Genomic DNA, 72089 nt, shown 5'->3' with positions numbered 1-72089 from the left:
TCTCTCGTTGGATTTGCAGTCTGGGCCACAGAGGGCCTCTTTGCCTTCCACTTAAGTGATCTCTGACCTCAGCAAGCTACCAAGGGACCAACCTCTCCTGGGGCCCCCTTGCTTTGTCCCTGGTTTGAGTTCTGGCTGGGTCAGTTGCCATTTCTGAGTGGAGTTTGCATGTTCTCCTCATGTTGGCATGGGTTTCCTCGGGTGCTACGGTTTTCCCCACAGTCCAAAGACATGCACTATAGGTGAATTGAATAAACTAAATTGACCGTAGTGTATGTGTGAATGTGTGAATTCTCAGTACTGGGTTGCAGCTGGAAGGGCATCAGCTGCATTAAATATATGCTGGATAAGTTGGCGCTTCATTTCACCGTGGTGACCCTTGATGAATAAAGGGACCAAGCTGACAGAAAATCAATGAATGTTAAACACGTTACAATAATAGTACATAAATAAAGATGTACTAAAATTAAAATTAAACGTTTAGGCAAGCACAAATCATGAACTAACTTTAAAACATGGCTAACTTTATTACTTGTTAGATCATATTTGTTTATCTATGCAATAATAACTTTTTAGTCTGTGCTAAATGTAACTAATGTGAACTCATGACCTACTAATGCAGGGGTGTCAAACTCAATTCCTGGAGGGCCGAAGCCCTGCACAGTTTAGTTCCAACCCTGCTCCAACACACTTACTGTACCTGTAGGTTTCAAACAAGCCTGAAGGACTCAATTAGTTTAATCAGGTGTGTTTAATTAGGGTTGGAACTAAACTGTTCAGGGCTGCGGCCCTTTTAGAACTGAGTTTGACACCTGTGTTTTAATGTATCTTTGTGTCATCACTTTACTTGGAGGGGCACAATATCATTCTTAACTACTCATGAACTGCTTTGTTATAACTGTTCATTTTTATTAATAAAGAACACTTTTTTATTTGTTTTTAAATTGTTGTGATGAGTCAGAAGGCATTGAATCCATTTGCAAGCTTTATTAAGAGCACACATACAAACAAACACAAAGGGGCAATCCAGGAGACAGAACGTGGGACAGGCAAAAGTTCAAAGGCAGGCAGATATCTTACTGGTCAGAATAACAGGCTGGAGATCAGGGGCAGGCAGATGTCTTTCGTAATCGTAGAACAAGCACAGGGTCAGAAACACAGATCAGTCCGAAGCAGGGAGTATGGAACGCTCAGAAATGACAGCCAGGCAAATCAAGACTTCGCAACGAACCGGAGCGTGAGTGTGGTATATATACACGAGAGCTGATGAGTTGCACCTGGACCGTAATCAGTGCCAGGTAGCAGGGCTTATGGGATTTTGAGTCCGTGAGTCGAATCAGAATTCTGGCGATGGTTCCCTCTGGTGGTGCACAAGAGGGTTGGCATCGCCCTCATTTACAACATAAATGTAAACATGGACTATATGGATGTAAATAACTGTTACATTAAACACAGGAGTTCATGATTAAATAAGAATGAGTTAATGAAAATGTGCCCGTCCAAGTAAAATCACAACATAAAGATACATTAACAGCTCACGAGTTCAAGTTGGTTAAATTTAGCTTCAACTAAAGTGTTAATTAATACATTTATTAATAATCATGACCTAAAAAGTAATTAAAGTAGTTGTTATTCACACATGAACTCATTAGTTCATAATGAAGTATTGTTTAACTTACATATTTTCACATCATTATTCATGTGCTGTTATTGTAAAGTGTTAGCTAAATTTGCAATCAGAAAAACTACTCTTACTGATGTGATACTATAGTAGTTTTTTCTCTTTAATATAATAAAACATTTCTTTTAAACATTTTGTCATACTTCACCCGCTGCTGTTTTTCAGTAATTTATAACCCTCATTTCCATATCAGAGCTACAAGTCACAGAAGTTTATATATTTCTTTTAGAAATTTAGTCATTGGTGACGACATTATATCGGGTTAGTGTATGCTTTTATTTTTGGTGTCAGATTTGTATTTGCTGCTAGGGAAAATCTACTTGTGTCACGGTCACACAATGAGGATAAGTAGGGTTATCTCTTTTCATCAATTTATTCAAACAAGTAGTGTAACAGTAAACAGGAGAATCAGGTAAGTGAAAGTCTTGGCAGTGAAGCGGATGAATAGTTTTTTTTTTTTTTTTACGTTGTAAACAGACAGCATCATGCAGACTTTCGGCCCTTTTAAACACCCGGCGCAATTTGGCGCTTGGTGTAACGCCATTGTTTGCTAGTTTCAGCTCGGCTCAAGAGTTGTTTTGACGTTTTGCGCCTTGCAGTTTAAAAGGCAAATGTATTTGCATAAGGATTAAAATATTACAAAACATTTTTTTATGTAGGCTAGAATATGATATAATAAAAAAAAGATGCATGCCTTCATCTTGGGGGGCTTTTAAAATTTATTCATAACAATTTGCTTTTGAATAATGTTATTATTATTAGCAGTATTATTTATTATATGATTATGTATTTTTGTTTTATTAAAAACAAGCTTAGATTTGCCCACCTGTCAAGATTTAGACCATATGGGGCACAGCATGTGTATTTGGATATAACTCAGTTTTTTGACCACACTTTGTTATTATTGTTCATTTATTCAATTGCTGTAAATTAGAGCTGAATTTAGAAATAGTTTTGAGCAAATCCTTGCGCCTAACAAACAGAATTGATTGTTTATAGGCTAATTGATGTCTGTGCATACAAGTTTTTCCTATCCATGTGAAAATGAAAAAGTAAAAGTAGATAATGAGAAGGCCTTATCTCTCATTCTCGCGCTGCAGATTCTCTGTTTTCTTGCTAGTGAAATGCTCAGTTTTTCCACTTACAAAATCTGTTGCTTAAATAGCAAATGTGTAATGGTGCAACGCAACTGACTCTTGAAGGGAATAGGAGATGAGACTCTGATTGGTTTATTCTCAAAACTGTCCTTAAATTAGCAAAAGTGGATTCCGACACACCTTAACTGCTTTTTAAGGTGCATTTTTTTTGCGCATGAATCGTCAAAATAAAGCCCTTAGAGTGTAAAGTCACCTCCCTTAACAATAGTTTTGTTCATCCACAGGCTTGAGAGATGCATCCACAGGTGAAATCCTTTTATTAATCCGGGGTCGTCACAGCGGAATGAACTGTCAACTTATCCAACAAGGTTTTTACACATGCCTTTCCAGCCGCAACCCATTTCTAGGAAACATCCACATACACACATTCACACACTACAGACAATTTAGCTTACCCAATTCACCTGTACTGCATGTCTTTGGACTGTGGGGGAAACCGGAACACCCGGAGGAAACCCACGCAAAGGCAAGGAGAACATGCAAACTCCACACAGAAATGCCACCTGAGCCGAGGTTCGAACCAGCGAACCCAGCAACCTTCTTGCTGTAAGGCGACAGCACTACCTACTACGCCACTGCCTTGCCCCTCATCAGTTAGTAACACTATAATTCATTGCACACCACTTAGTCTATCAGACTTTTTGGCTGAAAAAAAGGAGAAATCATGGTTTTATTTGTTATAATTAGATTGCTTTTAAATTTAATCTTGCTAAGCTTTAATTTTAATGACACTATTTTCTAATCGGTCGGCTAATACTATTTTTTATCTCACCTGTTCGCCAAAAATTACAAAGTAATTATATCCCTAGGAATGTCTCACATAGGATGTATTTTGTGATTGATGTGCCATGCCCTAGGGAGGGCGGGGCTTATTGAAGGGTCAATTGTGTAGTTCCACACACCCGAGACCTTTATTCATCTTCAGAACACAAATTAGGTTATTTTAATGAACTAAACTTTTAACCATTGTTTAGAAACAAATGTGCAATGAAAATCTACTGTGGAAGCTGAGGATCAATAAAGCGTTTTATCAAACTAATATCAAGAAGATATAACCACAAGACAAAAACATGAGGAAAAAAAAAACAAAAATTAAGTATACACTATAAATTAGCAGAACATGACAATCAATAAATAATTAAATAAATATAGGAATTTCTGTTGAATTACATCAACAGCATCTCATTTGTATTTTTTTAAAGATTGTTTTATGTGCTAAGTGTATTTTATATTGTTTCCTTTACGCCATTCTGGACAGCAACTATTTTCGGATGCTGACGGTGAAACTCACTTAACAGAGTTGGGTCAAGAATATCCGTACGATTGATCCAAGATCGTTCCTCCGGGCCGTACCCCTCTCTCACCGGTTGCCACCTCCCTATCCATCTCGGCTGGACCAACAGCAGGCTTGAGCAGGGAAACATGGAACGTGGAAGAGATGCGATAGTGGTTAGGCAGGATCAATCGTTAAGAAACTGGAGAAATCTGACGATCTATTTAAAAAGGACCAACATACCTGGGGCTGAGTTTCTTACAGGGGAGTCTGAGGCAGAGATCTCGGGTGGATAGCCAAACCCATTTGCCAGGGGAATATGTGGGACTAGGACGCCGATGACGATCTGCCTGCTCCTTGAAACGTCTGATAGCATGGGAAAGATGAGTATGTGCAACATTCCAGACATCTTCACATTTTTTGAACCAATAATCTACAGCTGGGAGTTTGGAGGGTTCTCCGGACCATGGAAACAGAGGGGGTTGAAAGGCTAGTACACATTGAAAGGGGGTTAATCCAGTGGATGACTTTAAACAATATGGCATGGCAATAGGTGTGGAGGACGCATCCAATCTCTTGATTTAGGCGCTCGGTTTGGCCATTGGATTGTGGGTGGTAACCGGAGGTGAGGCTGATATTGACTTGGAGATTTTTAAAGAAGGCTGACCACAAATGGGAGGTAAACTGGGGACCTCTGTCAGACACAATGTCTTCAGGTAAACCATAGTAACGGAACACGTAGTTGCAAAGTAATTCTGTTGTTTCCAGGGCTGTGGGTAATTTAGGAATGGGAATCAGTCTGCATGATTTTGAAAATCTGTCGACGACGATGAGTATGGTGGTGTGGCCTTGGGATGTGGGAAGATCAGTAATAAAATCAATGGCGATGTGTGACCAGGGAAAATGTGGAATTTCCAGGGGTTTGTAACAGACCAGCAGGACGATGACGAGAGCGTTTGTTCACGTGACATAATGAACAATTCTTGACAACTTTGATAACATCTTTGTTAATTGAGGGCCACCAGTATCGGTTTTGAATAAAGTCTATCTAGCAGTGATACCTGGGTGTCCGGAGCTGGGATTGGCATGAACTTCAGTAATTAATTTCTCTCTCAAAGACAGGGGAACAAAAATCTTGTTTTCAGGACACGCCGGAGGTGTAAATAAATAAAGAAAAACAAACAAACAAATAAATAAATGTAGAAAAAAATAAATGCATTAATAAATAAATAAATAAATAAATCATTTTGAATGGACATTCAATGGAGGGACACATTGTAGTAGTAAATGCAATGATGTCTAAATACTTTACCAGTATTACAACTGGGACTATGTTTCTGTATTTTTTAATAAACCTAATTATTTAAGTATATAACTAAATACATGTGTAAAATAATAAGTGAATAAATATATAAAGTCCAAGGCAATGCATAATACAGCTCATATTTACAGTTCAACTAATACTAGCATTACATTGATTGTAAATCAGAAATTATGTAATTGGCAATCCAGTTTTATTCTATTGGGGTGTATAGCCATCCAGCTAGTGAAATTCAATTAGGCATGAGGCAGCATACATGTAAAAGGCTAATTAGTTTAGTTTGCCTGGGTCTCTCTCCCTTGGGTGTGGGGGTCTGTGGTCCATGTCTAATTAAGACTTTCAAAATAAAAAAAAACACCTTAGAGAAAGCAGGGTGAATCTGTTAAATCAGTTGGCCTGAAACTCTACATTAAATGTACATCAGCACTCTGTAAAAGTTGGTTTAAAGGTAGAAGTGGTATCAAACTATTTACATGGGCTAAATTTTAACAAATGAATTAAATGTAATAATGTTAAACTTTATTTATTTGTTTAAATTTAACCCATTAATTTTATTTGCAACCACTTACCTTAAAAATTGTAAATTCAATAAATATTATCATTATTATTACTATTATTATTATTATTATTATTATTATTATTATTATATGTTGGTTCATTTATTACGTTTTTCTACAAACTTGTATAGATATACATAATTGACCATTAACCTGGCCATATTGGCTAAAATAACTAAACTAATTTTACTTTATAACGGTTTTGTTTTAAGGGAAAGTGACTCCAGTCGCAACACAAACTGTGGATTTTTCAGATAAGTTAATTTGGAGTCTTAAACCAAGCCTACACATTGCTGTTTAGTGTTGTACAAGTGATTTATTTATTTTTATTATTTATTATCTTTTTACTGTAAAATTACTGTAATATATGCAATAAGAACATCAATGCATGTTTTATGTTGCTTTAACTTATTTTAAGTTAATCAGGTTTCAACATTTTTTTTTAAGTTATACAAAGTTTAACTTAATATTTTTAGTCAGTGTGATATAAGTTGAGATGACTAGAAAAAACAAGGCAGAGCTTTTTTTTTTACAGTGTAGGAGAAATTGTGTGCAAATTGTTAATATCTCAATAATGTAGAATTTGTGGGTTGTGTATTGTTGTATTTGTCAATCTATCTTAAGATTTCACAAGGCAGGGAAACCACAGAAGATGGCAGTTTCTCAGCAAAACTTTGCACGAGTGAAAAGGAGAGTAATCTTGCTAAACTTTGGCAGGAAGCATCTAGCTCAGAATGATTTGTCATGCAATGTGACCTGGTTATATTTGACCATAATATTTTAAAGGATATCTCTTAGAGCTACAGCTGTCTGATGAGATGTGGTAGGCAATGTATAAATAATGCTATAGCTACAAAATGTGTTTTGCTTTTTTTTTTAACTGACACACACAAACAGACACTAGGGAATTGGCTACCAATTTATGATTTTATTTAAAAAAAAAAAAAATTTAAGATTGACCTACTATTTTGTCTTTTTCAATTGATGCGACACATATAAAATCGTTTATACGAGTCACATTGCAAGACAAGCCAAATCTGAATAATTATTACCTGTTATACTGTAAAATTGGAATGAAATAATATTACATTCAAAGTGTTCCTAATAGATAGATAGATAGATAGATAGATACCCTGCATACACATGACGTCAACATGGTGTTATATTGAAGTTGTACCCCAACGTACATGTCACAGAGTAAAACTAAAGACACTGTGACTAACAAACACACATCAACTTTAATCACATATCTTCTTTGTAGTGTTATCTGTATTGTGCATGCGTGTTTGTGTAATGTGTATATGTTTTTTTTTGTTTTTTTTTTTTGTCAAGAGTGGCATTGTGATTATGTAAACTCATTTTCCTGTCAAACAATAGCCCATATCATCTTCCCATTCACACTGAAACAACCACAGACACATTTTCTTTTAAACAACATTTATTAACCAAACATAGAAAGTCTACATACACTTACCAGTTTCCATTTTTCAGCACCAGACCTGTTTAACTTTCAAACAAAGCCATTTATAAAGATTTTTCCCGCCTTCACTTTGGAGCAGCAATTTTTGCATGACATCATCAGGGTCACGACCCCTGGTCAGTAAATTAAAATCACAGTTTTGTTGTTTAAATTTGTATTGGTTATTTGTTGTGTTGTATTTTGAGTTTTGTATGCATATTCATTTACTTGCTTTAATTTATACTTTTGTTGAATGTCTTTTTATGTATTTTTTCTTCTACATGTCAACCTACAACCCATAAAATGGTTGAACCCATGGGCGGGGGCAATACTATAAAATGGCCACAAACATTCACTTAGAGTGGGTTGTTGTTGAAGTAGGTTGTCTTGTGTCAGAGAGTATTGCTAACAGATTTTGTTCTGGTCATGTCCTTGATTTAGCTGAACAAGCCTGTTCTGTATTTTCCGCACTATAAGGCGCACCTAAAAGCCTTAAATTTTGTCATAAAACAGCCGTGTGCCTAATAATCTGGTGCGCTTTATGTGTGCACGGAGTTCAAAAATCTGTAAAAAAGTTGTGTGATTTCGGAAAGCGCTCCGCTTGATTGGCTGTCTGAGAATTTCCCGCAGAAACAAACGTAAAACGTACACTCCGTATGCAGCAGCAATAAATCAATCAAAACCACATATGTTTGTCTAATGATCCCCGAAAATGGCACCAGTGAAGAGACATGCTTACGAGTCACAATTCAAACTACAAGCTACTAGTTACGCGTTTGTAAATGGGAATAGAGCAGCTGCGAAACAATTCCACATAAATGAATCTATGGTTCGGAAGTGGAGGAAACAAGAAAATGAACTGCGCCAAGTTAAGAAGACGAAACAGAGTTTCCGCGGGAACAAAGCAATTGGCCACAGTTAGAAGACCAACTTGAATGAATACGAAGCTTGCTGTCATTCCGGGAGGACTAACAAAAGAACTCCAACCGCTGGATATTGGTGTAAACAGGGCATTTAAATTGAAGTTGCGAGCTGCGCGGGAGCAATGGTTGACAGACGGCGAACACACTTTTACTAAGACTGGTAGGCATGAGTTACGCCACTATATGTGAATGGATTGTGGTTGCCTGGGCTAAGGTGTCTGCTTTAACTGTTGTCCAAGCTTTCGCAAAAGCCGGCATCATTGCTGAACAGCCACCCGGCAATGAGACTGACTCCGACAATGATGAAACTGCCCAGCTGTTCAATTCACACACAGAAGATGAGGACTTTGATGGATTTGTGGGAGAAATAATAATAATGTGAGTGTATTGTTAAATAGTACAATAAAGTTCAACTAAACTATGTTAACTATTTTACTTCCATTACCTTTTTTTGCAGACAGTGTATTTTAGCGTGCGCCTTATAATACTGTGCGCCTTATGTATGGGTTAAGTACAGAAATAGACCCCGTAATTGAGACGTCTTATAATCCGGTGCGCTTTATAGTGCGGAAAATACGGTATATACATTGTAAATATTGCATAGTTTATTTATTTATTTTGTCACTTTCACCTTTTTTGCTGGATTTTTGTCTTCACTTTGTGTAAAATAAATCACTCACCAGCGACTTCTGAGCCGTTTTTTGCCTCCATCCGCTCGGTCAATCATAACAGTACCCCAACATCATGGGGATGTTGGATTTTGTTTGAAAATGAAAATTGGGTTGACATCAGAACCCAACATCAGTCTGACAATTTTGGTTACTTTCCAACATAACCTAAAATCAACCAAATATCAACATAATTTGACATCGTTATTGTCCTTTAGATGCTGGCTAGATATTGAATTTTGGTCACCTGAGCCCGGTTTTTCAAAAGTAATCCACTAGGATTTTGGATAAGTGACTGGATCAAATCTTAAAAATTGATTTTTCAAAAGAAAAAACGGATTACCTAATCAGATTAGTTCACGTAATTTAATCTTGGTTTTGATCCGGATCAAACCTTTAATTTGGGTTTTTCAGACCTTTTTTGTAGGATTTGGATCACTTTGATCCAAAAAACCTGGATTAAACTGATCCCATCAGAAGGGTGGATTTAACGTGGATTTCATGCCCAAAATGTAATGAAAACTTAAAACTTATCTTACAAGATATACTATTTATTCATAAGGTTTTAATTTTATTTGTTCATCTGTCAGGCTATAGTGATCATTTTATTCTGTTACTAATTGATATATATATATATATATATATATATATATATATATATATATATATATATATATATATATATATATATATATATATTTGTCACAATGGAAAATATTTTTGTGTTTAAAATATTTATTATAGTGATGCATGCAATGATTACAGAGTAACAAAAAAAAAAAAAAACAATGCAAAGAATGGCAATGCCTGATTTTTGAAATCACTTTCAACAATTGCAAAAAGAGACTGGGCAGAAGTTCAGCTTCATCTGGCAAAGGAACAACTGACTCTGACCAAGCTGCAGCAAACCAAGACCATACTTGAGATCTGCCTCCTAAAGAATACGCTTAGACAAGCTGCTCCCTCCACATCAGATGAGGAAGTCTGACATTATTGTGGAGGTTTCAACATTGTCTTTTTTTATTCAATACATCTATATTTGAAACTTATTATAAATATCCTCAATGTACAGTGTTGTAGATCTCAGATGAGCAGACTGCTGGAAGAGGATGGGGTGGGGGTTTTCTTGCTTTTATTATTTATTATTATAATTATTTTATTATTTATTAATTTTTCTTAGTTTTCATTTCAAATAAAAATGTATATAAAAATTTATATATAAAGTTATATTTACCCCACACTGGCTATTCTACTTGTTGCTCTTTACATAGGCCTATCTATCCATCTACATTGTGATTGAGCACTTGTAATCTAGATTAAGTGATCCTGAAAAGTTCCTATCCAGATCAGATTGATCCAATCCAATGTTGCTTTGAAAAACTGGCTCAAAAAGTAAGCTGGATTATGTGATCACGGATCGCAAAAACAGGATTACTAAATCTGAATCAATTTTATCCGGATTAAACCTTTTGAAAAACCGGGCCCTGATGTCATGACCCAAATCTAATCAAATTATAATGTCTTATGACTATGTGTGCCTGCTGGGTAGGTAAATAGGTAGATAGATGGATGGATGGATATATATATATATATATATATATATATATATATATATATATATATATATATATATATATATATATATATATATATATATATATATATATAGCATTTAAAGAGGATATTAAATCTATAGATGCACCTTGTTTAAAACTATTCTTTCTTAAAGGAGTCGACTAAGTCAAATAAATGATTCATATTGTGTTCAAATCTCTTGCCTGCTTGTATTGATATTGATATGAGACATCGCCAAATATGAGATGGACAAGAGAGATGGACAGAGATGCGGCTTGTAGTTAATAAATGGTTAAAGTTCATTTTCACAGCAACACCAGTATAGCCAATCATGTGCTGTGTTTGTTCCTGTCATTTTTCTGATGATTGATACAATAGCCTACCCTGCAACGCAGGATTCGCTGACTGTTCATTATTAAAGAAAGGATTAGCAAAGGCTATTAATGTATGGGACATTGCCAGTAACTATTACAAAGTTTATATGGACCAGTTTCTTCTTCCTCCAGATAACAACCTGAAAGTGTAATTAAAATTGCTGCCTGTTTTTCTGTAGTTTGTGAAATATGGTTTTAATTGTGTGTTGTAATGTATAACCACTCTGCGCAGCCTGTAATCACTTATCTGTTATGGGTCAGTGCTTGTAATGTATCTCTCTGGTTAAATATTTATAGGACTATTCAAATATAGTCTAAAACCACATGGTAAACTTCCTTTACTGAGTTAAATGCAAGTGTGGATTAATAGTGAATGTGTGTTGTTGTTATTACTTGGGCTTAGGATTAAGAATAGAGCAATACGTTGTAGTTTAACTGCATTACTTTATTCAATTTTTGCATTGGGCTCACGCATACTCTATACTCTACTTCATTAGCATATTGAGCATTTATTTCTGATTGAAGCTGAACCTATTTGACCATATACAACAGACTGGGTAATAGGACCAATCCCCGCAGATTTGCAACATACACACGAAGGGTTTGGGAACAAATAAATTGCTGAACAAATCATATGGGAGTCGTTGCGATAATTAGGTAAAATAAATGCATATTAAAATACAGTTGTTGTTTTTGAAGGGGTATTGGGGGTAAAAAAACTAACTATGTTCAATTAACTTAAACTTATAAAAACAATTGAGTTAACTGAATAGGTTTGTCTTAGGAAAACATGAAGTAATTGAAACCCTGCATGTAGATAGATGAACAAGACATGAACTAGATTCTCACTTCCATACCATAACCTTTAACCCTTCAACCTTTAAGACCTTACATTTGTCATTAAGTGAGTACAGCATGATTTGTGCCATACAAACAGCCTTCATGCCAGAGCTATAATTGCAGCTGCTGCTGTTACATGAAGTTGCACTTAGGGATTCAGCATGAATACTGGAACCCGCTAATGGAGACCAAAAATAAATATGTAGCGCTTACATGTGTGAAACAACCCTAATAATAATTTTCATGAGCATCCATCTGCCAAATAGTTGATAAATCTATGCATAGCAGTTCAGATTTATTTAATTTACTTTCTTTGGAAAAAGAAAAAAAACTTGTAGTTTCTTACTTATAATATTTACTTAATTTACTTTTTTTTTTTTTTTTACTTAATTTAGTTATTGTATTTATTTACTTACCTGTTATTAACCACAACTGACTTTTTAATTATCAGACAATTTTGGATAAACTTTGTTAATCGGCTCATTTCACACCGAGGCTACATCTACACTAGTCCAGATAAATATGAAATATGCATTTTCGTCTAAAACTGCTCCATGTCCATAATTTTTCAGTTCTTTCTGAAAAAAAGTGCATACAAACATAAGGCGGTTTTGCAGTACATGCATCATATCCACCTGACGTTTATTTACCTTCAGTCTTTTTAAAACATCATAGCAAAATGTCAGAAAATCATCCAAAATCTCCACTCCATGTATGGTCTGTATCGCAACTGCCATTTTCTTTTACCACTGAACAACATTTCCCAGGAATCATCATGGGCCCCATGGTACACTTAGCGCAATAAGGCGCAAGACGTAGATGCTGTGATTTGTTGATATTTTCAGACCAGCACTACTCTAATTTTCACATTTTGCACCACGTTGTTTAAATAGCAAATCCATTTGTGCCACTTTTTGAACTCCTGGATGTGCTCATCTGAAAAAGAGGTGTGTAACGGCGCATTGTTGTCATGTTGCTATTTTGAGAAACTGACCATTGACCAACTAAAAGCAGGTCCAAAGTCCTGCGCAAAGTGTTTTAGTTATCTGCCTATGCGGGTCCAAACACTTACATGCTTAATACTCACAGGATGTTCAACAATATGCAAATATCTTTACATATGAAAAAAAAAATGATTAAAATGTTACAATATTATTTTCTACATAAATGTAAAAATCTCATCTTAGGGGGCTTTTTCATTTTATTCATGACAATTTGCTTTCGTATAATGTTATTATTAGTAGTAGTGTAATTTATTATATGCATATTTATGTTTGTTTTAATGAAAACAAAGTTAGATTTGTCCATCTGTTGGGTTTTGGAGATATATGCATCACCACATGGGGCATAAGAATAGGACATGTGTTTGAATATAACTCAGATTTTTCACCACACTTCGTTATTATTGTTCATTTATTCATTTGCTGGAAATTAGGACTATTGAAACACATTAAAATCCGTAAACATAGACGTTTTTAACATGGTTTTAGATGGGATATTATAATATCAAATTATAATTTGATATTATTTAATCCTCTTTAAAGGCTATCTATCTATCTATCTATCTATCTATCTATCTATCTATCTATCTATCTATCTATCTATCTATCTATCTATCTATCTATCTATCTATCTATCTATCTACCTACCCAGCAGGCACACAACGTCATAAGACATTATAATTTGATTTTAAAAATAAACCTGTGCAAACAAGCTAATCTCTATAACCAGATTATTTAACAAATGATGATTACTGCAGTAAAATATTGGTAGTCTTTTAATAAGCAAGATGTGTGCAAGATAGAGAGGGTGTGAAAAGTGAATTGTTTGTTTTAAAACTTTTGAATCAGAATTTGTCCAATAATAAACCCGATATACACGTGTTTGTTGTCATGTGGTGAACTCGGCCAATCGTGTAATATCGGTGTCGTCATCAGAGCTCCTGCAGTCGCTCTTCAGAAGCTGCACAGACTGAATCAGCCGTCTGATCTTGGAGCGCTGTCGCGGTACTTTGATGCCACATGTGACAGTCACATGGCGTCGGCGCAGCATCAATTCGGACAAGATTTCTAACCAGCATGCACCGCTTTAAGACGCAGCGCTGCATGAAGTCGAACGCACCTTATATTTTCCTGGGTCTGCGCATGCAGTAAATGGGCGGGGCTTGAGTTCAGTATCGATGTCACGTCAGTACAGCTAAAGACTTGCTTTCATTATGATTCATTCAAACTACTATGAGTTGACTCTTTTATAGATGAATCAATTTTTTTAAACATGGCTCTTTAAAGGGAATTTGAGATGAGCTCTACGTGTTCTTTATAGAGAGGCAGTATTGAGCAATGTTTTGACAATGTATTGAAAAGCAATCCAGAAAAGAGAAGCCCTTGTGGCAGCCTAATTTTTTCCACTTTTTTTCAGATTTTACCACATTCTCACTCTGTTATTAACTTTTCTTTTATTTTTTGCCTCTTGTCTCTCCTGTTTTTTAGAACACAACTCAAATCTTCCAACATATGCAGCGAGCCACTAGGCAAACTGGTAACAGCAGAAAAGATGTCCTTATGGAGATCAGCTGTCAGCTGGTAATTGTGAAAAGGGACAGCATCATACCCTCCCATAGCATTTATGGGAGGGTATAATGAAATGCAGCCATACGTTCCTTTGGAGGCCCACCCCTAAAAGCAATCATCACTGGGGATGGGCAATATAAAGAAGTTTATCTGAATTTCTCAGAATTTTTACTCTTTACATTTAAGCTACATTTGTATATTTCTGGAGGTGTCATGGTGACACAGTGGGTAGCATGATTTCCTCACAGCAAGAAGGTTGCTGGTTCGAGCACCAGTTGGGTTAGTTGGCATTTCTTTGTGGAGTTTGCATGCTTTGCCACGTGTTGGCGTAGGTTTCCCCCACAGTCCAAAGGCATGTTGTATAGGTAAATTGAATAAACTAAATTGGCCGGTGTGTGTGTGAATGAGTGTGTATGGGTGTTTCCCAGTGTTGGGTTGCAGCTGGAAGGGCATCTGCTGTGTAAAACATATGCTGGATAAGTTGGTGGTTCATTCTGCTGTGGTGACCCCTGATTTACAAAGGGACTAAGCCGAAAAGTAAAAAAAAAGATAAAATGAAAGTTTCTGGCTTCAGTGTGACAACTCCTTTGTCTGCATTACTAAGAGGTTTGCACAAGAGTTATTGTAAGCTGTGCAAACATCAAGCTTTGCTTTAGTCGACACTGGATTAGTACTATTAACTCTAATAAAATATAATTACTAAAAGTAAAACTAAATGGATTGGTCACACTTCATTTTGATGGTCCGTTTGTTGAATTAGGTTACATTGCATCTACATGCCAACTAATTCTCATTAGATTATAAGTAGACTGTTTGGTTGGGGTTAGGGTTAGTGTAAGTTGACATGTACTTGCAAAGTTTCTTATAATCAGTGAAATCCGTCTTTCGGATAAGATGTTAAACCGAGGTCCTGACTCTTTGTGGTCATTAAAAATCCCATGGCACTTCTCGTGAAAGAGCAGGGGTGTAACCCCGGTGTCCTGGCCAAAGTCCCTCTATCGGCCCATACGATCATGGCCTCCCAATCATCCCCTTCCACCGTCTCTCCACTCCACCAATAACTGGTGTGTGGTGAGCGCACTGGCGCCGTTGTCCTGTGGCTGCCGTCGCATCATTCAAGTGGATGCTGCACACTGGTGATGGTGTGGAGAGATCCCCTCAAGATTGTGAAGCGCTTTGGGTGTATGGCCATACACAATAAATGCGCTATATAAATACACATTACATTACATTACAAATGTCTGTTGAAGGAGCAGTATCTACAGATATTAAGCTGACAGTCTACTAATACTCAATTAGACCATCAAAATAATGTGTTACCAATAGATAAAAAAATACAACTAAACTTAATAGAAATGTTTCACAAAAATAAAAACTAACTTAAACAAACAAAACTATAATCAAACTCACAAATTCAAATTAAAAAACCAAGTGAACAAACAACAAACCTGTTGAAATGTGCGAAAAAAAAAAATACATAAAGGCCCAATCTCAATTGTAAGTGCTTCAAAACTTACCTCTAGGACATCACCACAACACCTGCACATGTCATCATATGTCATTGCGATTTCTTGCTTCATTTAAGATCAGACGATCGCAACTGCTGTAGTTATTCCAGTTGTGCTATTTTTTGGTATTTATCTTTAGGAAATGACTAAAGGCATATATCATGTTATCATGATGATCTAATGTGGTGATAAGATCATAACTGTACTTTGCATTTACTCTTTGGTCATATTCATCAATGTAAACACACGCAAACAACATTAACATTATAGCAGACACTGTTAAAAAAAAACTCATTCCCAGCCACTAGACATTACTGACAGGGTATTCGAGTGTCAGCGAGTAACATAATGTTGTGGGACTGCTATAGAGCAGTTATGATTTTGGATTATAGATCGTGAAATTTATTAGTTTTTATTTTAGCATTTTCTTTTATTTTTTAAATGCGGTTATGAATATTTTAAAACGTGCTTGTTTTCTGTAAAAAAAATTCATAATAATGACAAAAAATACTAATTTGTGGATTTCCTTACTTCCGGGTCCTGCGATCCTGCTGTTGTGGCTGGTGTATTCTAGGAAATTTTTTTACCCGTTGGTTTCGAGTGTAGTCCTGAAAAATCTTTGTTCGAAGGGCTATTCCCCCCTTGCCCTTAGGCCTACACCTTCAAGCTAAAGAGAATTAAGACACCTCTACGGGAACTTCACGGGAACGCGCAGAACGAGGGGTAAGGGGAGGGTCTAAGGGGAGGAATTGGGATTGGGCCAAAGAGTTAGAATGTTTAACTCCTTAAGGGATCAAAAAGATAAACAAAAAAGGTAAAGTTCCGTGATCATTTACTGACCTTTTACTTGGTTCAAACCTTTATGACATTTTTTTTTTTTTTTTTTTTTAGATAAACACAAAAGAAAATGTTTTGAAGAAAGCTGAAAACCTGTAACCATTAACTTAAATAGTAGGAAAAACAAATACTATGCAGTTCAGTGGATAACATTTTTTCAGACTATTTCAAAATAATTTCTTTTGCGTTCAACAGAAGAAAGAATCTCATAAAGGTTTGAAACCACTTGAGAGTGAATAAACAGTGAGAACTTTTTCATTTTCGAATGAACTGACCCTTTAAATGAAATATTGTGCAAATGAGCACATCTATTTATTGCATCCAGCATACACGGTTAACTGATGTTGTTTTTAGCTTTGATATTCTTAAGAATGCTATTGACCTGCTTGCAACAAACATTAGAGACACCATATGGTCTTGCATATTAACATGCCACATGTTTGTTAGTCACTGTGTGAAACTCAACATTAAAATGCACTTGAATTAATTTGAAGATTAATAGCATCTATTAATTAATTGTTTTCAGCTTTGAAAAAAGCAAATCACTGTATATTTACCATTCCTTTATGTCTCTCTCACAAATAACTGGGATAGCTTTTCAAAAAGAATGTGAACGGCTCTCTAGTGTACAAAAATAGGTCATTACAGACTAATCAATTCTGACGACAAGAAAACAGAGAGAAGGGGGAATTGCTTTTTTCATCAACATCGAAACACTGAAACAAAGATATTGTTGAAAGGCAGTTGTGGCCATGTGATGCTGCATGTGAAATATTCAAGCCTATTTTAAATAAAACTCTGCAGCTTCTTTAACACAGCAGGGGTAGACAAAGAATAACTGTGAAAAGCTGACTGACAGCCAGCCAAGTAGAGGAAGATAGTTTCCATGAACCTTAAAGACTTCAAAGATGAACGCCCTAGTTGTTCTTGTATCCTCAAAAAAGAAAGAAAAAGTTATTTTCTATAAATCTTCTAAAGTCTCTGAAGTCTCACTTAAGTATTTTCTAAATTCACAGACAGTGATGTATTGTTAATTGTCTTATCACATCTTTGTTTATTTGCTAAACTAATATCCAAATGCTCACAAAGTGAGGGTAGCAATGGGGACCTCAGCAAATCCCTTTGGCAGTGCATTGCTAAGTGGTAGCTTCCAAGAACTGCGTTTCAATAAATAAAAAAAAAATAAATAAATAAATAGGTGGCTGACAGGCTGAATGTTCTATATTAGTAATTATTCTCAGCAGGAGCTTCTTAATGACACACAAATACACTTATCCGAACTGGCACACACTCTCTCTCTCACAAACACATAGAGTTATACAGCTGTCTTACAGTCATGCCAGCCTAATCTCACAAGGAAACGTAACTATTTTACGTTTTGTCAGTTTAGTGCTTAGTTTGTATGAACTTGTATGAGTTCTGTTGGAGCCATTTATGGTTTGCAATTTTCTTTTGCACCACTAGAGGGTGTGTATGGTATTTATACTCTCCTCACGACGAGCTGAGGGGTGTGGAAGAAGGTCAAACAAACTTTTTGGCCGGCATGGCTGTAAGAACAGGTTTATATTTGTTTTGATGTTTACTTTTTTTTTAATTTTGACAAAATGGACAATAAATTGGTTGGAATATCCAACTTTATTTGCAAAGAAATGGACATTTCACTTTTTTATTGACCCGTTTAAGCAACAAATGCGTCAGAATCAACTACCAAAATATTTGCATCTACACTTAAAGTCAAAAAGTTTGATCACTGTTTGGAGCTGGTTTTGATAAAGAATTTTATTTGCAAAGTTTAGAACCAAAGACTGAACCGGATCATGATGCAGACTACAGGAAAAGTTGAATGATCCGATCCACAGGAAGAAGAGGGCCGCGTTGAATGCTCGTGTGATAGTGGCGGCTGGATTGGAAAGGCTGTTTCTGGGATTCGACATGCAAAGGAGCTTTGCGTTTGGCTAAGGAGCAGCGCATGAGGACTCCATTGTTTCTTCTTGATCTACACAAGCATTGGATTATGAAGGTATGAGATGTGACATTTTTAAAGCTTGAGCTACCATCAAACTGACTTTACATTTACATGGCCATTTAAAAGAAGAAAAAGATGTGTGCAGAGTAAAAAAAAGGGTTTGTCTGTTTGTTATGGTTTATTTGTCAGTGTTTACAATGAGTTTGAGTCAAGTATGTGCTGTGTATATGATGTAAATAATGTGAATGTTTTACAGTTCAAATGGCTGATAAAAGTGAAACTGGTGTTTCTAACTTGACTGGTCCTGATGAGGATCAAACACAGGTTGTAGAGGGTAATGGTAAACATGACCAATCGGTTCAAAATCATGAGATTAAGCTTACTAAAAATGGGTTTTTGCATAAAGTTGGTTAACACTTTATTTTGATGGTCCCCCTTTATATAGTCTGTTGACCATAAGTTACTTTTCAAATTCTTATCTGTTTACTCTCAGCTGGGTGGTCTTTTAAATGTTCTGAGGCAATCATTACAATGTCTACAAAATGTAAACATTTTATTAAACTTTTGGTAAGTTAAGTGTTAAATATAGATTTTAGATGGTCAACAATGTTTCAGCAGACATGCGACAAATCTTCAATAATTGTTCATCAAAGTATTAGTAAATATGCAACAAATGCTCAACATTTAGGTTGTATATATTTAACAATGTTTCAGTAGATTTGCAGCAAACTTATGGTCAACAGACTATCTAAAGGGGGACCATCAAAATAAAATGTTACCTAAAGGGGATGTGTTGCAAAATCTTAAAAAATCCAAATTTGAAAAAGCAGCTAATCTTAAAAGAACACTAAATGATCTTATGACTAACACTGACAATGAAAGGCAGGTTAAAAGCACATTTGAAACATTTCAATTCAAAGAGCCAAGAAAAGCAAATGAATCTTTATTGGTTTTATTACCTACTGATGAAAGAGAGAAGCATGAAACATGGTTTAAAGCAAAATCGCTGTGGGATGAAGAATTTTGTGCTATTGTGAATAAATGGACCAGCGTCAATTTAAAATGCAGTGTGCTGATAGTGAAATCAATCCCAATAATAGTGTTTCCAATGTTGAAACCTGGGTGAGCGGCAGCAGGTCAAGTCGACATAGTAGGTCCAGATCTAAATCCAAATCATCTGTCCAACAAGCACGCCACATGCTTAAACTTCTATTCCAGAGCACAAAGGGGTTGCAACACACAGTAGCCTACACAACCAAGTTGACCCACCATAGGACATCCGGCTTCTTCATATTATGTGGATCAATCGCATGCAGTAGTAAGTGTGCTTAAAAAACAGCAACAAATGACAAAGTTGTTAATTCAGCAGCAAAAGGCTAGTTACCTTCCTACACATGAAATTCCAATATTTGAAGGAGATCCATTACAATTTAATTAATTTATGAAAGCTTTCCAGTATTGTGTTGAATACAAGACAAACAACGAAGAGGATTGCTTTTATTTTTTTAGAGCAATATACAAAGGGACGTCCAAAGGAAATTGTTCATAGCTGCATGAATATGAGGCCTGAAAGGGATTATCAAGCAGCTATAGCTATGCTTAAGGAGCATTTTGGAAATGATTATCTTGTATCTGCTGCCTACATGGAAAAGGTGCTTCAGTGGCCAGCGGTCAAAGGAGAAGACATTACAGCTCTTTAAGATTATGCTGTTTTTCTACTAGGTTGCTGTATTGCAATGTCAGAGGTACAGTACTTACAAGAACTTGATATGCCAGCAAATATGAGAACTGTGGTTTCAAAGCTTCCTTTTAAGCTAAAAGAGAAATGGAGAACTGCAGCATATGATCTTCTAGATTTTAATGATCTTAATGAACTTGTCTCATTTATTGAGCGACAGGTTAAAATCCTGTCTGATCCAATATTTGGATTAAGAATGTGGACAAAGGAATGATCAGTAGGCTGAAGGAGGTGGACAAACGTCGTCCACAATTTTTATCAAAGTTAAAATTTAAAGGTAACAGCTTTGCCACCAGTGTTACGGATGTTGATGGACACACAGCCAAGGAAACAAGGGTAAAGACTAAATATTCAACTTGCCAAGTCAAAAGCAGAGTGAGTAGTCCTGTCACTTGTCTGTTTTATTCTTAAGATCACTGTTTAGAAAAATGTAAACAATTTGAGAAAACAAAGCATAGGGAAAATGTTAGCTTTTTAAAGGAAAAAGCAGCTTGCTTTGGCTGCCTGTAAACTGCAAATTGAAGCAAGGAGTGTGTAGAACTTTAATTTGCAAAACATGCCATCAAAGACATCCTACGGTTATGCACATACACTTCAAACAGAAAGTTGATACTGCTGTTAACACTGACGGCAATCTCCCTATAGAAACAACTACACCAACAGTAAACAACACACTTGTGTATATACACAGGCTTGTAATCATACGGGGAAAAGCAGTGGCATTCTTCCTATACTTCCAGTACAGATGAAGTCTGCTTTGGGCATTAAGTCATCCAGACTTAACCGGCAGTACTTCTAAATTTTGCTCTGAGAGTTTAATGAGGAGGATAAATATAAATGGACGTAAGACAAATATTTCACTTCTCACAATGAGCCCCAAATCTACAGTCACAAGCTATGTTGTAAACAACTTGGAGATTTCAAGCCTCTCTGTTGAAAACAGTGAAAAAAATAAGATGCCTATAAGCCCAGCTAACATTGTCAAGAAAGAAGACTTAGCTGACTGGCCGTATCTTGATTTTGTAGACATTCCACACATTCAAGCGGACAGAGTTGTTGATTGGTACCAATGCCTCTAAGTTACTTGAGCCGTGGGAAGTTGTGAATAGTCATGGAGATGGTCCGTATGCCATTCGAACCCTACTGGGGAGGGTTACAAATGGTTCAATTGGTAGTTGTCAAGATGAATGTTGCACAGCTACAGTGAACAGAATTGATGTTAAAAAATTAGAATTGCTATTGGAGAAGCAATATCAACATGACTTCAATGAGAACTTGTTTGAAGACCAAGGATTTAGGTCTAGAGGAGATGCTTAGGTCATGGAGATTATGAGTCTGTAAGCCTCAAAGAAGTACACTATATAGTTTAATACTTCCTTTCAAAAGGAATAATGTTAATATGCCTAACAATCTCTCCGTTGCCAAGCAATGCCTCCTTAGAAAAAGGGAAAAAAATTTAAAGAAACAAGGAATTTCAGCAGAAATGTACAGATTTCATTAATAAAATGCTTGACCAGTGTTATGCTGAAGAAGTACCAAAACAGGAGCTTAAGCAAGATGATGGAAAGGTTTGGTACATTCCCCATCATGGAGTGTACCACCCACGTAAGGAAACGATGCGGGTTGTTTTTGATGCAGAATTCAAAGGAGCATCTTTAAACAGTCAGTTACTGCAGGGCCCTAACTTAACTAGCTCATTGATTGGAGTTCTTTTAAGGTTTAGGCAGGAACAAATTGCCTTTATGACTGATGTTCAGGCAATGTTTTATCAAGTAAGAGTTACTGATGAGGATAAAGACTTCCTTCGTTTTCTGTGGTGGCCCGATGGTGATGTAGCACAAGACATCATTGAACTTCAAATGAATGTCCATTTTTTTGATGCAGTTTCTTCACCTAGCTGTGCATGCTATGCACTAAAGCGAACACAGAAGATAATCAAGACAGTTTTGATTCAGAGGTGATTGATCTATAAGAATTTCTAGATGGATGACTGTCTAAAGAGTCTAGCGTCAGAGGAACGGCCAATCCGGATGGCCAAGGATCTTTCTGCGCTCTATAATAAAGGTGGGTTCCATTTGACACAATGGATCAGCAACAGTCGTAAGGTCAGGCCATTTCAGACCAAGGCCAATACATTCCAGAGCAAGATCGATCCAAAGGTCTTCTTGAGCTTAACTTGGACTGTGATAAAATACCAGTAGAAAGAGTTCTCGGACTCCAATGTTGTGTGCAGACAGATACCTTCAATTTCAAGACTGTCTGCAAAGAACGAATACAAAGCAGATGAGGAAATTTGTCTGTGATCAGCTCAATCTATGATACTTTGGGATACTTGTCACCAATGATATATCCAGTCAAGCCCATTCAAGAGTCCATTCAAGAGTTGTGCAGGACAAACTATAGCTGGGATGGTGAGATTCCACCAGTTCTTGACCAGCAATCGGTCAAATGAAATACCAGTCTGATTTATCTGAGTGCCTTTAAGGTTGTTCAACGTTTAAAGCCACATGGGTTTGGACAACCAATTCAAGGTCAGCTACACCACTTTTCAGACGCTAGTGAAAAGGGATATGGCTCTGTGACTTATCTCAGACTAAAGAATAGTGATAATGCCACTCATGTCTCCTCTCTTCTTGGCAAGTCTAAAGTGACACCTCTTAAACCAGTCACAATTCCTCGACTAGAGCTAACTGCTCTGTTTTAGCTGCTCGCATTGATAAAATGCTCAGAAGGGAGATACAGCTGGACTTAATGGAATCATGTTTCTAGACTGATAGCACATCTTTGCTGAAATACATAAAAAAATGAGAACAAAAGATTTTGTATCTTGGTGGCAAACAGAGTATTTGTTATCAGAGAAGCCTTAGAGGTTACCCAGTGGAAGTACTTCCACACATCTTTCAATCCAGCAGATGATGTATCAAGAGGAATGATCGTTCAAAAGCTCATGACCAGTAAGAGGTGGTTAAATGGCCCAGAGTTTCTGTGGAAACCAAAAGAAGAATGGTCAGATAACAGCATTGAGAATAACATTTCTGATGATAGTGATGATCCAGAAGTTAAAAGGGAGCTCCCAACCAATATTGCAGTTGTAGAATATTTCAACAATCCCACTCATAGACTAATCACATACTTTTCTGATTGGAGATGACTCAAAGGCTGCTGAGGCTAAAGGACATTTTGCAGGAACTGAGCTACCAAAGAAAGCAGGCAAGCATACCATCAGATGACCTGAGCAATGTGAAACGCAAAAGACGATAGGTTAAATCTTCAGGTCAATGTTTGTCTTCAGATGATCTGTTAAAGGCAGAGAAAGCAATCATCAAGTTCTATCAACGAGAGAAGTTCAGCAAGGAAATTGCTTCTTTGGAATCTGGAAGATCTCAGTCAGAAAGGACAGTGCTATTTACAAGCTGAACCCTGTTCTAGAAGATGGATTGTTGAGAGTTGGCAGTCGGCTTTGTAAGATTGCAATGCCAGAAGAAATAAAACATCCTGTAATTCTCTCTAAAGACCAGCATGTTTCAAAGCTTATCTTCAAGAACATCCATGAGCAAATTGGTCATGGCGAAAGGAACCATATTCTTTCTACATTAAGAAGAAAGTACTGGATCACCCATGCCAATTCAGCTGCAATAAAAATCCTTTCAAGTTGTATCTTTTGCAGGAGACAGAAAGCAAAATTAGGTGAGCAAATTATGGCTGATCAACCTGAGGAAAGATTAACCATAGGTCTACCTCTATTTACTAATACAGGAGTGGATTACTTTGGTTATATTGAAGTAAGAAGAGGACACTCTCTTGTGAAACGTTATTTTGTGATCTTATCCTGTATGGCCAGTAGGGCAGTCCATTTGGAGGTCGCCTATTCTAGACACTGATTCTTGTATTAATGCACTGCGTAGGTTCATGTGCATAAGAGGTCAAGTGTCTCAAGATCTGATAATGGAACCAATTTCATAGGTTCAGAAAGAGAACTGAGAAAGGCCCTCGCAGACTTGAATCACAGCAAGATTCAGAAAACTATGGCATACAAAGGAGTTTTAATCCACCAATGGCTTCACACTACGGAGGTACATGGGAACGTATCATAAGAATGGTAAGAAAGGTATTGTCTTCCATTTTGCATCAACAAATATTGGATGATGACGGATTACAAATCTTTCTTTGTGAAATTGAGGCTATTCTAAATGATCGAACTCTTACCAGCATATCTGATGGTCCAAATGATTTAGAGCCACTTACACCGAACCATCTACTTACCATGAAAAGAACACCGATTCTTCCTCCTGGACTGTTTAATAAAAATGACCAGTATGCAAGAAGGAGATGGAAGCAGGTGCAATATCTCTCTGACCTCTTTTGGAAGAGGTGGATAAAAGAGTACTTACCTCTACTCCAAGAACGACAAAAATGGATCAAGGAAAAACGTAATTTTCAACCAAGTGACATTGTTCTTATTGCTGACAATGTAGCTCCTCGCAATCCTTGGTTGCTTGGAAAGTTGCTTGAAACATATCCAGATCAAAAGGGTTTAGTTAGATCTGCTAAAATCCAAACAAAAATCAGTGTTATGATGAGACCAGTAACAAAATTATGTCTATTATTAGAAACATAAAGGTTGGAATAAATCATGAATGCGTAAGCAGAGTTGTTTGGATGACAGTTAAAAAAAAAAAAAAAAAAAGTAAAGTTGGGATTAAAAGAAAATTATAGGAAATTTAATGAGTTTTTATTTTTGAGACTCGTGGCTCCTTATATAAATATGTTAATTTAATTGTTTATCTTACTCCTGTTCATAAACAATTAGGGGCTGGTGTGTATCGGAGCCATTTATGGGTTGCAATTTTCTTTCGCACCACTAGAGGGTGTGTATGGTATTTATGATCTCCTCATGACAAGCTGAGGGGTGTAGAAGAAGGTCAAACAAACGTTTTGACCGGCATGTCTGTGAGAGCGGGTTTATATTTGTTTTGATGTTTACTTTTTTTTAATTTTGACAAAATGGACAATAAATGGATTGGAACATCCAACTTTATTTGCAAATGTATGGACATTTCACTGTTTTTATTGACCCGTTCAAGCAACAAACGCGTCAGAACCAATGACCAAAAAACATCTACAAAAATACAACGACATCTACAAGTTCAGTCGTATAAAAATGTACAATCTTAAAAAGGACACGTAGCCCCCAACCCCACCCCTAACCGCAAACTTCTCTGGGGGATGAGCAAATCATAGTAAATTGTACAAATGAGATTTTACGAATATATTCAAATTAGCCACTAAATTAAAAAGTTATGAATTGCCGTGAGATTGTGTTGGGCATGCCAGTAATTTGATACAGCAGGGTTTTGCCCTAAAAATGATTTATTTATTTGTACAACTTTTTGCTAACACTTTATTTTAATGTACAATTCACACTATTATCAAACCATTGACTAAGAATTTTAGCACAGTAAAAATAAAATAATAATAATTGGTCTCACTTTATATTAAGTGTCCTTAACTACTATGTACTTGCATTAAACAATAAATACGATGTACTTACTGTGTTAACATTGTATTTGAGAGCACTTGTGGTGCTCTTGAGTTGGGATAGGGGTTGGGTTATGGACAGGTTTGGTAGTGTGGGTAGGTTTAAGGGTGGGTTAAGGTGTAGGGAATGGTCAGCAGTGTATTTACAAATGTAAGTACAGAAGTTAATTACAGATGTAATTATATACAGGTATTTAATCAAGCATAAGTGCACAATAAATACATGTATTTACACTAAGTACATTGTAACAAACATTTAATTCCTGTGTAAGTACAGTTAAGGCCACTTAATATAAAGTGGGACCATTTTTTTTTTTTTTAATTAGCTGCTTGTTAATAGTTAAAAGTTAGGAGTTGTATTTATGTATTACATAGGATTGGGCATGTAAAATAAGATCATACTTTTTAAGTCATCACCTTTGAATTATAAGGTTCTTTCTGCGTCTTGCATGATTTTGAGATATTGAGCTGCAAAGTTTTTGCATTCCATAGCAAACAGTATGTGTGTAACACTGTTTTTTTTTAAATAAAATGTCTTAAAATATAAACATTTTATAAAAAACATCCCATAATGTAAATAAGTTGTCATTTAATAAGGATATGTCTAACTCATTTTTGACAAAAATGTCAAATAGAACCTTACAATTCTAAGGTGATGAAGTACAGTACCATTTTTGGGTACACTTTGCAAAGGCTACATAGTACGACAAAAGGGTACCAAAAGGTGGAGTTAGACGCGCAGCTGAAGGCTATTAATTTATAGACATATGTCACTTACGTGGAGCGAGGCAGTGGCGCAGTAGGTAGTGCTGTCGCCTCACAGTAAGAAGGTCGCTGGGTCGAACCTCAGCTCAGTTGTCGTTTCTGTGTGGAGTTTGCATGTTGTCCCTCCCTCTGCGTGGGATTCCTCTGGGTGTTCCGGTTTCCTCCACAGTCCAAAATTGGCAGTAAGCGCAATTTCTCTCTCTCACGCACATGCGCGCGATCAAGCAATTAGTGTGTATAACAAATATTTAATTTCATGTTAATACGCCTAAATAATAGCCTATATTTAATATATATATATATATATATATATATATATATATATATATATATATATATATATATATATATTGCTATTGTAGCCTATTGAACAATCTGCAGTTTTGCGGCTCAGCTGTGTCTCATTTCATAGCTCTTTCAGTTCTCTAAGTTGCCATGGTAGCACACAACATCATCGATGTATCTATGCTCGACTTTTAAGGTTTCACGACAGAAACGTGCACGAGCAGTTATTTAGATTATTTAAACTGAACTCAGACTAGTTAGATCAAATGATCTTCAACTTGCTGTTATGGAACCAATTTAAGCGTGAACGTTTAGTTCAGCTCATTGAAGAGGCAGGGTTTTGACTTTAATCCCAGCTTTTCTTAACTACTTTTATGAAATATCCCCGTTTTTGTTTTACGAGGTCAACTAAAAGTGTAAGTGGTTTCGCTTTCTCAGGAGAGCTTGTGTGCGCGTCTATATTTGAAATGACAAACATTTTGAGCTCATAATAACAACGTGCGCGTTATTATTGAAGTGCTTCTGACATCCGATCCTTTTAGAAACGGACAAACGTGAGAGTGAAGTGCAAAAAAACAAATGAGAAACTGGAAAAAAACAGAGCAAATGTTTTTTTCAGCAACCTAAACCATGAACAAACTGCCATGTTTAACTATTATCAACATCATTTGGACTATTATGAACTTGGAATGACTTTCCAACAAGCAGCTACATGTGCTGGTGAAGATTAAAGATACAGATGAAAGGTTGGCACTGACTGTGGGCTATATGTTGCATGTTGTTTTTGAATCCAAATAAGGACTAAATGTATGCTGTGTGTATTTTTTCTGTAATTGGTAGCATTTCAGAGACTGTAAGGGGCTGTATGTGTTCATATGTTGTATTTTTTTGTTTTTTGTTTTATATAATCACAGATGTTACAGTAAGCTATTTCGCAAGGACATTGATCTGCAGTTATAATCAAATCATGTTCATAGAAATGTTAGTTTGTACACACACTACCTGACAAAGGTCTTGTCATTAGTCCTAGTTGTAAGAGCAACAAATAATAATCATTTCAAAATTTGGAAAAAGTGGCAGAAAGTAGATTTTTTCCAATGAACCATCTGTTGAACTGCATTCTAGTCATCACAAATACTGCATAAGACCTATTGGAACCTACATGGAAACAATATTCTCAGTTTGTTAAAGGAAAAATCATGCTTTGGGGTTACATTTAGTATTTGTGTGTGCGAGAGATCTGCAGAGTGGATGGCAGCATCAACAGACACTTGTGCTGCCCATTACATTACAAACCACAGGAGAGGGCAAATTCTTCAGCAGAATAGCACTTCATCTCATACTACAGCCGCTACATCATAGCTCCTGAAGTCAAAGAAGGTCAAGGTGCACCAGGACTGGCCAGCCCAGTCACTAGACATGAAAATTATTTAGTATGTCTGGGGTAAGTTGAAGTAGGAGGCATTGAAGATACAACCAAAAAAATCTTGATGAACTTAGGAGTCCTGCAAGAATGTTTATTTTTTTTTTTTTTTTTTTTTTTTTTTTTTTTGCCATTACAGATGACTTTATTAAGTTATTTAGAGATATTTAGATTATAGAGACAGTCCTCCAAGCTTATGGGAGTCAGACACAATATTAATTATTTGTCCACTGCACCATGACTCTATATTCTATATTGTACATTATTTATTTCAAGTGACAAGACTTTTGATTAGCAAAGTCTGACCTCACTGTCCTGATTAAATAATTAAATTTCAAGGCATGACCATATTTTATTTTGGTAGAATAAGCGTAATATAGAGTCTTTTGCCTTTCATATAAGCCACCAAGGATACCAAATGATCAACTAGAAGTTATTATTTTTTGTTCCTAAAACTTACTGACAGATGAACACAGTCAGGGAATTTTAAACTTTTATCCTTACTCTTTATCCTGTACAAAAGTGTGGGATAGTGGACTTTTTTGTTTTGTTTTTAAACTTCTAAAAGCACATACCACCATGGGGTAAACACATGTCTTATAAAGTGGATCAATGTGTTTTTGTGACATAAATATGTCAAATGTTGTTAATTATTTGTAAATTAAAAATTTTAATATTTGACTTATTCCTGACAAATCCTTGGCTGATATCTTACTGATTACTCGAAGCTTTGGAAATACACGTGTTTGGAAATACACTGAACCATTTACCACAGAGTTTGTTCACCACAGAAAACTAATTGGCTTGGCATTACTGCATTACATTATACAGTATTTTACTCCTACAATGCTGCATCATGCGTTGGAGTAATAGGTGAGCCAAGATGTTGCTAAGAACATGCATTATGCAGTCTCAGGAGGTAATTTGATTTGAGTTTATAATTTAAAGATGTTAAATATTCTTATTACAGAAACACGTCATACTTCATAAGACGTGTTAACCACCTATGATATATAAAACTATTCAAACACGGTTCTATATGCATTTAGAAGCTTATTTTTAAATTTTTTTTCTAAAAAGGCCACTAACAAAGAGCCAGGATAAAAGTTTAAACTACCCTGATTTTGTTTGTCTGGCAGAAGATAATCAGGTCACATTTTATTTTAATGTATAATTCATGCTTTTAACAAATCATTAACTAAGACTTTTTGCTCAATCAACAGCTAATTAGCTGCTTATTAATAGTTAGTTAGTAGTGTTAGTAAGTTAGAAGTGGCGTTTAGCTTTTGCTTAGGATTAGGGATGTAACATAAGTCATACATTATAAGTAATAATAAAGCAGTTATTACACTAATAATAGACAGGTAATAAGCTAGTAAATGGTATGAGCTGTTGCTAAAAATAAAGTGTTACCGAAAATCATATACATCAAAGATTGCTTGAGGGTCATTAAATTACGCAACCAAGACACATTCTGATTACGTACCCCTATACATATTTCTGTAGAGCATCAAATCCCAGGAGCTAAGTTTTGCAGAGTTGTTTTCGCAAATCCACCAGAGGCAGCTATGTATGCTTTTTCAGATTTCAAATTTCTCTCAAGTGCATTTTACACCTGCTGTCCATGCTTAAATACACCACAGGCGGCTGTCAACTGATTTAATGACCGACCAAAACCCCCACCTACCCACTATTTTAAACTCAATCAATAGAGTTTTCAAAAGTACTGATTAAGCAGTGCCTATCCACTTCCCTAAACCCAGCCGACAGTGTTTTGAAAAGCAATCCAGAAAAAGAAAATCCCTCTTGGCAGCCTGATTTTTACCACATTTTAAGAATTTACCACATTTTTTTTGTTTACCTGTTTGATTTATTTGTTGGCTTTTGTTTTTGTCTTACCTGCTTTCTGAAACTCTTTTTTGCCGTATTTGAATCCTGTCTTCACAGTCAACTCTGCTATGCGTCTTAAATCCTCCAACGTACACAATGAATCACTGGACAAACTAATAACAATGGAAAAGCCTGCAAAAAGAGGTAAGTGGTCACCTGGTAATTACAAAACGGAACAGTGTCATACCGCCCTCATAACATTCGCTTTAAAGACGAAATGTAGCCATACATTCCTCTGGCTATTATTCACATTCTCCAGAAATGTATATAGGGGTACATTTTCAAAATAAGCCCATTTTGGAGTTATGGGGTAATTTTCAGTTTTTAGTGAATGATTACTCATACCATTTTGAATCTACAGTGACCTAACAGAGAGTCTAGTGAAGTGATTTACATTAAAATGAAACAAACATCCATCTTGTCATGCGTGTTAACTTTGATCAAAGTAAAAGCATTGTATGTAGTACATTTTCTGGTTGCTTGGTCAGACTTGAGCAAGGATTGGTTTTATTGATTTTACGTTTCCACACAAACACACATATTTGCTTGTAGGGCTCAGCACACAAATTTGCTTAGCTAGAATACAAACACAAAATATTCCAATTCGTGTTCAGGCACAGTTGTGATCAGCCTGTAAATGTCACTCTTCCTTCCATAATATCTTTTTTTTTTTTTTTTGAGTATACTTTGTCTGAACGTTTGAATCTTTCACATGTAGGTCATAGGGGGAAAGATCTGCAACCTGGAGAGATGTGTGAACTGATTAAAGCCAGTGAATTATTTTTGAAATGTGACTTCAAAATTGTAATGAGACTTTAAGCACACTGGTGGATTAGTTAATCTCATTTAATAAATGACTTTATTATCAGACTATTATTTCTCACACACTGATTGCCAACATCTACGTCATGGTATTTTGCATGAAGAATGAAGAAATGTACATCTTTAAAGCATATGGGATAATCAGTTTGCACATAATTGCAAATAGGGCTACTTAATTTACAATATACAGTTGGGATTGGTTATTAAGTATACACATTAAGTGTTAAGTTCATTTAAGTATAAAGTCCTAAAGTAAAATGTAATGGTTTTAATAAATTTTTTTCTTTTGGTATTGTAAGAAATTAGCAATCTGGAAGATAAAAACAAAAAATTGTTATGTCAAGGAGCAAAGTGCCAACATATAGTAGGTTCATTCTGAATATGTCGGCCTACATACATTTCTGGATTTCGCAAATTATGTAGCCAGAAGTACGTATGACTGCATTTCGTCTTTAAAACAAACAGTACGAAGCGATATGATGCCGTTCCTTTTCGTTCAAGCAGCTGACCACTTACCTCCATATGGACAGCTTTACCGCTGTTGCCAGTTTGTCCAGTGAATCGCAGAGTATGTTGGTGGACTTAAATTGCAGAGAAGAGTTGACTGTGACGATAAGATTTGAGTCCGGCGAAGAATGGTTCCAGGAAGCAGAAAAGACAAAAACAAAAGCCAAACAATAAAAGAACTTTGAGAATGTGGTAATTTTCTTGATTTCTTTCTTTTTTCTGGATTGCTTTTAAAAGCATTGCTTCACGCTTGGGTTTAGGGAAGTGGGTGGGCGGGTCAGTCAGTGCTTTTGAAAACACTTCTAGTGGAGTTTAGGGAAGGAAAAGGATGGGTCAGTCGATTGGAAAGTCAGTCAGATTTACACAAGAACAGCAAGCGCGAATAGCTCTCCTAAGATAAATTTGAGATCTCAAAAAGTGTAAACAGCAGCCTCTGGTGTATTCATGAAAACAGAAACTGCAAAAAAAAAAAAAAAAAAAAAAAAACCTTTTGGGTTTCATTTGGTGCTCTCCAGAAATGTACTTATGGGTACCTTTTCAGAATGAGTCTTGGTTGTAACGGGCCTATGTTTCTGGCGCTTATAGCCTCTCACTTAAGAGAGTTTACATACCTTAAGCTAGTAGATTTGTTGTCAAAATTAAAGAAATATGGGCAATTAATGAAGTAATGTGTTAAATGTTGATGAGCTTGTTTTGAAAGATTTTTTTGAAAGTAAATTTGTCTTAAAGGGTCACGAAACACCAAAACACATTTTTTGAGCTGTTGACAGTCGTATATGAGTCCCACACTGCTAAAAAACACTATTAGGACACTTAAATTTCACTAAAAAGTGTAAATTGGTTGTTTTTGCGTTATTTCAAGCAAATTCGTACTTCCGGTTTGAAACAAATTTTTGAAGCTGCGTCACAGCCATGACATAATAGCATTGTATTCCAGCGGGCAGACTGGACGTCTGTGCCAGAGTGTGTCTTATTACGTCTTACAGTGTGATGCATTAATGCACGAGTAAGGCTTGGTTCAAACCAATCAGCATGCTCTATTGTGCAACTTCATTAATATTCATTACTGTCAGTGTTTAGATGACAGAGACGCCACGTTGTGTTGGCAAAACAAGCGTGAAGTGTTGCTTTAATAGTTTGCTGCCGTTAAGTTTTGTTTTCATTTTCTCTCTGTGAGAGCTCAGCTGGAGTCACGTGTGGATTAACGGTGTACGCGACGCTCGACAACATTAACTTGCGTGTCTAAGGAGGAGTTTTGTTTACCTGAGAGCTGTTCTCATCTGCAAATGCTGAAATCCGGATTCACTTTAGTCTCCTTTTAATAAAGATGCAGCTCTAGTTGCTGGTGATTGTCCAGTCTCTACAGATTTGGTAAGTGAGCGTCCAGTGCTCTTTGTTTATTAAGTTTGTTCGTATTGAACTAACTATTGCAGCAAGAGTAAACAATGTTAGCACTAAATGTTTATGTTTAGGAGTAACATTAGCTGCTTTCTGACACTACCTGCCGAGTGCATCTAAGTTTCCGAGAAATGCAGAGTTTTTTTATCTCTCATTTGCCGTGCGGTATCAAACATTGCATGAAAAATACACGCTTAGAGCAGTTCCTCGAATCAATATTTTGTTTGTTGCGAGGGACATGAATGAATTCCCTGAATGAAAGAGCCAAACTGCAGTTAAAGTCCACCATTTAATAATTTGGCAAATAATTAGACTACAGATGTCCATGTAAACAGTGACTTTGTCCCCTGTGCGTGCGTGCGTGCGTGCGTGCGTGTGTGTGTGTGTGAGAAAGTCAGCACGCCCAAATAGACACTCCCACACCATGCCTCTTTTCTTCCTCCGACACTCCCCCCTAAACAAAGCTTGATATGCCCACTTTTCTGACTTTTACCAAAGTAGAGGTGTGAAAACACCCTGCTGAAACGAGGGGGTTTCATAGCCCTTTAATTGTTATCAAATTGTTAAAAAAATAAAAAAAAAAAGGTTAACTTAAAGTTTCTCTCTCCAAATTTTTGCCAAAGCAATGCAGATTACATAAACAATTAATAAAACTGTAAAGTGATCATATAATACACACAGTTTTCAGTCATACCACACAAACATTATACATTTTCATGTTTTTATTGAACACAATATGTACACGTTTACAGTGTGGGGGTGGGGTAGAAAAACGAGTTAACTGAAGCCAGGAGTCCAACTTGGAGTCCAATCAATGTGATGAAGTTTGATGTGTTTGTTCAAGCTGCCTTTCCCTATAAAAAACACACCGGCTTTGACTTGCTGTTCCCAAGAAGCATTGTTTGATGTGAACCATGCCTCGCACAAAATAGCTCTCAAAAGACCTATGATCAGGAATTGTTTAGTTGGATGAAGCTGGAAAGGATTACAAAACTATCATTAAAACCCATGGTGTTAATGTGTCTACTGAAAGACAGACTGTCTATAAATGGAGAAAGTTCAACACTGTTGTTACACTCCCTTGGCATGGCAATGACTGCAAGAGAAAAGTTCAGAATGCTCAATAAGTTGAAGAAAAGTGCCAGCTAAAAACTGTCCGCCAACTAAAGCTTAAAATAGAAAGGGTGATGCAACATGACAAGGATTCAAAGCATAGACGTAAATCAACAACATAATAGATTCAACAGAAGAAAGTAATCTGTTTGGAGTGGCTTAGGCCCCATTTACACTAATGCTTTTTGTTTTAAAACGCATACGTTCACACTATGGCTGAGTTTGAGCACCGAAAACAGAGCAGTTTGAAACCACTGGATAGGCCGTTTTCATTCTAAAACGCTGCTGCTCCGTCTCAATGTGGATGAGGAAAAATGGAGACATCTGAAAACGGAGGCGGGGCTGCTGCGATTCGCCTATTTAATTGGGGCATTTCCTCTATTAGGTAGCCTAACACACACAGTTTAGTCCTGCATCCTCTCCTTGTAAGTTCAGACTTTGCAAGTTTGATCAAGGCTGCAGTCTCCCCCTTCTCAGATTGATATGGAAAACAGACTTTTAATCAGTGAAAATACGAAACATTCCCTCCCTTTTGCTTAATATCAGTTTTAATAATCTATAACTGCCATTATAAAAGTATAACATACAATAAGTTTATACATTATAGAAAATAAAGGCAAGCGATCAGTCAATACAAAGAAATGTAGGCTACGTGGTTACAATAATCATTAACTTATCTTACGCTTAGCCAAAACACGTTACCTGAGAACAAGTAATAGATTCCAATGACCAAAGTCAGGGAATATGTCATTAGATAAAGACAACAAGATGAATGAAATATCACGTTTAATAAATATAGTGAGATTAGATCCAGCGGGAGATGCTTGATGTGCAGTCCGACGAGCAGAGCTCTCATCTGGGTAGATAGGCTACAGCACTTGCTTTAGAGTGTGTTAGTGTGTGGTCACGTGATATGCGTTTTCAGCGTTTTGGTGTGGACTGTGAGCTGTTCAGAAACGCTGGGTTAACGCAAGTGTGCACGCGGATCGTTTTCATTCTAAAACGCCGTTTTAAAACTAAAACACACTAGTGTAAATGGGGCCTTAGTCAGACTCCTGATCTCAAACCATTGAGATACTGCAACATGACCTTAAGAGAGCAATTTTCTAAGCATCCCAAGAACAACCCAGGCTCATTCTGAATATGTACATTTCTGGAGAGCACCAAATACGACCTTGGAAGTAAGATTTTTTTTTTTTTTTTTTTTTTGCAAAAGGCCAGTGTATGCTTTTTGAGATCTCAAATTTCTCCCTGCTCTTCTTGAATAGATCCACCAGAGGCCGCTGTCATCTGACTGACTGATCGACTGACCCACCCACCTCCTTCCCTAATAGCTACTGGATAAACTGATGAAAGCAGAAAAGCCGTCCATACAGAGGTAAGCGATCAGCTGGTAAGCATGAAAAGGAACAACATCATAGCATCCCGTAGCATTCATTTTAATAATGAAATGCAGCCATGCTTACATCTGGCTACATAACTCGCGTTCTCCAGAAATGTTTGTAGGGGTATGTTTTCAGAATTAGCTTTTGATGCCCAAGAATATTGTTAAACTAAAGTTTTGGAAAAAGAAATGAGTAACTGACTGTTACTCACCTGGACGGCTTTTCCGCTGTTGCTAGTTTTTCTGGTAGCTCCACATGTACATTGGCATTTTTGGAATGGATCCAAAAAGCAGGTAAAACAAAAGATCAAAAAAAAAAAAAAATTTAAATAACAGGGTGAGAAGGTGGTAAAATCTGAAAATGTAAAAATCGGGGGAATTTCTTTTATTCTGCATTGCTTTTTAAAACACTGAGCTAGCCCCCCACGTCATTCCCGCTCATCACTTCAACACCATAAATATCATCACCACTCTACACTTAATGTCTTGCCTTGTTACACCAAAATAAGGACTACTCTTTCCTTAGTCAGTGTTTAAAACTTCTGCATATTCAAGTTTCTTACCTCTCTTGTTCCCTGTGATATCCAGTGTCAGTGTCTCTCCTAGTGTGGTTTCTCCTGGTCCCTCCTTTGGTTGTTGTCGATCCCCATAGTATCTGGATGCAGCCTTGATGATGCAGGCTGAGACTGCATATCTCAGCAACGCAATGTCAGACACAATGCACTCAATGGAGCTAATTATGTCACTGTGAGGGGTAGGGTTAGGGGAGTGTATTTTGTTTAAAGAGCCCCTATTATACATTAAAAAGGGTAATTTTTCGGTTTTATGGGTCTCCAACAACAGTCTAATATGCATGCAAGGTCAAAAACACTTTCATGGTCTTATAATATGCATTTATTTGTACCTAATTATCCCAGTGACTCCCACATGAATTGTTCAGTGATTCATTTGTTCCCAAACCCCTCCTTGTTGCGACGCTAATCTATGCTGATTGGACAGAGGACAGTCTGTTGCGATTGGTTGACAGCTTTTAGCGCGAGTTAAATGGCCAGCGTGGCTTATCAAAAATACTGAAGTAGTCAGATTGCAGAGTGTGTGAACATATCTGCCAACACTCCTGTTATTCTTAACCATGACACATTCAGTCTGAATTCACACAGCAGCAAAAGCTAAACTATTATAAACCTTGACCGCTGCACGTGTGTAGGATCAGCTGACAGTGGCCAAAGCAATGTCAAGCGGCAGTGGAACTGTGAACAAAGTGGCTCGCGTTACGTTTTCAACAAGGAATTAGACTCGACATAAGAATATAAAGAGTTAACCAGATACACAATTAAATGCATAATTTGCACTTTTACTTACACTTATGAAATAAGTCATGTACCAGGTCTGATTTCACTAGCTCTCCTCATCTGCCCTTTGACAAGCTATCTCTGCGGGCTCCCATCGCGCTCACCCTGAGCCTTCATAACCCTTTCCTGTGCTGCGCACCAGCTAAGCCCAGGGTGCAGCAGCCTGTCTTTTTTTGACTTTGTGCCTAATAAACTGTGCTTATTTTGCCCGCACACAGTGCTGGAGCAAGCTGAACTGGCTCTAGGGGAACGGCGATCACGCTGCCCTCAACTCGAAAGTGAAAAAGAAAGTGACTGGTTCCCGGATGTAAGTTAGGACTGGGAGGGAGGGGATAGGTGTCGAGGATGAAAGTGAGGACTGGGGGGTTTGCCCTGCCTGCACCCCTGGTCTATATTCTGTTCATTACAAAATGGAGGAAGAAACTAATTCATGAGCTGTGTACTCATAGTTCCTGTCGAGCTCTGTCAAAGTCTCATACATCAGTAGTCTTTTCTGATCCTTCCTTTTTTGCAAAAATAAACCTCAACCACTGACTCTTCGAAGCTTCATCTTTGGGTAGAGAATAAACACAAACTTTACCTCACACTTCCAATAATATCCAGCTAAGCACAGCGTCTTCATGACTCATGACTTCAGGATCTGTTTATCTTCCTTTTTTTCTTTACTTCTGTTGGTGGGCGGGACCACAGGTGTAAATTTTTCCTGGGTTTGTGCATGCAACAATTGGGCAGGGCTTGTGTTGCATGACCACGTCACAGTGAAACAGCCAAAGACTCGTTATCAAGATGATTCATTCAAACCACTTTGAGTCGACTTTTTTTTTTATTTTTTATTTTTTATTTTTTTAGATGAATTAATAGTTGTAAACCATGTCCACTTTCAGATTTAAGCCTTAGCTGTATATTTCACTTCACTTAGAGCTATGTTAGACACTACATGGAAGGTCATTTTCAAAAACCCATAATAGGGGCTTTTTAATCCTGCCCCTTTTTGCAGCACCATACAACAGAAATCTGCATGCTCAAACTCTAGTGGGATGGGGCATGACAGTGGGGAGAACCTGACCTGGCTGTTACTCTCTATCTCATATTTTATTTCCTCCCTTTCAAACTAAATATCTCTGCCTTTGGAGTAAAGCCACATTGAACTGAATCTTTAAGAATTGGGGTGGACTGCTCCAGCACAGCACAGTACTCAACAGGCAGATCTATTGATCAACACATTAGTTTCCAATATAATTGCTCATCCAAATGTATTAATACCCACAAGAGTAATTACTCACGCTATTGAAGTTCCCATTCAGGAACAAGCAAACAGCATGAGGAATCGTAGGCAAGAAATGCAGCAAACAAAAATCCAATAACACATGACTCAGCTGGAATCTCTTATGCCTGAACTCATGTGATGTGTGGTCAATAATATAACATCACAGAATAGACTGGCATACTTTCTATAGGTAATTGAGGTGGGTCTTTTTCATATTTGGTGAAATGTAAGGTTACACTTCAATTTGATTGCCCTTTTAACACATTTTGTTGATTGTTCAACTATATACCAATTAATGGAAGTTAGAGTATTACTAGACTGTAAGGATATGGTAAAGGTTATTGTAGGTTGACATGTACTTGCAACATTTTTGTAGTCAAGAATACAGTAAGCAGACTACTAAGACACTAAACACTATGGGCTCTATTTTGACGATCCATGTGCAAAGTCCAAAACTCTGGGCGTAAAAGCAAAAAGCATTAAGGGCGTGTCTGAATCTGTGTCTGTTTCTGCTCCTTATATGTTATATATATATATATATATATATATATATATATATATATATATATATATATATATATATATGTGTGTGTATATATGTGTGTGTATATTTGTATATATATGTATATATATATAAAAAGGGGGGGAAAGTATTTATCAAGACATTTTACAGCGTCATTTTAAAAAAAGAAAGATTTTATTCAGGAAGATGATGAAACAGGTGTTCCTGACATGAAATCCTTGACATGTCTGATGGTTTTTTTTTTTTTATCTTGTGCACAATACGGCTGCATTCATCACTGGAAGCTGATCCAACAGGTTGTCTTGACCTGTACTGGGCCACAAGATTGTTCTTTCCAGCCCTCTAGATAATAGTTTTTTTTTTCCATCAAATACACCCACTCTTGTATTTATTGCATGGAAGCACCCTAAAAGTTAGCGATCAAGGCTGATAATATAGCGGTTTCAGCACAAGTCCCAAGTAGGAGGGACGAGAGAAGAGAAAAACTGCTGAAGTTACAATACTAGAGTAACCAGTCACTTTTAGAGGCATCATGGCTAGTTCTAGGGAAGATAAGCTGTCTGGAAGTTCCATGCCTCATTAGATAGTGGGGAGGATTTAACTTCAACGAAACTACATCATTTACACACATACAGTTTTTATATATATATATATATATATATATATATATATATATATATATATATATATATATATATATATATATATATATGTATATATATATGTATGTATGTATGTATGTATGTATGTATGTATATATATATATATATATATATATATATATATATATATATATATATATATATATATATATATATATATATATATATATATACTCATAAAAAAATACTCATCTTTTACTCATAATAAAACTCATAAAATATTCAGTTGAAGTCAGAATAATTAGCCTCCTATTGATTTTTTTTTTCTTTTTTTAATATTTCCCAAATGATGTTTAACAGAGCAAGAAAATTTTCACAGTATGTCTGATAATATTTTTGGAGAAAGTCCAATTTTGGGACAAAATTATTAGCTATTTTTTATTTTATTTATTTATTTATTTATTTATTTTTATTTTTTTCGATAGTCTACAGAACAAACCATCATTATACAATAACTTGCCTAATTACCCAAACCTGCCTAGTTCACTTTATTAACCTAGTAAAGCCTTCAAATGTCACTTTAAACTTTACAGAAGTGTCTTGAAAAATTTCAACTAAAATATTATTTACTGTTATCATGACAAAGATAAAATTAATCAGTTATTAGAAATAGGTTTCTAAAACTATTATGCTTAGAAATGTGCTGAAACAATCTTCCCTTCATTAAACAAAAATTTGGGAAAAAAATAAACAGGGGTGCTAATAAGTAAGGGGGGCTAATAATTCTGACTTCTACTGTATATCTGGCGTAATAAGGTAGTTAATTTTTAACCGTTGCAAATCTGCAACGCCTGCCTTGAGAGTAGTAGTAGTAGTTGTTGTTGTTGTTGTTGCCATAGCAGTAGCAGCTGATGCGGAGCAGAGCTGTCTTCAAAACTAAGATAGCGGTAGAATGTAACCCAGGGTATCTGTAGTAGTTTAGGAGTCATCTGATTGGTGCATTGTGAATTGGATAATGCGGATCCAGCCGCTAGTAATCATAAGCACGTGATCCTCTTGAAATTAGCTTATAAATAAACTTCACTCAAAGTGTTTTCATGCCTGAATAAAATGAAAGCACAGAACAGATTCATATTCAAGAGTGAGTGGCATCCCCTGGTGGTTTGGCGGTAAAGGTTGCGTATATTATTGCCTCCCTTTTTAGAAAGATTGAAATTACAGGAGAAATATGGGGAAATACCTTTACTGTATGCAAGTGGGATATAACTGTAAAATACGGGAGAATTCGGGAAAAAACAAGAGGGTTGACAGGTATGCTATAGATCCTCTGAAAAGAGCCATTTAAATCTTTTACAGTGGCAACATATGCCTGCCTAAGAAAGTAAGTAGCATACCTGCCAACACTCCCATTTTTCCTGGGAGCCTCCCATATTTCAGACCAATCTCACGCAACCCTCCGATTTTGTTATTTCTCCCGGAAAACTCCTGCAATTTCCCCCCCCTTTTAGTAGAGTCGGTAACACCCCAGGTCGCCGACTTTGGTACAGTATCCGATGACAGCAGCAAAACCAGGTGCATAATAAAGATACTAACACCACAGTAAAGTTACTTTTCTATCACGGTTCTCAACAGTGTTATTCAGAGACCTCACCCCCGTACCCCCCCAACCCAGTTAAATTTCCTTGTGAGATCACTCATGCTTTTCAAAGAATAATAATCATAAATTTTCAATCAGCAAAAGCTCTTGTATTTCACCTATACCGATAAACTTCCAGTGTAATATTAATGCGACTATTTCATACAATTCCTTTAATAGCATTGATTCTGTAATGTAATTTAAATATATTTAGTTCAATAGAAATAATTTGTTTTTCATTTACTTCTTCAAGTGTAAAATGAGATGAAGTTGTTTAAAAACAAGCACTGTTAAGAGCACAGAAAGTCCATTGAAAATACTGTGGTTTTTCATCTTCTGATAAACTAACAGTGAAATGGTTCCTTTTACATTATCAATATTCTAATGTAATTAAAATATAGTCAGTTAAATAGACTTAAGCAGTAATTTATTTGTTTAAGTGTAAAACGAGATGAAGAGCCATTAAAAACAAGCACCGTCAGGAGCAGCAGCCAAGCACAGACTCAATGGAAAATATTGTGGTAAAATAAATTTTCATATTTTAAAGACATGGTGCAGAGCAATGGAACTTAATGCAGTACTTCTTGTACAGTCTGAGACTCACTTTATATAATATATCAATCAGGTAGTGAACGTCATTGATTTTTAAAGAAACCAGATCTTAAACATGGTGATTTTGTAAGCACTAAATCTGGCTGAAAATTAAAAGTCCTTGTGCATATACACTATTGCTGCATGATAGTCCCACAACATATTTAAAATCTTGATACACAATGACTTGACAGAATAACCTCAGAAAAGCCTAAAGGCAGGTGATTAGCTATTTACAGCACATCTGGTATAAAATTAATGTTTTTTTTTTATTTATTTATTTTTTTTTTTATCTTGTGGTTACATCCATGGAACTGATCCACCAGTCGTAATATGGGTGCCTGAGGATACCTGGAGCCTCAAACATTTTAATCTGCAAATTAACGCTTTTCAAAAGCCCAAGTACAATCCAAAACAACTTTGCAAAACTACTACAGATGACATCTTGTATGATAAGTGAACTAGTGACATATGATTATGTGTGTAAGTATAGTCAACATAGGCTCCTTTTAAAAAACGTAGCGCTAAATACATTTCTGGAGATCTGAATTATGTAGCCAGAGCTACGTATAGCTGCATTCCATCTTTAAAACAATTCCTACGGGGTGGTATGACGCCATTCCTTTTCTCACTTACTAGCTGGCTGCTTACCTCCATATGGACAGCTTTTCCGCTGTTACCAGTTTGTCCAGTAGCTCGACATGTACGTCATCAGACTTAGGATGCAGAAAAGAGTTGACTTTGACAACTGGTTCAAGTCAGGTGAAGATCGGGTCCAGAAAGCAGGTATGACAAAAACAGTTATCAAAAAATAAAACTAGAGCTGCGTCCCGAATGGCACACTATACACTATGCACTCATGCACCATGTACTTATGCACTTACACACTCAACAGGATAGTATATGTATGTAGTGTCATCAAAAATGGCACACTAATGTTTTTTTTAATAAGCGGAAATTCAAACCGTTTCCCTGATGACGTTTGACGGTTGCCAAATCAGTGAAATAAACGACAGAGTTATCAAATAATACCTGCCGATAGTATTGCCGCATTCACCATCGGCACTATAATTACTCTCATTGGAGAATTTTGCTTTCACCATCCAAAATAAATAAAGTTATTCAACATGTGCATCCAATAGCTCCGCCCCTTCTGCTACGTAAGCAAACCTGCGGCCGTTGAGTGGGTGAAGTGTCCATCATTACACACTTCATTTTAGCGGCTAAATGAGTGCATCATCCGGGTAATTAAAGTGCACTTATTATTTTTAGAGTTTTAAGTGTGAACACACTACTTACACTATTTATACTACAAAATGGCGTAAAACAGTGCATAAGTATGTGATATGGGTCGCAGCTTAGGTAATTAACTAGGTAAGAATGTGGTAAAATCTGAAAATGTGGTTAAAATCTTTTTCTTTTTCTGATTGCTTTTCAAAACACTGTCGGTTGGGTTTAGGGAAGGAGTGGGCAGGTCAATTAGTGCTTTTTAAAACACTATTGGTTGGGTATAGGGAAGGGGGAGGGTGGGGGATGGTTTAGTTGGTTAGTCAGTTGACAGCGGCCTCTAGTGGATTTACGTGAGAACAGCAGGCATGAATGGCACTAGTGTGAGAAATTTGAGATCTGAAAAAAGCATAGACAGCAGCGTCTGGTGGATTCAGGAAAACAAAATTCTCAAAAAAAAAAAAAAAAAACATCTTCTGGGATGTATTTTGCTCCCTACAGAAATGCACGTATGGGTAAGTAATCAGAATGATCCTGGTTTGAGTATAGTAATGGTGTCCCATTTCGTTGAATAATTTTTATTTATTTTTTTAACCCTACCACTTCACACACTTGGGCTAAAATAGAATCATGATTGGAATGGTCTTAGTCATTGTCCATTTTCTTGTCTATTATAGATTTTAAGTCTGCTTTTCACTCATCAACTGCGCATTTGATGCGCAGTCGCATAATTTATCATTGCATTGTGTGAGTGTATACTTAACAGGGTTAAAAGTGATTTAGTCATTGATCCACTGTGTAAACCACAGTAACAATTGAGCTTTACTGTTAGATTTTGATGGTATTATATAGTTCAGTACAATATTTCATGTGTTTTTTTAATTAATATTAATATTTGATAATACCCAGCAGATACAGTATCATAAGAAATTAATATTAGGTTAGATTTATATCATCAGCAAGAATAATGTTCTTTTGTTGTCCAATAACGATGTGAAATGACTTGTTGAGGTGGGTATTAATTGACAGTATTCATTTATTTATTTATTTTTAATTTATTTTTTATTTTTTATTTTACAGTGTACTTTATGTAAACAATTATACAGGTAATGATAGCCATGCTGATATAATTCAAATCACCTTTATTTCTATAGCACTTTAACAATGTAGACTGTGTCAAAGAAGCTTAACATAGAAGATTATAGAAAAATTGAAACAGTATCAGTTCAGTTTTCAGAGTTGAAATTCAGTTAAGTTCAGTTCAGTGTTGTTTAAATATGACTGCTGAAAGTCCAAACACTGAAGAGCAAATCCATCTATGTACAGGGGCCTGTTTCAGAAAGCAGGTTAAGTTAAAACTCAGAGTAGTTTAACCCTGAAATGAGAGAAACTCTGGGTTTTCCATTTCAAAATGGCAGGTTTGTTAAACTCGAGAAAGCAGGGTAAGTCAAGCCTGTTTCTAAAAGAGAGTTAACTTTAACTCAGAGTCAGTTACTGTGGTAACTTACTCTGTGAATCTAACCTGGTCCGGAGCAGGTTTTATTCTCTAAACTCTGAGTTTCTGTCGGTCTCCTCCCCTTTTTTAAAGTTGAAGCGTATTTCTCGCATTAGTCTTACATTTCCACACACCTATTTTAGAGCTCATTTTGGAGATGTGCATAAAAAAGATTGATGGAAACGACATGATTCACATAACTTTTGAAAATACTCATAATAAAACATGTGCATAACTGAGTAGGTTAAACTTTTATTTGATAAGATGCACATAAAAGTGCACTTAACAAATTACAGTTTGTACATTAAAAAAATGGTTTGTTAGAGATGATGATGACAATGTGTGTGAAAGGACAAACCAGCAGACTGAGCACACTGCATAACATCTTAAATGTTGTTTTAGTCATTCTAAAATGCCTTTACTGTTTCAGTATTAGTGTATATTATTAATGACCTCCGAGCGTCTGGAGCGTGTCAAGATCTCCGCGTCTGGCTTCAAACGCCCCCACGTGTTCATTGTGTGTCAATTGTCTTCTGAGGCTCAGGTACATTAATTAAATAAAAAATCATTGACGCAGCTTCTTCTACCGCAGTAATTCTGTTTTTACTGTTGATATTTGGCGCAAGTTAATCAGGAAGTGACGATTGTGTTCTCTTCGACTCTTTGGATAAAAACGCTGCTTTATTTTATTCCAGTGTTGCACAAATTTATGTAATTTTGATGGAAACATAGCTATTGCCTACATTTTTGTCACACACAGAACAAAGTCACGCACGAGGCTTGTCCTTTTTTTCATAAATAATTAGCTTAACCTTCGACATGCACTGTTAGAGATTAATGGGATTATTATTCTGTCTAAAAATAATTTTATTACTGCTTACCTTCTTAATGTTATATCAACCTCTATCACTTGATCAATAAAAAGGCAGACACATAACAAGTGCACTGTTAAATCTATTAAAACTGATAAAAGTGTATAAAAGTTTAGAAAAAAAGTATAAATGTCACACATTACATTACTTATTTTATTATACTTAAATGTTTAAATACTTAAAATTAAAAATTACGCATTAACTTGAGCAGCTGTTTTCCCACACTGTCTCTGTTTCACTGATGGCTGCTTCTTATTAAATATGTATGCTCATATTTGCTATAACTTTGCATGAGCACATCAAGTTCAGCTGAAGAAAGAAATGCTGATCTCTTTTTTTAAGATGTTGCCATAGTCACTCGTAATGTCTGTGCTCCATTGATAATGCCTTGTTATAGTCACGGTGCGCGCGCTTAACTCTGAGTTGGTCTACTCAAAGTTAATTGACCCAGCTCAGATCAGCTGTTCTGAAACCGAAAACTCAGAGTTTTTTATCTCTCGGTAAATCAACTCAGAGTTCAAGTTTAAACTCTGAGTTGTTTAAACCTCCTTACTGAAACAGGCCCCAGCTCTACAAGTCCCAAACCATGCAAGCCAGCGGTGACAGCAGCGAGGAACAAACTTCACCAATTAACCAAATTAAAAGAAAAAAAAAAACAGGCTCAGTTGGGCACAACCATTTCTCCTCTAACCAAAGTCTCCTCTAAGCTGCAGTCTAGGTGCCGGGCATCCATAGTGAAGAAGCAGTAAATCCATATAGGCCTTTTTCACAGACAGTAGCACGCACATCCGGTTGAGCGGTAGTTGCGTATCCTTACTTAGACTATAGCGTATCTGACGCTATTGCTCCGGCCGGAAGTAAGGATACGCAACTACCGCTCAACCGGATGTGCGTGCTACTGTCTGTGAAAAAGGTCTATTGTACATATACATTTATTGTTGCGTTTAATCTCATATTCATAATAAAGCACCTTCTTCCATAAGGGTGCTTGTAAACGCAAATGTTACATTTTACAAGGTGCTGTTGAAACAGCTGGTTTAAGCCCCAGCAAGGTCAGTTGGCATTTCTGTGTTCGTATTCATACGGTGTGCCTGGTGCTTTGGTTCCCCCTATAGTCCAAAGATATGCGGTACAGGTGAATTAAACAAACTAAATTGGCTGTAGTGTTTGTGTGTGCATGCAAGAGAGTATGGGTGTTTCCCAGTGTTGCGTTGTCGCTGGAAGGGCATCCGCTGTGTAAAACATATGCTGAATAAGTTGGCGGTTCATTCCACTGTGGCCACTCCTGATTAAAAAAGGGACTAAGCCAAAAAGAAAATGAATAAATGTTGAAACAGCACAGATAATGTCATTCTTTACAGCTTTGTTTTGGTTACATTCAGTTTACAGGTCTTTGCTACTGACTCAACAGCTACTTTCCATCCAAGTGAGGGAATTTTATGTATGCCCAAAAGAGGGATATTGCATAAAACATTTGTAAATAAAGCACTGTTTCTGTCTAATGTTTCAAAAAGAGCTAAATCGTCCTAATAAACTGGCAACTTCTTCCCATGTGATACATTTCATTGTGCCTCAGAAAATGAAGCTGAAAAGCAATAAACTAACAGTGGCTTTTAGCAGACTGAGACCATGACATGATTTTTTTTTGATATGCATGCTAGAATTTATTCAGTAAATATTTTTGTGCATATTTTCCTATCAGATAAAAAGTTTATCCTCAGTTGTGTGCACATGTTATTATGTGCATTTTCGAAACGTATGTGCATCTTGACGTGCCCATCAAACTATTTTTCTTCTATATTCCAAAATGCACATAACACAAGATGGATAGAAAAATAATAAAATTTGGGGTTGAATCCAAGCACAGTATTTTTTATGAGACAGACAGGCAGGTCTCAAAATAGAACAATTCAAAACAACAGAGATGATCCAAAGAATAATTTTAATGACAGGGAAAAAAATGGCAAGAAAGGGAGCGGGAATTAGAAAATTATAAATAGTCTTAAAGTTTGAAAACACAGAAAATGCAAAAACAATGATAAACACTTGCAACAGAAAAGCAGCAATAGACAACAATAATCATATATAGTAGAGTGTTTGAGTGGTGTTGAAATAGTGTTTGTAATCAGTGTAAATGATCTACAGCTGTGTGTGTCAGCATCCAGATTACTGTCAGCTGTAGCAGGAGCTGATTGGCGCATGGAATTTATAGTTTAGCTGGATACAGGAAGGTGGGAACGGAATGTGGCTGGTGTTATTAGCACTGATGAGCATCACCTGTGTGCCACACCTGTCTTGAGTCCCACGGGAGGACCGGAAGTATAAATGGAATAGTGATGACAGAGGACGATGCCTGGAGCTTGTGCTCTGTTTGACTTTCAGTTCAGCCATTGTTGGATGAGAGACATAGCTGCCACCCGTTTTAAGCTGGAACATAGGACCCCCCCCCCCCCCCCCCCCCCCATAGTCTTTCATTCATACACGCAAATGCGTCAGACCGGATACACAAGGTCATGCGTCAAGTTTTGCAGCTTACTGCGGAACAAAGTTCAAGCTTTGTGAACTCTGACCTGTAAAATTGCATCATTTGACTGCGTGAGACCAATCGAGGATCAAAACATGACCTCTCTGCTCAGAAATTTAAAACAGACACCAATCGCTTGCTTTTTTTTTTTATTTTTTTTTTCCTGCCCCTTTTCGCAGTGACATATGACAGATTTTTGCAAGCTCAAACTCTAGTGACTGCAGCTTTATTGATGTTTATTTTTGTGATTTCCTCTAGGAGCTTCGGATTTCCTCCAGGTGCTTCGGTTTCCCCCATAGTCCAACGACGTGCACTATAGGTAGATTGATTAAACTTAATTGTCTGAAGTGTATGAATGTGTGTGTGAATGAGTGGATATGAGTGTTTCTCAAAATTGGGTTGTGGTTGGAAAGACATCCCTTGTGTAAAACATGCTGGGATAGTTGGTGGTTCATTCTGCTGTGGCAACCTCTGAAATAGAGACTAAGCCAAGGGAAAATTATTAAATTAAAAATTAGCCATTTATAAAAGCTGCTTAGAAATTCAGTTAACAGTACAATAGCTTCTGATTAAAATAATTGATTAATGAGGTCACAGATTGTGCAATGAAATTGCAACTTTAATTTAACTCTGAGTCTACATCCACACTTACAATCCAGAAAAATTTTAAAACTACATCATCTAAAAATGCTCCATCTCCACACTATCATTTTTAATTCTTTCTGTCATCCTCACTAAAACGACTGAAAATGCTTTTATTCATGTACTGCATTTGTGCACATAAGACATGTTTACCTGTGCCATAACCAGAGGCTGTTAATTTACTTTACATTTCTTTGAAATATTGCAAAATGTCAAAGAACATCACCCAAAATCTCCACACATTAATCTTAAATAACGCTGACAAAATCAGACAGCATACAATACATTTGCGGACTGTTCTTCGTGAATTGCTTAAATTATCTAAGATGACTTGGAAGATTCTGGATCTTTTCATCTTGATAACTGATCTCTGGCTAATTTGGTTCTTCAAACAAGTTTGCAAATCAGATTAAAATATCTGGATGAACTGAACTAAGATCGCTGCATGTGTTACGGACTGATCTATTGATCCTCGAAATCATGATTAGCAATGCAACAATTGTCTGACAGGACAGCAGCTTAATAACATCGTTCAATTATCCATGTGAGCAAATGTACATAAAACTCATAGTAAACGGTTTGTTAAATATGAAATGCAATATCTTTCCTCAATTGTTGCGGGCAACAGGCTTTACACTTTCATCTGTCAAGAGTATTTAGCAATTTATTAAGTATTACAAATAAAATTAATTTTCTCTATTATAGTAGACTAGGTCTATTCAGGTTTCTTAATTGTTTCAAGGAATAACTGGCTGTTTAAGTTAATTTAGCATCAAAAAGCACTTTTCAGAAATGCTAGGAGAAATGCCAGTGTGGATGTGGATCATTTTTATTCTAAAATGGCATTTTAAAACCAAGACAAATTAGTGTAAACGGGGACCAAGTCTTTATTTTTCAAGAGTGGGCTGCTGCTGCAACAGAGGCAGGGAGGAGAATCGTGATGCTCAGCATTGTGATGGATCTATCGGCCATCTGCGATGGCTGACAGCATTGTCTATCAACCCAAACCTAGATTGCATGAGTTTTTTTAGATATACATGAATTTATATTTACATACATATATGTATATTTATTATGTATGTTTATTAAGGGTGTATGTATATTTATTAAGGGTGTAACGATACGTGTATTCGTATTGAAACGTTCGGTACGAGACTTTCGGTTCGGTATGCATTGCAAACCGAACAGTTCAATTTCCGACTAACATCTAAAAAGATAAAAGAGATGAAGTACAAAATATAATGTTTTCAGTGTGGCAACCCTCAGCATGGCATCCCAAATGTTAAACGGTAGACCATCGCTTTTATCATTTTATTAAAGCATGATACACTCATTTGCAATTTTGCTGCCTTCTGTGTCTGTCAGCCTGCTCGTGCTGGCTCTGCCCACGTAGCCGCTACAACCCTGGACCCCGAAACAGAACAGCCAATCTTAATAACCTCTTCACATATCACTACTCCCGCCCACCTCCAAACAATGCTCCAATCAGACACTCGCTACACTAGCTTGCAAAATGGCTAGTTACATTAATTTAATCCCGGAAGCTTCGGGAATCTCCCGCAAATGCATAGAGACACCGGGATGTCCACAAACGAATGATTATCTTCTGGAAATCGCGCGTCTCCCCCCTGGTCCTTAAATACAATGTTCACCCCTCTTCACCGCATCCCTCTCAGCTCTTTAGGAATGTTGGGCATAACTGACCCCACCGCTCGGGTACATCGTACGCACACGCGTCCACCGCTCTTCAGATATGTCGCCCGCACACGCCCCCATCGTGCTGCAGATACATCACGCACCATCACCGCCACCAAGAGAGTGGTGAAAAAAAAACAATGACATCTCCTTTGACAGTAAGCTATTTTACTGTTAATATTTGTGCACATTAACTCATTTACTTTGACATCACGGAATCTCTAACTGGAACTGGAACAACATTCAGACAGGCAATTCCCACAGATTCCAACAGGGCAAAACAAATCACAGAGGCGATCGGCACATTTATAGCTGTGAATATTAGAGACCTTAATCGGTAGAGAAAATGTCAGGGTTTAAGAAAATGTTAAATGTAATTGAGCCCCGTTACATTATTCCTTGATAAGCCCATTTTAGTCAGATAATTCTTGCTTTCAGATCCACTAAAATGGCAGGTGATAGTCAAATCAAGCAGATGTGTGTTGTCTGAAGAAAAAGTGGACACTCATCTTTCTGAAAAAAAAAAAAACCCAAAAGTTTCATATAAAAAAACTAAATTGTTCTTTTCTTTTCTTTTTTTTGTTCAACTACTACAATATCACATTTGTTTTTTATAGGAAATTTTTTGGTTTTGAGTATAAAGAAGAATTTGTTTTATTTGCTACTAAGCAGAAACCCCGGAAGTATGGCTCTATCACTGTTTAAAGTAAAAGAAAAAAAAAAAAACAATTTAGTTTATAGTTTTAATACGTAAAAAAAAATTAAATCAGAGAAATCCTCTGGCTTCTTTCATTTTTTGCTGTATCGAAAAAATACCGAACCATAACAACACTGTGTCGTATCGAACCGAAACGTGATTTTTGTGAACCGTTACACCCCTAATATATATTATTTATATAGTATATATTATAGTATACATTACTTATATATATATATATATATATATATATATATATATATATATATATATATATATATATATATATATATATATATATATATATATATATATATATATATATATTGGTAAAGGTGTCTGCAACTTTGCAAAGCATCAAATCACAGACATATTAGCTTACAAACCACATGCACATCCACAATTATTATTCCTTAAAAAAAAGAATATTGGCCATGTCTATTATTATCCAAAATCTACTAAAGCTGGGTCAGTATCTTAAAATAGTACACTATATACGATACAATATACAATTTATACAATATATATGATATATACAATGTGTGATATGTGTGTGTATATATATATATATATATATATATATATATATATATATATATATATATATATATATATATATATATATATATATAAATATAAATATATTAGGCTTGGGCGATATCCAAATTTTGATAATGTCAAACCGCCTCCATATTTTACCCCAGTATTACCGTGCGTAATAAAAAAATTATGACGTAAGGCTCAGACAGCGTCACCAAACTGTTGGCTTGAGCCTAAACCATTCAGAAACTGAATACCTTATATGCGACCTTAGGGTCGCGGTCACCTGTTTGTCTAGTTTGTTTTCTTCTGTGCGGTACACTCCTCTCATTCGCACGCAGACACACACACACACACACACACAGAGAGAAAGAGAGAGAGGGCGCGCGCCAAGCGACGCACAGCACCGCTCTCTCTCTCTCTCTCTCTCTCTCTTACACAAAAACACACACAGCACTCCCGCGATTTATTCAGAAATTTCATTGCAAGAAATCTGGTCAACTTCCGCAGTACAGCAGCGGGAATGCAAAGAGCTGTAATCGGGCCTTAAAAATGAGGCCCTATGGGGCCCGAGCCCGACAGGTACATTTTGATTGACAGCTTTTTAAAGCCCGAACCCGTTTACTGCCCGACATTATACAAATGTGCTCATGCACACAATTCTTTTGCCTTTTTTTTTCAAGAATAAGTCATTTATATGTTTTAACAAAATTTATTCGCAACAAACGTAGACTCTAGGCCACTTGGAAGTTGGAACAAAGAAATAAAATAAGTTCTCTGTAACATCGTAACATCTCAGCACTCTAAATAGGCCTCACTTAGGTACATACCCTTAGCCATTAAATTGGCCAACACACCAATGAAAAAAAGTCTTGCTTAACAAATCAAATTAAAATAAATTATAAATGATGCTGGGTATTTTGGCAATAACGAAATTAAGATAAAAGCTCTGCAAGATTTGTTTCGCCACTTCTCTTCACAATTTGGCATTAAGGCGACGGTGAAGCTGAATATTAAAGGAATAATGCCAACATTAGCCTGTATACTCTGTCTACATTATGATTATATGGTTTAATTAATATTCATTTATAATTTAAAAACCCTTTACTGACCAACATTAGGCTACATCTTTTTGTGGAGGAACATTATTAAATCCACGTTTTTTAACTTCTTCGTCATCATTTGTTTCACGATTGCAGAGATTTTTTCGGGTCCTGCCGGGTTCGGGCAAAAATCTTCAGCTCTAATGCAGACCTCTAGTTCATATTTACCTCGTCTCCCTTCTTATACAGTCATCCGAAAATACTATTAAACTGCAGGTCACTTTGGAGCGCGACTAGTCACCTCACCTCTCCCCCTCCCTCTCTCTCTCTCCTCTACACTGTCCCGTTTTTTGTAGGCATTAAATAAATATTATTTAATATTTTATGACGGTATTACGGTATTGAAACTGACACCGTTGCTATTTTTAGATCCCGCGGTATACCATAATACTGTAATACCGCCCAAGCCTTATATATATATATATATATATATATATATATATATATATATATATATATATATATATATATATATATTCTTAAAGCTATTTTACAATTTCCCCCAGAGTATGTAATCTATGGGTTACTGCTATAAGAAAATATTTGCATTCAGTACATGCTTTCAGTATTACCTTTGCTTTAAATGACCCGATCTAATCCCGTTTACATGAAATAAGCCTGCTCCCAAGCAGGTTTGAGCTACCAGGGGTCCATTCTTCATATGTGGATTACTCAATTAGCTGGATTTGGTTATTGACTATTTGACACAAGTCAGGATGATTTAAATTTTCAAACCTGCTTTGGAATAGGCTTATTTTATATAAACAGGATTGGATATAGGATCTGTTCTTCATATGTGGATTACTCAGCTAGATTTGGTTATTGACGATTTGATATGATCCAGGACCATTTCGTTCTTCAAAACCCACATAAGAGTTGTTGTCAACTGTTGTCCCACATAAGAGTTGCAACAGTTCTGGTAGCTCAAAACTGCTTGGGAGAAGGCTCATTTCATTTAAACAGGATTAGAATGGGTCAAGAAAAGATGATACTGAAAGTATGTACCAAATTCTGATTTTTTTTTTACAGTAGTACACTTGGGAAAATAATAAATATTATATTTTAAACTCTCTACATATATATCTATTGCAATCTGCACTTTGAAATGAAAATACAAAGACTGGTGGTCCAAAGAGAAAATTTATTGATACTAACTTTTTAAATACAAATGCTTACAACCACATTAGTACAATTTGTTTATGATAATAGACATTCACAATAAGCATTTTTTTTTTAAGGGATAGTACATTTATGCAGTAATTAACATGTTTTGGCAGCTAATTTGATGGTAATTTGATGCTTTACAAAAAGTTGCAGACACTTTTTTTACCAATATCAAAATGCTTTTGTGATGCAAAATTATATTAAACATCCAGTTATTCATTACATCGATTAAGAAACCAGCTACTATCATACTATGGCTCTAACTGTAAAACTAAATAAATTGATAAATACTCTTGACACATGAAAGTGTAAAGCATGCAGCTGACAACAAATGTGGAAATTCATTGCCTATCATATTTACAAACTGTTTATTACAAATTGTATGTAACTTTGCTTACATGGATAATTGAATATTAATCAGATGATGTCATTACATTGCTGTGCCATCAGCCAATCGTTGCCGATCATGATTTCAAGGATCGATAAATCCGTCCTTCACAACACACGCAGCGATCTCAGATCAGTTCATCCAGATATTTTAATCTGATTCACAAACTTCTTTGAAGAAATAAATTAGCCAGAGATCAGATTTGCATGTACCAGCAAAACAGCAAGCAACTTTAACAACACAAACAAAGTGACTCCATCAGTTCAGTCACTAGCCAATGGAATGGAATATCTATGGCTTTCTCTCTCTTTTATGTGTATTTTTAATACAGATTGTAATGAAGCGAGTCTTGAGTGGTGAATTAATGAAGGTCAATTTGAATAGTGTAAATGAGACAGGAAGTGGCCCCTTCAGCAGGCATGCACATTTAGCTGGCGAAGAAGAAGAAAGAAGCAGAACGGCAGAGTTTTGTGTTCCTTTGACCGACCCTGGGGAGTATGTGACATTTCAATGAGCTACCGTGTCACTATCACTCAAGTGTAGAGAGTGTGATCCTTCACCTAAACTCCTGATGAATGCGAGTGTTGAGAGAGTCTTGACAGACTGTAAATGAAGAGACGAAACATTAAAACGTCAGTCTTAGCTCAGTTCTGCTCTGATGTCAAACAAGATGGCGGGTGTTCTTTAGAGGTAAAAGGCCTATGTTTTAAAGCAAAGTTAAAGGGCCGGTCCCCCCTAAAATTAAAATGTCTTCACTATTTACTCACAGTAAAACGTTTCCAAACCTTTGAGTTTCTTTTATCTGTTGAACATAAAAAAAGATGTTTTTAAAAAAGCTGAAACCCTAATTTTTTATTTAATTTTATGTCCATAAATAGTTCATAAATAAGTCAAAAACCAAGCCAAAATGCAACATATTAATCTTAGCATTGTCAAACATCCTAAATTGGTAAAAAAAAAAAATACATTATAAATATATGGAATAGTATACTGTATACAAAGATTGTTTTGGCCAGAACGTACCCAACATAACATGGCAATTATTATTATTATTATTATTTTATTTTTATTTTTTTTTGCAAAATGCTATATCCACTTAGGCTATATTCTACTAAAGTAATACCCTTAAGAAAAGCTAGTAAATCAATGTTTTGTTTAATAAGTAAAATTAAATTAGTTAGATGAATGACTTGTAGCTTGTTACAGAAAGAGTGGAGGGCGGCTCCTTCACATCGCTGCTGAAAACCAAACCAGTATGATCAGAGCGGGCGGAGCCACGGTCACAGTTCTCTGTTGCACAGAGTCGGTGACACAAGCTCGCCTCGCCATGTAATTTATTATTTCACTGTAATAACAGTAATAATAGCTTAGTTAATGGTTGTTGAGAAAAAGCAAAACCATTTATCTCCATAAAAACCTGTGCCCTTTATGTTCCCTTATAATAAATCAACAACAACAAGAATTAACGTAATGTTTTAGGCTATAAATAATGGGTGCAACCGCATAAATAAATCTTCAGATAGGCTACTCAGCTACATGTAAGAAACAATTTTAAAAAATACACTTACTAAGTATAATTAGTAATGTAGCCTTGCAGACAAGTATCTTGTGATGGGTAGGAGCGCAGGAAAAAGGTGCTCCCTGGACTTTCTCTTGACATCAGCGGAGACTCGTTCCCTGCTGCATTTATGTATTGTTGACAGATGAAGGAGACAGATGCATTTTATTCTCGTCCACTTTTTTAGCGTTTTTATACAGTTTTTATAAAAGTTATAGGCTTTCTTCTATCCCTAAATCAATAAGCAAACTCCTAGCACTTCACAGGCAGTGACTCTCTACCAAGAGGATGCTGAGCAAGCGCAGCATACTGAGCGTTCAATATCGCACTTTGTAAAGAAACAGGTCTGGCGGATATCGCATTTTGTGAAAAATACATTTTGTAGTTGGCCTAAAATGTACATTCTTAAATGATATTAATGGCAGCAATTCACACATAGATTAAGGCACATCTGAACAGTGATTTCCAATAATAAAATCCAAATGTCAAAAAATAGCATTTATCGCATTTTGCAACCAAACTATCTATCTATCTATCTATCTATCTATCTATCTATCTATCTATCTATCTATCTATCTATCTATCTATCTATCTATCTATCTATCTATCTATATATATATATATATATATATATATATATATATATATATACTGTAATAAAATTCGTTGTTGTGTGGGAGGAAGAAGACAGGGTCGGCGATATCAGGCAAGCAATATATTTTATTATATTAATGCACACCACTTGCAGGCTGTGTCTGTGTGTGTGCGCTCTCTCTTCTCCAGACTGCTCCTTTAGTTCTCCTTAAGAAGGGAGTTTCTCCGGCCCAATCACTAGAAAGACAGGTGTTATTTATTATTTCTGATTGACCTGCTGATTAGCCGCCGGGCTCCTACCATGCTCTCCCCCCCCTATTGGGTGTTAGATTATGCTTGCCTCTCCACATACCCCCACCGCCCATCTCAGCGCCGACAATACCGCCCTCAGATGTTGCATATGTCACTGCCAGTCATTACTGTAAATGATGATATCATCTAGATAAGCAGCGGCATATGCTGTGTGAGGGCCGAGTATTTTGTCCATCAGGCGTTGAAACGTCGCCAGTGCCCCAAACAGAAGCGTCACAAATTGGTGTAATCCAAACGGTGTGGTGAAGTCTGTTTTTTCGCGGGATATGGCAGATAAGGGGATCTGCCAATAGCCCTTCGTTAAATCCAATGTCGAGTAATACCAAGCAGCACCCAACCGGTCGAGCAACTCGTCAATACGCGGCATTGGATAAGCGTCGAATTTCGACACAGCATTCACCTTGCGATAATCCACACAGAACCGGACCAAGCCGTCCATCTTGGGTACCAAGACAATCGGGCTGGCCCAGTCGCTGTGGGATTCTTCTACTACTTCCATTTTCAACACATTACTCAATTCTTACTGAATCACTTTTTTCTTGTGTTCAGGTAGGCGATATGGCCGGGTCCTAACGACCACGCCTGGTTCGGTCTCGATATGGTGCTAAATCAGGTTATATTAAATCATTGATTTAAGCGTGCGATTAAATATTTCCACCAGCCCGTCTGTTTGTGGGTGATAGACACTGGTGCGAATAGATTTAATGCCCAATAATCCGTAAAGTTCTCGCATCGTGCGTGACATGAACGCAGTGCCTTGATCAATGAGAAGCTCCTTGGGGATTCCCACTCGGGAGATTATCCGAAACAGCGCCTCCGCAACGCTCTTTGCTGAGATGTTACAGACTGCGACTGCTTCCGGGTATCGGGTTGCATAATCCACCAGAATTAATGCAAACTGGTGCCCGCGTGCGGATTGCTCTAATGGCTCGATGAGATCCATACCAATTCTCTTGAAGGGGATCGCCATAGTTGGCAAAGGGTGCTTTTGGGGTGGCCGGTGGATTTACCAGCTGACATTCACTGCACGCAGCGCACCATCTGCTGAATTCACCGTGAATGCCCAGCCAAAAGAATCAGGTCATGAGGCGATTTAGTGTGGCCGCCTGACCTAAATGTCCGGCCATAGGATTAGAATGAGCCGCCTGAAAAAGCATTTCCCGGTGGCTCTTTGGTACTAATAGCTGGGTTGTATCTTCTTTTGTCTGAGCGTCTTGGGTCACTTGATACACTATCATTAATAACCGCAAAATACGCATAGGAGAGGGGTCGATCAGGCTGGAGGATTTTCCCATCAATAACCTGCACTCTTTGCATGTTTTAGCGTGTCATCACGCGACTGCTCCAGGGGAAAGTCCTTACACCAGGAAATTCCCAGCCCTTCCCCTGGGTCAGCGCGTGACGTCACTGCCTGGGATTCCCCCAGCTGGGCGACACGCCCCCTATCCGGCGATTTCTTCTTCCAAGAACCACCCGCACATAAGACCCCCAATAACCTATTAAATCCAGGCCAATTAGTTCCCAGAATTAGCGGGTGTTTGAGGTGCTCGGCGCACTCGCCTCCTTAACGGAACAGACTTTTGGCGCGCTATCCTCGTGCCCGCACTGAAAATTCATCGGCCCAGTCCTTCTCACTATACCCCCGGGGCCAGCAGGAGCAACCGATTGAACCGGAGAGAGTCTTGGCGCTGTCTGGGGAACCGCCAGGGGTCGTTGCTCCACCCCTCTGCCCGAATGGGGTCCCCCATATATATATTATATATATAATGTATGTATGTATATGTGGAAAGGTAAGCTTGATCGAACTCCCAATAGGGGGGAGGTATATATATATATATATATATATATATATATATATATATATATATGTATATATATATATATATATATATATATGTGTATATATATATATATATATATGTATGTATGTATGTATGTGTGTGTGTGTGTGTGTGTGTGTGTGTGTGTGTGTGTGTGTGTGTGTGTGTGTGTGTGTGTGTGTGTGTGTGTGTGTGTGTGTGTGTATGTATATGTATATATATATATATATATATATATATATATATATATGTTCATTTTCTTTTTCGCTTTGTCTCTTTATTAATCTGGGGTAGCCACAGCGGAATGAACCGCCAATTTATCCAGCACGTTTTTATGCATAGGATGCCCATCCAGCCACAACCTATGCCTGGAAAACATCCACACACACACACACACACACACACACACACACACACCTGTACCACATGTCTTTGGACTGTGGGGGAAACTGGAACACCCGGAGGAAACCCACGCGAACACGAGGAGAACATGCACACATACAGAAATGGCAATTGAACCAGCCGAGGCTCGAACCAGCAACCTTTTTGCTGTGAGGCAAGAGCGCTACCCACTGCGCCACTGTGCTGCCCTATATATATATATAACAGTTATATCTGGTTCTCGAAACTGCTTGGCCGTTAGCCGTAAGATAATAAAGTAATATCGCACACTTACAGCTTCTTCATTCTTGTGTATTAATCCGCTCACAGGTGGCAAGCAGAGGACTACAAATATTGCAGCTGTTGGACAACATAATGTACTTTTAAGGCTTTTTTGGCAAGAATGTAGTTGTTTAGATTGAAACTAAGCTGTATATTTATAAAGATAGTGCCTATTTTAATTATTCATAATTTCAGAGGCTAAGCACATTAGCGACCATCAGCCTGCCATACTGAGCAGAATAAAGACGATGGACATTCCACCAAAAGATGGCGACAGAGCCTGCATAATAAGCACATTTTAAACTACAGCTGAACAAATCATTACAGAACAGGTAAGTGGCCTTCTAAGCGAGTTCTCTCTTTTGTGTTTTGTAGTGCTGTATTTATACCATATTAACGCTTTGACCACCCCTCTACCAAACGGTTGACCATGTTTTTACTGTTTTCAGTGGAAAATTGTGACAGAGCATGTCTTAAGCATGTGTATATATGACTTGTTTACCTCCTCATTTATGGTTTTGACAGGGATTTTAAAAAATCCAGCAATACCTCCAGAAACAGTAAACAGACATACAGTAAAATTCATTCATTTATTCATACATTCATTCATCAATACATTCATTTTCTGTTAGGCTTAGTCCTTTTTTTAATCTGGGGTCGCCATAGCATAATGAACCGCCAACTAATCCAGCATATGTTTTACGCAGCGCATACCCTTCCATCTGCAAACCATCTCTGGGAAACATCCATACACACTCATATACTACGGACAATTTAGCTTACCCAATTCAATTGTACCACATGTCTTTGGACTGTAGCAGACAACACGAACCCCACACAAACGCAGGGTGAACATGCAAACTCCACACAGAAACGCCATCTGACCCAGCTGAGGCTTGAACCAGCGAACTTCTGTCTGTGAGGCGGCAGCACTACCTACTGTAATTCTAATTCCATTAGGGTTTCGCACCACCAGTGCCTGTGCTCGGTCCCAGTACCACCGCTCCCTATACGCAGAGTATGCAGGCTGCGTAGGGCCTCAACTTCGGAGGGGGGCACCATCTGGGCTGCTCAAAAAAAAAAAATTGATATTTATTTACTAATATCAACATAAACTGCGTGTAAATAAAACATCTATTGATAATATGGTGTTCAACACATTTAAAAAATCATTTTAAGGCGGACGCATAAACAAACATGTGACGTAATTTTTCGTGCACGCGGTAGCACGGCCCGGTCCACTTATCTTTGCGGCTGCTAGCTGCATATAATAATAATAGATGCAAGTTGCAGCTCTATGCACAGATAAAGACAACAGCTGTCTGGAGCCAAGAAGAGGAAAAAAGTACAAGATGAGTTATGTGCATCACTTTCAGGTAACTTCCATGAATCTGGAAAGCATATTTTTGGTTGTTCAAGTAAATTAGTGAGGCTTCTTTTAAACTTTTAAGCTTCTCCACAACTGCTATGGATTGTGCTTTAGACAGGACATGTTCTTTGACTTTTTGCGTTTGCCCCTCTTCCCCATGTTGCTGCTGATTACTCAAACTTAATTAGTGTTATTAACTTGTGCAATACTATACAATTCTGTTTGCACACTAGCTACATACACATGCACTGCACAATTCTTTGCAGACAGCAATTATTTTTGTTTATTGCTTTGTCTATTTCTATACATTTCTTATTGCTGTTATTGCTTGTATCACTGCAATGACAATAAAGTCTCTTTAGTCTTTTTTGTGCATTACAGTATGAAATAACAAAACTGACTTATATTCTGTGATTTCTGGAAGATCAATAATATAAAATGAGTCAAATTACTGTAAATCACAGGCCAAAAACCATTTTTATAGCATGAATTCTTTAATGATTATTTTTTTTCTAAATGTTAACAAAGTTTTTTGTTTAAAAATACACCAATTCATTCTTAAAAACTACAAATGTCTTTGATTTATACAGAAAGGAAGGGACAGTTTTTCTCACCATATTACAGTGCAAATTAAATCCACATGTTAGTTGTAGTTTAGATGCTTTATGAAGAGTGCTGGTCTAGCCTATTGTTTTAATGGTATGTCATGAGCTTTCTTCTTTAAATAAGTAATTTCTTCTGTATTGTTCATGGAGGTCAATGCTGAAATTTGTCACAAAAGAAGATGAGGTTGCCTGACCAGCACTGCTCCAGAGACACCAGCAGCTGCACAGGTACAGGATGCAGCACTGAGGACTGTCTATCTCTACAGGTACAGAGAGGGTTTTATTCCTTACCCTTTGTAAATGCTTGAAATTATGTTTCTGCAGAAGATATGACTGCTTATTTTGATGTAAGCTATTATTTTGTAATGTAAACATTTAAACGTTCAAGTATAATTTAAGGGTTTATATGCATATTTATGTATATAAATAAATAAATAAATACATGTTTGAATGTTTGTGTGATTTTTGTTCCTCTGTGGGGGCACCAGAGTAAACTTTCGCTTAGGGCACCCTTTTGGCCAGCAGCGGTCCCTAATAATAAATAAATAAATAAATAACACCATTTCAGATTCAGATGTGCTGTTCTAACTTTTAACATTTATGAAACTGTAATGAGTAATAATATTACAATACACATTATTAGTAATGTGTTATATTACTGTTACAGAAAAAAGTAATATGCTACTGTAATCACATTCCTTTTGTAATGCATTATTTCCCAGCACTGACAATTGATCCATAGTATTTGTTTTGCTACTATGGAAATCAATCAGGATTTCAGCTTTTTAACAAAGTGAAATGCTGACAACGTTTGCAAATGTGTATTTTAGAAAAAGTATATGTGCTGTATGAATGAAATTTAAACATGATTTGGCAACGTCTTTAGAGTTCCTAAATTCTAGTATAGGGAAGAGGTGTTATAAAATAAAATAAATAACTGTTGTTGTAATTATTATCATTATCATTATTATTAATTATGTATTATTATTATTATTATTATAAATAAGAATGCTTCTACTACTAATATCTGTAGTTGTAGTATTTGTAATAGCAATAAAAGTATTAGCAATATTATTATGAATAATAATAAATAAAATAAAATGGTGATACTGATGCATCTATTCTATTTAGTAAATTAGTAACATGCATATTTACATTTCCATATGCAATATACTGTACAATATAGAGTAATTATTGTTAAACACTTATTATTATTATTATTATTATTATTGTTATTATTATTATTATTAATCATAAGAATGCTACTACTGGCGATGCAGTGGCGCAGTAGGTAGTGCTGTCGCCTCACAGCAAGAATGTCGCTGGTTCGAGCCTCGGCTGGGTCAGTTGGCATTTCTGTGTAAAGTTTGCATGTTCTCCCTGCGTTTGCGTGGGTTTCCGTTTTCCCCACAGTCCAAAAACATGCGGTACAGGTGAATTGGGTAGGCTAATTTGTCCATAGTGTATGTATGTGTGCGCATGAGTGTGTATGGGTTTCCCAGTGATGGGTTGCGGCTGGAAAGGTATCCGCTGTGTAAAATATATGCTAGATAAGTTGGCGGCTAATTCCGCTGTGGCTACCCCCGATTAATAACTTTAACTGATGCATTTACTTTTATTAGTATCATGCATACTTAGGTGTACATTTGTAATATACAGTACAATATACAGTTAATATTGTTAAACTTGTATTAATATTGTCATGATTTTTTTATTGTCATCCATAATAGGAATATTATCATATTATATGTAATTATTATTTTTGTTATTATTAATTATTAAAATACTACTACTACTACTGCTACTAATACTTGTGGTCATAGTATTTGTTATAGTAATAAAAATAGTAGCACTATTATTATGGATAGCAATAATAAAAAAATATAAATTAAATGGGCATACTGATGCATCTACTTCATTTAGTAGATGGGTATCATGCATATTTAGATTTCCATATGCAATATACAGTACAATATACAGGTTTTAATATTAAACATATATATTATTATTATTATCATTTTTATGTATTGTCATTATTATTGTCACTCTTAATAATATTATGTTATATGTGATTTTTATTATTGTTATTGTCATAAATATTAATGATAAGAATGCAACTCCTACTACTGAATGTAGTCGCAGTATTTGTAATAGCAATTACAGTACAATAACAGTACAATATACAGTAATTATTATTAAACATATTATTATTATTTTTTTATTATTATAAGTAGTAGTAGTAGTAGTAGTAGTAGTATTAGTATTATTATTATTATCGTTATTATGATTAATGATAAGAATACTTCACCTACTACTACTAATTTTCGTAGTTGTAGTATTTGTAATAGCAATAAAAATTTTAGCTATATTGTTATGCATAATAACAATAACAAATTTAATTGTTATGATGCATCTACTTCATTTAGTAGATGAGTTTCAGGCATGTTTAGATTTCCATATATACAGTACAATATAAAGTTATTAATATTAAACATATTATTATTATTATTATAGTTTTTATTTTTATTATTATTATTATTGATAAGATTAATACACCTACAAGTACTAAAATTAATAGCCGTAGTATATGTAATTAATATACATAATAATATTTAAAAAGTAAATTGTGATACTGATGCATCTACTCTATTTAGTAGCTAGGTATCATGCATACAGTACAGGTTCTAAAAACAAATCAAGTATGCAGCACCTTTTATATTTCAGATATGAATGTACACAATTCATCGCTGGACATCTTTAGCTGGATTCCATTGGATTGTTTCAATCTGTTTCAAATAATTTCACCAACAGTGCCATCAAGTGCTTTGTGCAGGTATTGCAGCCCAATCTGAGCCCTGCCTGGACCACACTTGATGCTTTGTGGTTTCGATATTCGGAGACCAGGATGCCATATAATGTTCAACATAATCGGAACCTCAATAGTTTATTCTCTGAGAAATATAATAAATAACCTTCCGTGTCAAAACCATAGCTCTATCATTTTTTTCTTGCTACTTTGAGCGCTTGAATGTAATTGCAAAGCAGCACCAGACCTTGCTGAGCTCATGTAAAATGAAGATTGCTAAATAATGAACTTGCGTGCAGCGTGACGGGTACAATCAGCGCATGTAGTGCTTTATGTTAGCATGCCGACCACACAGAGCCGTACTGTAGAGGAACTTCTGTTCTCAAATAGCGCTGGAGGCAGATTGCAGCATGAATGCCAAACCTGAACAAGCACTCCTCCACCTAATACCAATGAGATCCTGTTAAATGAAGGCTTACTTGGCAGAAACTCTTCTGGTGTGCTGGTGTCCCTGACAAGTTTTCATAAAGAAATTCTTCAGCATTGGAAAATCTGTCTTTTAAAGCTGCAAAAGATGATAAATAGCCATATAAATTTGAGAAATGATTTACGAAGATTAGGAAGCAATTCAAATTATCTGCCAGTGATAATTATAACTTTGCTTGAAATTAGAAAACCTACCTACATTTTTAAAAATGTAAACTGTAAATTGTAAAATTGTGACAGTATAAAATAGTAACCTGGATAAAAACAGTAAGTTTCTAAAATAGCTGGTTAATAATTGTAAATTCACTTTTCCAAAATTCCTTGCATGACGCTTGACATGTTTTTTTTTATTTTTGTTTTTTTTTATTATTTATTTATTTTTTAAATTTTTTGGTATTATTATGGTTTATTTCAATTTTTTTCTTTCTTTCTTAAGTTGTACACATAAGAGTTTTATGTTACTTGTAATGTGGATAAGGAATTATTGTATTAGATAGATTAGACTGCAATATCCAAAATCTCCTGTCAGGTGTACAATGTAAAGGCACTGCTGTTCTGCACTACAGATCCAAGAAGAGCAAATACAGAAAAACTGCAAAAACTGGAGACATAACATCTTGTCTGAAGAAAAAAAAGTACTTTAATTGTATGTGTTACCATGGTTACCATCAAGTTTTTTAGATATTAGTACTTAAAAACATTGGAGTATAATAAAATTAGTAATTAAAAAACAATGAATGACAAACAGTTGAAATGTTTTTTTTTTTTTTCATTCATACTCCATTTTAAAACTTGCAGTTTAGCCTTTAGTAAAGAAATCAAGTATTCCAAGCATTGCATTTAGTCAAATTGTCTTAAAACCTTTTAAACTGTATGCTTTCTTATTTTGTGTAAAAAAAAGGTTTTAAAACTAGAGACTACACATGAGATTTCCTCTTTAAGAATACTACTGTATATAAAAATGAGTAAAATCATTTAAACTTAAAACAAGATTATTGCATTAAGTATGAATCACACTTTGGGCCCTGACATACACCCGGCGTAATGCTGTGCAAGGCAAACAATTGTTGTTTGCTAGTTTCACCTCGAAGCAGGAGTCATTTTGACGTTTTGCACCATGCCGTTTAAATAGCAAATGCATTTGCACTCATATGTGTGCCCATAGGCATTCTGGTTTAAAAAAAGGAGGTGTATTGTGGCACATAAACCAATCAGAGTCTCATCTCCCATTCCCTTTAAGAGTCAGCTGCGTCGCGCCATAAGCATATTTGCTATTTACATGACGTAAAGTAAGTTCACTTTCACTTTTGCTTTCGTTGGGAAACCTTTATGCACAGACATCAATTTGCCTATAAATAATTAATTTTATTTGTTAAGCACAGATTTGTTTCAAAACTATTTCTAAATTCAGTTCTAATTTCCAGCAAATTAATAAATGAACAGTAATAACGAAGTGTGGTCAAAATACAAAAGTTATTTCCAAATACACCTGCTATGCCCCATATGGTCTAAAACCTGACAGGTGGACAAATCTAAACTTGTTTTTAATAAAACAAATATAAATATGCAGATAATAAATAATATTGCTAATATTAATAACATTATACAAAAGCAAATTGAAATATAGCTGCAAGCAGCAATTAACAGGGTTTGAGCATTTTAGCAGCGTAAGGTTTTAGCAGTTAGAAAGTCTGTAAGTAGTTTATTCGACAATGAAATATATGATTAAAGTGTTAGAGTTTATAGATTAAGCTAATTAATGTTTGATTACACACTCCAAAAAAGCAACTTCGGTTTTTACATATTGACAATTCTTTAATGAACATTTCGTGTGACCGCTTTTATTTCAAAGTATTCAGTATAAGCAGCCCTATGACAAAATGAGTAGATCAAGTCATGGCACCTTAGACAAAGACACTGCATGTCAAATTTCTAGTTAATCAGATAAATGGTTACTCAGATACAGTGATTTTACAATGTATAGCGCTACAATGTGGCTCCCATGTCTACGAGTTTCAAGCTATGACCTTAGTTTGACCTCTTGCATATAAGTAACAAGTTTGGTGAAGATCTTTTAATTTATTCATAAGTTATTGCCATTTTAGCTCTTCCCAATAAAAATGACAAAAGAGAAGTGAAATTAGGTATTAATGATCTCCTAATGCCATCTAGTGGGCATGGTGTAACTTTGTGATTACAGCCATTTAGGTGTGCATAAATATATCCCTTTTATGAATGAGCATGCTATAACTATAAAAAGTAAATTTAGTATTTTATTAAAATAATTAATTATCTACAGAGTAAAAAGTGTGACAAGATTTGACTAAATTTAATCTGAAATGCATTAACTGTGTTCATGCCATGTCAATTTGGGATTCAGAATGCATTGTTTGCTACAGAGCAGTAAAATAAACTATGAGTGGTCTGTTACTGCCATGTAGTGGCCACAGTTGTGATTAATTTATAGATGTTTTAAAACAAGGTGTTTAATAAAAGAACCAGTTTTTACTTTTTGGAATTATTATGAAGAGGTAAACTGGGACTAACTTAAATTTTTAATGCATAACAGCGTTTACATCATGTCAATGTGATTCAGAATAATCCTAAATACAATTTCCCTTACTTTAAACTCTAAAAATGTGAAAAAAAACAAAGGTATGCAAATGTTTTGAACAAATAATTAGTGGTCTTGTGCTGACATCTAGTGGCTAAATATTGTAGGTGACATTTAAAAGTCTGTGTTATAGTGGCTAAAATGATAGAATATTGAAAATTTGTGTTTTTGAGACCTTTAAAACATCCAAGATGGACAAAAAATTGAACATGTAAATAATTATTTCCATAATTTAAAAGTGATAAGCTTGTACTAAACTTGTATAAGTGTGTAAATCAAGCACATATAGTGTATTTTTAAGCCATTTAGCATGTTTTTAGGACCATTTTTTTTACTATTATAGCGCCACCAATAACCCGATGTCTACAACATTTTGCATGTTACTTCACATTGATATGCCACATGTGCTCACCAATTTCTGTGATGTTTTGAATTGTCCTTATTGGTTTACAAGCATGTAGGTCCGTGTAGACATGCCCCTTTTGTAAATGAGCTTGTTACAGCTAACAAAAGTGGAAAGTTTAACTGATTTTTGATAATTATTGATCTACTCAGTCCAGAGAGATTCTAACAACACTGGTTTCGTTGCGATTGAGCTAAAAACCAGGGACTAGTAGGGACAAAAGTAGGTTTTTCATATATTGATAAATATTTAATGAACGGTGTGAGTGACAGCAGTGGTTTTAGTGTCAAACTGTTCAGTATGAGCAGAGTTCAAAAGTTATAGCTACAATTAGCATTGAACATATTTGCCTACTGTTTCGTGCGAGAATCAAAATTTCTATTTTTTTTTTATTTATTTATTTTCATAATTATTGATATTTAGTGTCCAGAGAACATTTCACAGATGTTTGGTTCAGATTGGGGAAAAAACCTAGGACTAGTTTGCAAAAGTAGGTTTCGGACAAATCGCGATGTAGCGGAAAAACTTTAAATGTATTGAAAATTTGAGTCACTACATTTTTGTTGCCTGACCCAGGGATTCCAAATATGCAAGTTTTATGAGTTTACAACAAACGGTGTGCAAATGGTGGCCAAAAATGTCCAAAATATTGGTTTTTGGTGCCATAGCGCTACCTATGGTCCGATTTAGCTGATTTTTGTTGAGCATGTAGTTTAACTGTGTTCTACCATCTGACAAAGTTTCAGCTCTCTAGGCCTTACGGTTTGGTCTGTGCAATAGTAAATTTGGCAGAAAAAAACAATAATAAGAAGAGCAAAAATTGACAAAAATAATAGGGTTTCAGGGCTACGCGCTTGAACCCCTAATGAACTAAAAAAGCCTCCCGAGATGAAGAAGTGATGAAGGCAGTGGTTTTTAAATTCAAGTAGGCTAGAAAATAATATGTTTTGTAATATTTTAATCCTTTATATTCATATCCTATATATATATATATATATATATATATATATATATATATATATATATATATATATATATATATATATATATATATATATATCCCTATTATATCATATATATATCCTTAACTTATTTATATATTTTTTTTTTATATATGTAAAGATACTTGCGTATTGCTCCACATTTTCTGTATTAAGCAGTGTGTAACTTTAGACCGGACTTTAGACAGGGTTTGTTCTGGTCTAAAGAAAAGATTATTGGTTTCTCAAAATAGCAACGTGCCAGAAACACGGCAAAACACTCTTGCTTTTTTAGACCAGAACGCCTATGGGCGCCCATATGAGTGTAAATGCATTTGCTATTTAAACAGCTTGGCGCAAAATGTCAAAATGGCTCTTGCGCCAAGCTGAAAGAAGCATATAACAATTGCGTCACGTCTTGCACCATATTGCGACGGGTGTATGATAGGGCCCTATGTGTCAAGGTCTGGACAGAATACGGAGTCAGAAGTTGCTCAAACAGAAAGTTTATTAATAACTAAGGCAGCTGCAGTTTGTCATTTGTCGGAGATGAACGCAGGGTGGTTTTGCGGCCACAGAAGACTTCTACCTCTGGACCTGAGCCGAGGGGGTTCCAAGAGGACCTTAGGCAGAGAGGGATCTCCAGTAGTAGTGAGGATGCTGGATGCACGAGGGGTGAGAAGGTCGGATTCCACACAGCGGGGTGGCTGCGCAGATAACAGGTATGGCAAGAGATGGTTACTTACTGAACTTGACTAGACTAGACAAGGATTAGTTTAAAGGATGGATTTTACAGTTAGCGAAGTTACACAGGGTATATCAAACCTGGCCCATGACAATATGGGGCATAGCATGTGTATTTGGATATAACCCAGTTGTTTGCCCACACTTTGTTATTATTGTTAATTAATTTGTTTGCTGGAAATTAGAGCTTTATTTAGAAATAGTTTTGAAACAAATCTTTGCGCTTAATAAATGAAATTAATTATGTAGGCTAATGAATATCTGTCCATACAACTTGTTTCCTTATCCACGGGAGTAAAAGTGAAAGTAAAGAATGAGTATTCTCATTTTTTCATTCTCTTGCTGTAGATGCTCTGTTTAACTGTTTTCTCAATAGTGAAGCATTGAGTTTTTACACTTACAAAGTCCACCATGTAAATAGCAAATGCGCCATGGCGCAACACAACTGACTCTTAAAGGGAATGGGAGATGAGACTGATTGGTTTATTCTCAAAACACATATAACTCATTAAGAGACTGAGACAGAGATGAAGCAAAGCAGATTTGATGCTTTTGCGCCTTGCACTTTGGACTTTGCGCCTGAATAGTCAAAATAAAGCCCATTGTCCTCAATTTTATATTTCAAATTAAAACTTGACAGCAGTTACAATGTCAAATTATTATTTATTGTTTTTCAACAAATACTGAAGCTTAACGCTAGTAACAAAATATAACAAAACGTATTTTGTTACTAACCAACAAGTTTATGACTAAGCTTTTTTTTTTTTAATGGACAACCAAAAAACAATTACCACTAAAATTAGAATATATGTGACTATTAAGCATTTTTGAGTCTCATTGATGAGCATTATTTTATTATTTAAAACATATATATGGCTGATTTTATATCAACCCAGGCTCATTCTGAATATGTATAGCTGTATATATTTCTGGAGAGTAAATACTTCTCAGGAACTACCTTTTTTGCAGCTGTTGTTTTTGCGAATCCACCAGAGGCCGCTGTGTACACTTTTTGAGATCTCAAATTTCTCTTGCAAGTGCCATTCATGCCTGTTCCTCTTGCGTGAATCCACCAGTGGCCACTCTCGACTGACTGACTGACCAACCAATCGATAACCCCACTCACCCCTTCCCTAAATCCAATGAATAGTGTTTCCAAAAGAAATCCAGATAAAAAAGAAAAGCCCTCGCCTGATTTATACCAGGTTTTCAGATAATCTTCCTGTTATTTCCTTGTTTGTTTTCTTTTGGCTTTTGTTTTTGTCTTTTTGTTTTTGTCTTACCTGCCTCCTGGGACCAGTGGTGGGTAGTAACAAATTACATGTAATTCGTTACATTTACTTGAGCAAAATTGTTGGGTTATGTGTACTTTTTGAGTACATTTGAAAATGTGTACTTTAACTCAAGTAAATTATTAGAGAAAATTTGTTACTCTTCGCTACATTTAGCGGCGCTCCTCCATTACTGTCAAATGATAATAAATATGATTCATATGACTTGTCTGCAAATATCGCAAGGCGCAGCATTGGAGAGGTTGTGTCGCAAGATGTTGCGATAGTGACGCATCTCCCGCTTATGTTAGAGCGCTTGCGCGCCTTTGTTGTAATAATGGCTAAAGTCAAGGAACACTTGCGAGTTTACACCGTGGTCATGCCATGTCCTACTGTGATTTCTGAGAGGACAGTCTTGTTTTCTGTGCAGTAGGGTTGCACGATTCGGGCAAAAATGTTAATCAGTTTTTCTTTTTTTCTTTTTTGCGTAAAATCAAGATCACGATTATCTCATGATTCTGTAGATGTTATATAAAGATTAATATGATTAGCCAATTATTATTGTTGTTAGTTCTCAAACATACGAAAAAACAACAATGATAATATTAGGTCTATGTCAGGGATGTCAAATTCAATTCCTGGAGGGCCGCAGCCCTACACAGTTTAGTTCCAACCCTGCTCCAGCACACTTACCTGGAGGTTTCACACAAGACAGAAGGACTCAATTAGTTCGATCAGGTGTGTTTAATTAGGGTTGGAACTAAACTGTGCAGGGCTGCGGGCCTACGGGAATTGAGTTTGACATCCCTGGTCTATGTGTAGCTCTACTGTTGCTTAAAATGCTAAATTTTGTATAGTCATTATGGTGAACTTGAACAGACTTTCAATTTGTCCTGGTTGTAAACTTTTAACTTACAGTAAAGTAATGACATCAGAATACAACTATTTATAATTATAATGTTGATTTATCATGTTTAAGACATGTGTTTGTCATCTGTCGTTAACAACATTATTACATTATTTGTTTTCACTGGTAAAATTTGAATTTTGTCATTATCAGATTTCTTCTTGCATTATGTTCTACATTATATATAGGCCAGGGTTGTTATACTGACACAGTAAACATTTATTTTCATGCACAACACTGTGTTTGCTATAAAAGAAAAAAAAAAACATCAAATGCTTGTCATAATCATAGCTATAAAATGCGATATGATCATTTAAATAATGTGCGCAAAGGTTTCACTTTCACTTTTGAGTGCGACTCATGGCTGCTCACTGTGAGGAAAAAACACATACATGCAAATCAAACCTCCCGCACGGCCCTCAAATGATCGCTCTGTGCAACACACTGAACGTTATTTACAACTTCATTACCTGTTATTCACAGCCTATGCAGGTTCTGTTAACTAAAGTAGGTACATGCTCTCTGAAGTAAAGAAACACCTCACGGTCAGCTCACGTGTGATTTCGTGGCCACGAATACATCATTACATGAAGACAGATATGACATTTTTGGGTGAAATATTCCATATAAATACAGTATGTGACACTTTTTACGCCATTTGAAGATGTCAATGTTGCTTTCCGCCTTTACCTTTCTCTCCTGACCTTGAAAATATAATTGGCTGAATTTTAATAAAGCTGAACTAAGATTGTGTGTGGGATCAAATCGAGATTGTGATCTTTTTCCGATTTATCGTGCAGCTCTACTGCGCAATGAGTTTATTGGACCAGGTCACCCACCGGCGACCTCAAGTTCATTCTATGTTTTCACTCCAAGGTTTCAACAAGATTAATTTCATAATGGGATCCTCACTGTACATCGAACTGACATCACAACATATACATGAATTACAGCTCCAACCTGAAAAAACACAGTGGTAAGTGTCAAAATTATCCTAATTTGAACATTATTAATGGTGACTGTGGGATACGGATAACTAAAGGAACTGCTGTTTAATGGAATAACTG

At 36.2% G+C, this 72089-nt stretch overlaps 3 long non-coding RNA genes across 7 annotated transcripts; 2 read left to right on the top strand and 1 right to left on the bottom strand.

Moving 5' to 3' along the window:
* The first annotated feature begins 18248 nt into the window (after positions 1 to 18248).
* Positions 18249 to 31216, top strand: LOC141378564 (uncharacterized). Of its 2 annotated transcripts, XR_015514006.1 has the most exons (4): positions 18249 to 18302; positions 18535 to 18763; positions 30406 to 30492; positions 31067 to 31216. It is a non-coding gene; the product is annotated as an uncharacterized LOC141378564 (long non-coding RNA). The 2 variants fall into 2 exon arrangements; XR_015514005.1 differs by lacking the exons at positions 30406 to 30492; positions 31067 to 31216 and having other exon boundaries at positions 18535 to 19002.
* On the bottom strand, positions 28550 to 31092 carry LOC147833154 (uncharacterized). The gene is made up of 2 exons (XR_015514011.1): positions 29614 to 31092; positions 28550 to 28949 (listed from the first exon to the last, which is right to left on the bottom strand). It is a non-coding gene; the product is annotated as an uncharacterized LOC147833154 (long non-coding RNA).
* Positions 31217 to 32762: 1546 nt separating the features above from the next.
* On the top strand, positions 32763 to 64828 carry LOC141378565 (uncharacterized). 4 transcript variants are annotated; one of them, XR_015514010.1, is made up of 6 exons: positions 32916 to 33048; positions 35457 to 35566; positions 42183 to 42329; positions 59033 to 59169; positions 60962 to 61077; positions 63536 to 64164. It is a non-coding gene; the product is annotated as an uncharacterized LOC141378565 (long non-coding RNA). The 4 variants fall into 4 exon arrangements; XR_015514009.1 differs by lacking the exon at positions 60962 to 61077 and having other exon boundaries at positions 32836 to 33048; positions 35457 to 35581; positions 63536 to 64828; XR_015514008.1 differs by lacking the exon at positions 59033 to 59169 and having other exon boundaries at positions 35457 to 35581; positions 42183 to 43285; positions 63536 to 63793.
* Positions 64829 to 72089: the final 7261 nt, after the last annotated feature.

The sequence above is a fragment of the Danio rerio genome, chromosome 17 (assembly GCF_052040795.2).
Source record: "Danio rerio strain M-AB ecotype USA chromosome 17, GRCz13ab, whole genome shotgun sequence".
NCBI lineage: Eukaryota > Metazoa > Chordata > Actinopteri > Cypriniformes > Danionidae > Danio > Danio rerio.
This window is presented reverse-complemented; position numbering and strand designations above follow the sequence as displayed.